At 37.3% G+C, this 59,312-nt stretch overlaps 6 protein-coding genes across 6 annotated transcripts in view; 2 read left to right on the top strand and 4 right to left on the bottom strand.

Moving 5' to 3' along the window:
* Positions 1-3,371, bottom strand: part of LOC103509509 (mitochondrial ornithine transporter 1) — a 10,717-nt gene extending 7,346 nt beyond the window's left edge. The window contains exons 1-2 of the mRNA XM_026823825.1: positions 3,112-3,371; positions 46-314 (exon numbers count right to left, since the gene is read on the bottom strand). Coding sequence (XP_026679626.1) covers positions 46-112 — 67 coding nt within the window. The 5' untranslated portion in view covers positions 113-314; positions 3,112-3,371. The remainder of the gene's footprint in view (positions 1-45; positions 315-3,111) is intronic.
* Positions 782-7,090, bottom strand: LOC103509501 (putative fatty acyl-CoA reductase CG5065). Its single transcript, XM_008474125.3, has 3 exons — positions 5,888-7,090; positions 1,169-1,830; positions 782-1,040 (listed from the first exon to the last, which is right to left on the bottom strand). Exons 1-3 carry the CDS (start codon positions 6,738-6,740, stop codon positions 1,014-1,016), a joined length of 1,542 nt encoding a protein of 513 aa, XP_008472347.1. The 5' UTR covers positions 6,741-7,090; the 3' UTR covers positions 782-1,013.
* A 1,123-nt stretch (positions 7,091-8,213) lies between these two features.
* LOC103509502 (vesicular inhibitory amino acid transporter) lies at positions 8,214-11,303 on the bottom strand. The gene is made up of 2 exons (XM_008474126.3): positions 10,524-11,303; positions 8,214-10,170 (listed from the first exon to the last, which is right to left on the bottom strand). Exons 1-2 carry the CDS (start codon positions 10,932-10,934, stop codon positions 8,989-8,991), a joined length of 1,593 nt encoding a protein of 530 aa, XP_008472348.1. The 5' UTR covers positions 10,935-11,303; the 3' UTR covers positions 8,214-8,988.
* Positions 11,304-13,841: 2,538 nt separating this feature from the next.
* Positions 13,842-21,720, top strand: LOC103509504 (phosphoenolpyruvate carboxykinase, cytosolic [GTP]-like). The gene is given in 11 exon segments (XM_008474127.3): positions 13,842-14,001; positions 14,560-14,653; positions 15,002-15,147; positions 15,547-15,731; positions 16,114-16,372; positions 16,691-16,820; positions 17,593-17,806; positions 18,210-18,411; positions 20,176-20,374; positions 20,698-20,850; positions 21,113-21,720. Coding segments are annotated over 11 exon segments (1,977 nt in total). The 5' UTR covers positions 13,842-13,975; the 3' UTR covers positions 21,482-21,720.
* Positions 21,721-28,178: 6,458 nt separating this feature from the next.
* Positions 28,179-38,889, top strand: LOC103509506. Its single transcript, XM_026823823.1, has 10 exons — positions 28,179-29,256; positions 29,422-30,642; positions 30,786-30,963; positions 33,586-33,905; positions 34,262-35,056; positions 35,352-35,536; positions 36,161-36,342; positions 36,980-37,122; positions 37,510-37,652; positions 38,085-38,889. The coding sequence occupies exons 1-10, from the start codon at positions 28,212-28,214 to the stop codon at positions 38,199-38,201; spliced, it is 4,329 nt and encodes a 1,442-aa protein (XP_026679624.1). The 5' UTR covers positions 28,179-28,211; the 3' UTR covers positions 38,202-38,889.
* LOC113467579 lies at positions 32,786-50,511 on the bottom strand. The gene is made up of 5 exons (XM_026823824.1): positions 50,316-50,511; positions 47,374-47,510; positions 46,648-46,802; positions 44,223-44,301; positions 32,786-33,109 (listed from the first exon to the last, which is right to left on the bottom strand). Exons 1-5 carry the CDS (start codon positions 50,502-50,504, stop codon positions 32,908-32,910), a joined length of 762 nt encoding a protein of 253 aa, XP_026679625.1. The 5' UTR covers positions 50,505-50,511; the 3' UTR covers positions 32,786-32,907.
* Positions 50,512-59,312: the final 8,801 nt, after the last annotated feature.

The raw sequence follows: 59,312 nt of genomic DNA, 5'->3' as shown, positions 1-59,312 counted from the left end.
CTCATAAAAAAAAAAAAAAAAAAAAAAAAAAAAAAAAAAACTTACCAAGAGATCCGGCCGTGAAATCAATGACACCGCTTTTCCAAGTTGCAACTTCTTTGTGCCTTGCCATGATTTTGATAAACTTTCCACAAATATACCTTCTCTTGATGTACGAACTCGATCTAAATACGAATAATTTAAGATGATGATGATGATGTCAGCTTTCGGTGCTGTTATTTTACTGGTAATATAAGCACGCAAAATTTCTAGATTTCGTAAGAATTTTCCCAAGCATGATTGAATTTGTACTTCGCGCCTTACGACTGATTACACTGTGAACAAAAGGATTAAGTACTGAACGTGAAACATGAATGAACGTGAAACATTAATGATAACGTGAAACATTAATGATAACGTGATTTTATTATCGTGTCCAGATGATTAGGTGATATGAAAGGAGAAGGAAGGATGATAACTCTTGATCAGTGTTGCCAAAGTTAATTAGACATTTATTTTTCTAATTAGGGACCTGTTGTAAAATAAAACATGAGTACAAGTAGATACCATAGACACATAATTTTATAGATCTGCATGCTGGGAATCCTGTTTCAATTTCGGGCAGTTTACTTTTTTTTTGTCTTACATTTGGGGATACAGTTAGCTTTATGGAAAATGGCATGTACCTTGCACACTTGTGATTTTTGATTACTGGTATTGGTATACTGGTGGCTGTTTTGGCACTAAAAACTGACCATCGAAAATTTGACCCGATTACATTACTTTCCTTCCTATAGGATAAGGAAAGTAAAAAGGAATCCTGCGTAAAATCAGCAGTGATTGAAGAAAGACGTTCGGATTTTGCATCACTCTTTATTATTATACCTATTGTAGGTAATTATATTCGTACCAAGTAGGTAGGTATTTTGTTGTAGGTACATAGTAATGTTATCAACTCGTACGATTAGTGTGCGATACTAGGCTAAACATAGCGAGAGTTCGTTTATCGAATAAAGGTGTGCTTACTTATCAGTCTACTTAAATTTAATAACTTTGAGAAGGACGGAACCAAAAGCTACGTCTATAAGTTTGGTCGCCCAGAATAATGCTTGAAGTTTCCTCCGAGCTGAAGGCAGAGATTTATCCGGATCATTGAGGACATACTTCCGGATGCCTATCATGTGAGAAGGACGGAACCAAAAGCTACGTCTATAAGTTTGGTCGCCCAGAATAATGCTTGAAGTTTCCTCCGAGCTGAAGGCAGAGATTTGTCCGGATCATTGAGCACATACTTCCGAATGCCTATCATATAATTCTTAACATAGGCATCGTACTTGAGTATTCGCATGTCTACAGGGAAAATTTGCCAGTCATGTGATGTTTTTAAGCTCTCTGCCAATTTCTTTATGTTTCTGGAACCGAAGTGCCATTCATTCAGAGCGAAAAATTCGCCTGTTTTTGCAGCCTTTTTAAAACGAGTATAAATTTTCATCATCATAGGCTTCTGTTTTTGAACTTGTAAGAATATGTCTAGCAGAAGAGCAGGCAGGAAATGGTAGAGTAGCTCACAAAATCTATGAGCGAATCTGTTTGTTCTGAATGAAAAGCCCGGATAGAATTGGATGTATTTGCTAGGTGTTTTCAGGGCGTACTTATGACACATAATACCAAGATCCCTCCAGGACAGTGGGTTAGTATGTCCGGATGAACAGTTGTATACTTGCAGTTCTTTGGTTTGTGAGGTGCCTGTTTTCCACGCTGCACTGATGAGAGTATTCACTACTAGATCCACAGGGATGATATCCACTACCAAGGTATCTTCACACACAATACTTCTGATGGTTCCGCGGCCTTGCACGCGGGAGACCCGGGTTCGATTCCCGGCGGGGTCAAGAAATTTGTATCATGCAAATGATTGATTCCGTGACTGGATGTTGTGAGGCCCACTCAGCCTCGTGAGGAAAATGAGTAGCTATCGCTTATAAATGCACATAGCGACCGGTTCCAGCATGGTAGGTAAACATTGAATGTTAGGATTATTGAGATATTGGGAAAAATCCTACAATGCTGCAGTGAGCACTAAAGTTGTAATATAATAACACAAAGAAACAGCATTTACATACTGGTGGCTTTGAAAAATGCTATCCTGCAGATAGTAGGTATTTTTCACTCTATGATATACAATAAAGCAAAGGGCCATCCATACTTATCTTTTCAAGATTTAGCATGAGAGGTAAATAGTTCTCTTTGCAAAAGTCCTCAAGAGCTGACAATATAAAGTAATTTGAGGACATTGTTGCCTCAAATTGTTTTCTTTATTTTTAAACATGGGATGATGTCAACCTTAAGGAACAATGATGGGTAATATTAGCCTTTTTTTATCCTTTTGGAATTTCCCTTTTTCTGAATCTTGTTTCCCCTCTTTAGGAATGATAAGCACAATTACATTAGATACCATGGGATGCTATGCATTTAAATGGTTATCTGACAGAGAGACCTCTGAGTGAAATCCTACTATTTGTTTGATGAAAATTTTCAAGAATTAAAGAGTCTGTCTCTCATTTCACGGAGATGTTTGGGTAAACACCATGGAATATGCTTTGGAAGCCAAGATGAAACAGTGGTCAATTTGTCAAATGGGATACCTAAGATTTTCTCTGCCATTGTATTCCTAGGCTGATTATTATTATTTTTTTTTTTTTGCACTTATACCTAGAAGAATTCATTTCATTGACTTATGTCTAGGGGTTACAAAACTAGTGCTAATGATATGACCTAAGTAATACCCCAAATCAATAAACCGGTAGGTAAGTACCCATATCAAAATATTACCAGTAACCTAGATCTTATCTGAGTAAGTGCATGGTTCTATCAAAATATAAGATTTTAGGTAGTAGGTATACGAAAACCTGAATATTATCAGCCCTAGCTAGAAAGCACTGGTTAGGTACTTATACTACAAAGTTGAATGCTTAGTTCAGCAACTAGGCAATTACATCAGACAATCTCATACTTTTCTTTAGATTCTAACTTATTCTGCCTACAAGAAGTTACCAAATGGATTGAGAACTATGCTAACTAGGCAGATTCCTTAGCCAAATTACCAAATTTTGAAGGGAATCTATTACTTACCAGGAATTTATCCAAGAATTTCTTCAATACATTGGCATGTCTTAACCGTAAATCTGTAGCATGTGATTCAGATTCAGTTTTTGGAGTAGAAAACGCAAAATGGACACGATTATTGGACTGCGCTTACAGCTTTCAGGTCATTGAGCTCTCAGGACTCAGCATCAGCACTATTTATCAATCAAAATAGTTGTCAAATAAAAAGGTAAAAGATAAATTTAAATTTAAGGAATGATTGAAAAAGACAGAATGTCCAGGTCACAGGTCAAATAGAAAAATCCAGAAATTTTAAAAATTTCGCGGGCTTGTTTTGATTTTGCAAGGTCCGTTTACACGATGCGATCTTCGGCTATAAAAACGATTGCGCATGCGCAGATCAGGCGGCCATTGTGATTTGATCCGAGAGAGATAGCGATAGATTGCGAAAGAGGGGAAAATATTCTCAAGGTCGAAAATACTATGGAATATACAACAAAGGCACGGTGATCTATGGTTTGAGGTCATTGACCTCAGCGGTATTAGGTCGGGGATTTTTTTCCATTTTAGCCCAGTCAAAAAGGTACCTATTCAAAATTCGATTTTTTGAGAGAAAATTGCGAAAATATATTTTAAGACGGTTTTGTATGGTTTCTTGGGTGCTGAATTCGAATTTTTCACTTGTTGCCTTGGAGGAAATCAGCTTCACAGTGAAAACGACAAAAACTCCATTTATTTTCGCTTTTAGTCAAAAAACTCCCCCTACGTTTTTTTTTTTTTTTTAATTTTTCGTCAACCTAAATGTCAACATTAAAGTAGACCTCATTTCCTATGAGACATACTGGTCAGAGATAATATTTTTGATTTAAATCAAATCAAAGTGGAAATAAATTTCATTTAGGTATGTGTGGTAAAGTATAATGAGCTTTATTCCTTTATTAATGGTATTATGATAATCATGATTTTGAATTAAAATAATAATAATAATAAAATGAACTGACGCCTAGCGGCCGCCCCTGTTTCAGACCACCTACGCTACGTGCAACGTGCAAAGCTACACGTACGACCAGCGTACGGTAATTCTCACACGCGCAACTGGCAACAGGGCTTGAGAATTTTCAGGACTGCCAGGTGATGAAGTAAAAGTGGGAAAAAAAAATCTATCCTAGAGAGTTTTAGCAAGTACGTACTCTTAGCGCCTAGAACGATTCGGTGTTCTTGACACATCCCCTAATAAGATACTTGCCCATTTCTTCTTCTTCTTCTTCTTCTTCTTCTTCTTCTTCTTCTTCTTCTTCTTCTTCTTCTCCTTCATTCCCGTGTTTAGACGGGATCGGCGTTTTTCGTCAGCCTCTCAATCAGCCGTTTTTAGTGTGACTGCTTAAATTTTACTACTGGATGATGCCCTTCGTACCCTCAACCTTTGCTACTTCTTTAACAAGGGAAATTTCAGGCTGGTACAATCCTCTAAGCTGGTCTACTCCCTGTTTAAAGTACCCCAGCCAGACTATTAGGATACCTACTAACTTAGGTACCTAAATACTTGGCGGATAGTAGTAAGGAATGTGGTAGGTACCTACCTGATAAGGTACTGATCTGATCGTAAGTAGGTATTACCTACTTGTACATAAAAAAAAAAAAAAACTGATACAAATACCGACAGCAAATCGAGATGTAGACCACTTCGCAATAAAAAATCAAAACATACAAAAACGGACCTAACCTATCCTAATCAAGTGTTGTTGAACCTTACCAAAAAACAACATGTTTTTTTTTCTTCGTGATTTTTTTACGTGAGGTATCGTACGATTCAGTCTGGTTACCTAGTGACCCAGTCTGAATTCATACGAAATGAGAACTTGAATTGAGATTTTGAGCCAATATAGCATTGTTATGTAAGTAGGTACTCTCATGACTGGTGAATACAGTGTCTTTGGTCTAGCTGGACACGAATAAAGTTAAGCTACGTCGTACATGATTGCTATCTAGACGGGTGACCGTCTGGGACATTAATGTTTCTGGATATTTCGAATGCCTTATGAGGACATTTGAGGAGCCGCTTGAAACAGCGAAAAAGTGCCATAAAGTTCCTCACACGTCAAAATTACAAAAAAGGTCAGATTTAAAATGACCTTTATTGAAAGTTGTTCTCAAATTTTGAGTTACGTCGTTGTCCAGTAATCTACGAGCGGCAGTTTTATTAATCGTAGGCTACTTGAACAACAATAGGTAAATTTTATCTCTGAGTAATGCTGGAGCTTATGAAGTCTGATTACCTAGAAGTGATTGCACCATACCTAATACCAATCTCAAAATCCAGGATTGAACTCAATCTCGAGATAAACCGACCTGGTAAACCCAAAAATACAGCTGGAAAGAAAGAACGAGTCAATATTCAAGTAAAATTTTAGATTATGTTACAACGAAGAAAAAAGTCAAATACACAAACATGTATTTTAAAACAAGAAAAGGACTTTATATAGCTAATTCAAAATGACAGGAGAGAAAAGAAAGTAAAAATCTGCATCTTTTTCTGGAAATTCGGTGTCGAAATCACCGATTCTCCCTACGTTGTTGCATCGATGAGAATCATGACTCGAATGGGAAAGGCAGTCCTGGACGAGATTGCTAAGAATGACGAGTTTGTTAGAGCTCTACATTCTGTGGGAACGCCGTGGTTCCGCGTCCTATTTCCATCATGATGCCTGAGATGCCAGACACATTGTCTACCCAGCCAGGTACTGGTTCAAACAGAGCAGCAGTGACAATACTAGGACGTACTATGGATATGGGAATCTTAGACTGGTTCCGCGTCCTATTTCCATCATGATGCCTGAGATGCCAGACACATTGTCTACCCAGCCAGGTACTGGTTCAAACAGAGCAGCAGTTACAATACTAGGACGTACTATGGATATGGGAATCTTAGAAGAAGCATCAGCTACAATATTCTCTGCCATGTTCTTAGTCAGGGTGTAAGTGTTGGGATGATTTCCTTGGATTTCTTTCTCTAGGATTTCCAATTCCTCGTCACTCAAAGTTTCACAATAATGTATCAACTCTTTGGGATCCATTACGGGTTTATAAATCTTTTCCGATATCTTTTTCTTGTCGGCATTTGAGTAGGCTGTTGATACGTGAACAAAAGCTTCCAAGCGTTTCATTTCCAGACAAAGATCTGTGACGCGTTGTGTACCTTGTGTGTTTAGTTGGACAGCGGTTTTTAGGGTTTCGTTAAACTTTACCGTGGCTGCAGAGTGAAATACAACCGCTACCTCCTTGATAAGTTCTCGTCTGTCCTCATCGCTAATTCCAAGATGGGGTAAAGTGACATCACCAGACACAATTTTCAGTTTGTCAAACACTTTTGTATTACCTTCTTCACGGAGTCGATCAAACACGGAACTCTTCAGCAATTCCTTATGTCTTAGCTTGGCATCTGTCCCTCGCTTTGGTCTAATGAGCAAATAAACATTGTTTATTTGTGAACATGAGCGGAGAAGTTTTTCCACTAAAGCTTTTCCAAGGAATCCAGTTGATCCGGTGATGAAAACACTTTTGTCCTTAAAATAATTCTGGATGTTACTATCCTCAAGGATGGTATTCACTTGAACATCACTAGTACACACGGATTTGGTTACGCGTTGCGGTTGCATTGTTAATGTTAAATAATTAAAAATGTTCAAAAAGAGTTAGCAATACGGATTGTCTACCGAAGCAAGATCGCGATGTATATTATCGAAAAACATTATTTACAAAAATTCAAACATGATTTTACGTTCGCTCGTACACGATAGAACCAGACTGATTAGGCCAGTAGATCCCGAGCTGTGAAAGTGAATAGAATGAGTAAGAAACTGGAAGACGGGTAGATGGCCGATGGTAGATGGTCGATAGTGAGAGTGATACTTAACTATTAAGGTCACATCTCAGCTTCCGTCATTGCGTAAACAAATTCTTATGTAATCTAAAAGAACAATCTAGGGGTTGGATGGAAGAGAATGCCCTAGGCATTAATCCCGCCCCTGAGTTAGAATTTTTCAATATTTTTTTTTTTATTTTTCTTTCTTTATTCAATTTTCTTTTTCATTTGTTAATTTATCAGTTTGTTATTTTGTTTCTTGTACCTCTTTGTAAATATTGTAAAGTTCTAATAAAGAGTTATATAATAATAATAATAATAATGACCCATTGCCCCATATTTTGTTCAAGTTCTTGACTTCGAATTTCGGGTGCGTTACACTTTGTCCTTTTTGAACTTTGGTAACACACGTCGCGTCGTCTGTATACAGAACCAAGGGACTCAAGGCTAACAGAAACGACTGGATCCATTATTTAGCTGGCTTAATAGGTACCTACATATTAGACATACACACCTCACTTACCCACATAACAATATCAAATGTAAACACACGTAGGTAGGTATGTATCTGCCTATTATTATGAATCATAATAATTTTTATGGATACCTATCTGTAAAATTCCATTCATGAGTAGGCACACTATTATGTGTACGAAGCCCCGGAAATTTTGGGCTTAAATAGATTCACTCCAAATTTGAAATGTGTATGGAAGTGGTGTGCCGAAAAGTCAGTTCAGTTTGGGTCTTGGGCTGATTTTAGGGCCCAAAAGTTAGCAACTTTTGATTGTGACGCAGTTGATAAAAACATAAAAGATACCATCTTTAATGTTTCTTGTCTTGTATCTTTATTATTGGAGTTATCGAACTCTTAATCCCTCTTCTAATCTGGTATTTCTGGTTTAGAAACCAGGTAACCTTTTTTTTTCTGGACAACAGAATTTTATTGAGGTCACAGTGAAGGTCTCAAAACAAATATTGGATACAATCCCAGTAGTGCAGTTGGCCAAGGTATTGGGTTCGTAACCGCGGAGACTGTGGTTCGTATCTCAGGAGAGACATAAAAAATTAAACACGAACGAATAAAGAGCTCGTTCCGATTGCTGATTCCAGCGAATTGTCAAACAGTGACCAAAGCCCAATTTAAGTAGGGAGGCAACTTTTTTTCGATAGACATATTTCGATTTCAGGCGAATAATTTTAAATTAATACAAGAGGTTAATATGTCATAAATAATGATAATAATAAATATATTTAATTATTGTAATAATAATACTTATTATAAAATATAAATGGAAGACTAATGTTATATTTTCTACCTCTTTTAACACAGGTAGGGGGAAACAAAAATGAAAATTGATCAAAATATGGCTCATTTCTATGAAAGTTTGTTATTGTTTTGAACTTGACCATTTTATTTTTGTAATAAAATGCAGGAAATGGATCTTTAGTGATATAAAAACGACAGAATTATAAGGAGGGTGTGCCTTAAAAAACTTCCGATTATTAGGTAGGTATATGCTGGATTCTTTTTTCTTTGCAATTTTTTTAATACCTACCCTCCTTAGTACTAACCGAGCTACAAAATAAATCTGACTTTGGGACCAACAAAAACTTCGCTTGAAGCAAAGAAAATAACAAACAATTAGGTCTATTTGTTGCATTCAATATTCGTAACATTTAAAAAATATCAAACAGAATTTCCTATAAATAACTTTGCAGTCCTATAATAATAATAATAATAATAATTCTGATAAAAAAAAAAAAAAAGAAAATCGTATAACGACCATAAATGACTAAATTAATATAAAATACAACGGTTTTAAATGGTTATGGAAGACATTAGTTACCGGAATATTTTGAACAGAAATCAGATTGATCTAACTAAAACGTATTGTACTACTTAGATTTAGATCTACAACCCCTGAACAAATTTGATTTATAAATAGGTATAATAAATCCTTATTCATAGGTATATTAAATATATGTTTTAAAATGATCATTATAAATATAATACGTGTAATATTAGGTAAATAAATAAAAAACTAAAACGGAAGACCAATTTCAAATGCTTGGATCATGGCTGATCCTGAATCATAAACACCTATAATACCAAATAAGCAGCCAAGAAAAATAACAAAACAGTCGAATGCAACACTTTGGATGCTCAGACTGCCACCTTTTAACTTGAGATGGAAATAACAGGGCCATATAAACGACAACATGGTGCCTGTGAAACTTCCAATGAAACCCATGAGAATGGCAAAGTGTGGAATGAAGACTGCCATCATGATTGTGAACAAGACAACAGCCACTCTGAACATGAGACCCCACACCTTCAACTCTCCATCCAGGTGCCAGATTGATGGGAACTGAGAATCACCACCTTTGAAATAATTGGTTTCGAGAAGTTCACAGGCTGCATAGTAGGGCAGTGGATAGGACAGCAATGCTTTCACAACGAGGAAGAAATTGACGAAACCTCTGAACCATGCGGAATCAAAGTTATTGGTGATCACTTGTTGAGTGTCATTTTGAAAAGTCAAAAAGCACAAGTAGCCGAACATGGATTTGAAAATAGCGGCCGCTATATGACTCCAGTCTAACATCCAGTCGAACTTTGAACGATCAATTAAATTCCCTTCCAATGTTGGAAGGAAAATTTGAGATGTATAGCTGAACACAATGACACCCAAGCTGATAGGGAAATTCTCCATATCCAAAGTCCATTTGACTTTGCCCCAGCCCCAGTCTCCTATTTGTAACAGACAATAACCAAGGATAACAACGTTGATAACAATGTGGGACATGGTACACCAGAAGCTCAACATGGAAACGTGATGGAGAGACTTGAGGAAACCAAGCGGAATGAGGAAGATTCCAATGAGCATCATCCAACTTCTTGTATCAATAGCGCCGTCCGGGAATGATCCAACCATCAAGTCACCACACACCACGACGTAGAGGATACAAGTCATGAGGAGTTCAATCATCTGGGCTAGATTCACTGCTCTGGCACCCCATACAGGACCAAAACATTCACTTGCTATCGACACATAGGAGTTTCTTACCCTTACTCTCTGTCCAGTGTTGGGGTCTATTTCATAGAGACATTCGACGAGTATTTTACCGGTGTAGCAGCAAATGTAGGCAATTCCAATCATCGCGAATATCGCCCAGTATCCCCCTCTCAGCACTGCGAACGGCAGGGATACAATGAACATCCCCTGGAAATTGAAATAAAATTTAAATTAATTTACATAGGAAATCATGGCAGATTGTCATTTTGTTGACCATTTTATTGATAGTATATTTTCACAGTTGTCGATGCGATAGCCCCAATTATTTGGTAACGTGTACTAAATAACAAACCATAACCACGTTGACCAAAGTTAAGTGGGTAATTATAATGATAAAATGAGCATTCAAATGCTCACAGTGGTTTTTCTTTTCTTCTCAAACGTATTTTCACAACCTTGCTTTTTCTTCAATTAACAAAAGTAGGTCTAGGTATCTAAAAGGTTCACAACTCCTCTCTATTCTATTTCACTGTCAAAATTTGCTGCATTGTTCTTCTTACCTGGATTGCATTTGTCACATTCCATGCTGCTTGCCACTCGTTGATTTTGTGTCTGCTACGTTCACCAAACTCCCCTCCTCCTCCTTCATCAAAACTCCCTCCCATGCTGAATGTATTACTACGAGATGCCTGGAAATCTTTGGCTCCACCACACTCATCCACTCCTCCATAACCCTTCATAGTGGACATCTCTATTGTCCCGTCCGTTTTCCTCTGTTGAATGTTATTACCAAAGTGGATGTGTTCACCACTTTGTCCCGTGGCTGATTCTCCTTCAGTATTTCTGCCTGTCATCTTCATCATGACATCCATGCAAGGGCCTTGCTCTGGGAGCTGAGTCTTCACAGTCTCCCAACCTACGTTGATAAAAGCTCGAAGCGAAGGGATATAGTATTTTCCGAACTGAGTCATTTTTCACAAGAAGGAAGAGATTATTTGGTTATTTTTCTTGGCTGCTTCTCACTTGGTAATCATTTTTCCATGTGCGTAAATTTCAAAGGCACTACGTAAGTGCTCAAAACATTTCTTTGAATTTCACCACACAAAAACATGTCTCAAATTTTACTGTTTATAAACTACCTAGGAAACTTGGAATTCCCTTACTTTACTATGTTTCAGACACTACACCATAACAATTATCACATGCAACCTGCTATTTACAATTAATAAAACAATATTTTAAAACTAAAAATAACAAATTTGTTCTTAAAATAAACATGGAAGCACAAAACTAATATTAAAAAAATCCGAGCTATTAGGATTTTTTCCTAAAAAAAAAACTAAACCAAACCCTTACTAAATAAAATGTCGATCAATGAGTTTTCAAAGCGCTAGCGCTTCGGAATTCAAAAGGAGGAAGCTTTCAGCTTTTGCACTGTGGGAGGTGGGAGATACTACATTTTATTTTTCCCACCCTCTCCCACGTCCAAAGATTCTGATAGTACGAGCAAAAGTCAATACGATAAGGTTTCCATACACTGGCGGCCAAAAATTTGGTCAGCAGTTTTACATTTTCCCGCTTTTTTTCGGTATTTTCACATGACCACGTAGGGCTCAGAAATATGTTTTTAAATACATTATTAAGATATCAATACAGCTCACACCTACTTCTGTTAAATCGTTTTCTTATCCACAGTTTATTTCCGTAGTTTTTGCAGAATATAAAAAAAAAGTTCAAAACAAATAAAACAAATGGTAGAGACCGGCTTTTTTAAATATCCTAGTAAAACCCTGAAATGCAAAATCAGAACTTTTTTCAACGAAAAAACACCCTTTTTTACATCCCTTACTTGGTTCCATAGTGCCCAACTCAATATCACCATCATGGTCCCCCAATATGACTATTTTAGCCCCCCTACCAATAATTAAGCTCGCTAGTGTAAGTCGCATATTTGAACTGGCGTCAGCAACACGTTAGACAAAATTTGTGACTCTGAAGAGGTAAAGGCAGGAGGGAGGTGGAAGCAGGTTTCGTTGTCCAAAAAATTTCGGCACATAGCTTAGTGGTTAAAAGGGTAGATTCGTAGAAGCTTAACTCACAATTTAGGGCTGTTTGCCCCTACACCTAAGCCCCTGAGTGGGCTTTTTGTGTACGGAATTAAGCTGTAGTTTAAAAGGGTAGGTCAATAGATGAAGAGATGTTGTGGATCTGATAGAACTGAGGGGGATTGATGGTCTCTGGGAAGCTATTGAGCTTCCCGGGTCGTCCTGGGGCGTAGAACCAACCATCGTGAGGACGATGTGCACCAGAATGTGAGCTCTTAAAAATCTGCTGCCACTGCTCAAAGTAGCTTCTGAATTGGACAGCAGTAAGTAAAAAAGAATCATCCATAAGGCAAGGCCCTTTAAGGATAGTTCTTTTCTGCTAATGCTGTCCAATCCGTGCTTCTGCTTTTCCCCATCCGTGGCACAAGCTCTGCTTCCCCATCCGTGGCACAAGCTCTGCTTATACGGATGGGTTGGGTATACCATTTATAAGAAAAATGTATGTTCTGAGTTTTTTGTCAATCAAATATAAATGGAAAAAAAAAAAAAAAAAAAAAAAAAAAAAAAAAAATCGTTCTCGGCTTCATGCACCCCGAATTCCAAGGACAAAGCAAAAAAAAAAATTCAACTCCACCGGGAATCGAACCCGGGACCTCCGGCCTGCAAGCCTAGCGAGATACCTACTCGACCACGGAGGCTGTCTTATAGATTGGAAATACTTAATGCACCCTTGCTTAACTCCATACACAAAAGGCCCACTCTGAGGCTCAGGTGTGTAGGGTCAACTGCCCCAAGGGATAGGTTAAGTTTATACGAATCTTTCAGGATTTTTGGCATTTTCAACTCAATTCTCACACTTCTCTTCAATTTTAAGCAATTCTTTTTCTAACTACCAGGAACATTAAGGTTTAAAAGAGTCTTTTAGGGACAATATTGTCCTAGCGCACCGTACGAATCTAATGCACCCTTCGGCCTCGAAATCCGCAGTGCATCCGTCTGTCCTTGCACGCAGGAGGCTCGAGTTCAATTCCCCGTGGTGTCGAAAACATTAAATGCAACCTTGCAAAGGCAATTGAATAGTTTTGCTCATTACAACCAGTGGCGGCTTTACAACAGGAATTTTGTTTTTGGTGCCTACAATGTTCAATTGTTCGTTTTTGTACTCTGGTGCAGGTATTTCTAAAATGACCACTACGTTTTCTATAAATTAATATGAATAGCTAATAGACGTAGTTTACATCGGTCATAAAAGAGCCCCTAACAACCAACTATGTTAAGCCTAAGAAGAAAATAAAATGGGAACCTAACAGGCTGTTAGCTCAAGGCCCGTCTGCTTTGGAAGCGTAGTCGAGCAACTTCTTCTTTTTTTTTTTTTTTTCATTTTTCAAACATAGCAAAAGGTGCTCTCATTTTTTTTTTTATATAAGTACAATAAACAAGAATACAAACATAAGGTGGTGGTGATGATGATGGGCGTTACGCGCTATTGAAAAACCAGACCTCAGAAAATGATAGAGTCCCTGTCATTTTCATAGGTTTGGATTTTCAGGCGACTAAGCGCTACTAAAAGTCGCGCGACTACGCTTCCAAAGTGCGAAGGGCCTAACAGGCCTTCCAAAGACTCAAAAATATTGGTGAAATCCACTCTAAACATTGCTTTTGGCTCATCTTTCCCATCATTCATGGCATGGGCCCATCTTTTAAGCGACCTACCGCGACTAGAACACCGCGATAAAATCTCTCACAGTAATTCCCCTCGTCGACACTGGTGTTATCAATGTGTAGAAATTCAGCAATTAATAGCTAATAATACATAGACACACAACTCACCCACGAATTTTAATAATGTCCGAGTAGACCCATCAGGAGACCTGACAGTGGGGTGATAACATGGCTACCTGTACGCATCATCATCATCATCATTGGAGTCATTAGGACAAATCGAATCAACTTGTCCCAATCACAAAATGTTTCACAGCTATATCTATGGCCTGTAAGTAAATTTAATACCATATAACAGGCAACAGGGGTGGCCACTAACCTTACCTTCGGGAGCCGAAATCCTTTAAAGCCGGTTCGGGGCGAGCCATGCCGCAGGCGAAATTTTTGAAAATTTGGTCTACAAACTTCAGAATGGAAATTCTAATTTCCAGCTCAGGACGGGAAATTTTTCAACAAGTGTGAACCATAATTTGAGGGTCACACAAGATTGTCTTGCGAGCCGCACCGATTAATAGGTACCTACTTTGGTTTAGCAGAGGGTCAAGTAACCAGAGGATTTCTAGATGGGGGGAAAATAATCAGCGGAAACGAAGGTTTTCTTTATAAATAGGTATTGTTTATTTTCTCATTAAGTGACGTTTGAATCCAGGACCTAGTTGACTGATTGATGATGAGAATAGTAAATTAGATAGCTAGGAGCGAGGAAAATACCACTTATCTAACACATCCTGGGGACATAAATCGAAAAATCAGTCAGGATTTGCTGGTTTTGTATGTAGATAAGATTTTGGGCATTTCTTCAGCTAACTTCTCAACCCTCCAATTTCAGACTGGTAGCCACAGCTGTAATTCACACAAGTCAGTCAAATAAAATCGGCGAATTCGATCTAGTCCATGGAGACCTATCATCTGTCTCTCCAAAGGTAAGATCTGTGACTAACCATTTTCCCCCTGTTTTTTTGTTCGCTCTGTTCCTACTACTCTAGAAGCGTGTGTTCTGTGTCATAGCATGTCCATTCCGTAGTAAGTTCCTCGTCCGATGGACGAGAAGAGACACAATACTTCTCATTTAGATGCTGGGTCAACACGAGAACACCAGAAATAAAAAGTGTTGGTAATCGAAATACCAGTGCTCTTGCAAGGATCTAGATAAATACTCGTAGGCTTCGGCGCGAATTTGCCGCCACAAGTGTGTTAAAGCGCTCAATAGAAAAAAAAAGAAATACGGGTGCAAAATTTCGTCAATGCTTTTCATTTTCTTTTTTCTTCAGTTATTAAAATTCATCACGGAGAGTGCAAATTTGTGCAAACCCAAGGACATTCACATTTGTGATGGTACGGAGGAAGAAAATAAAGCCATTCTGAAGAAAATGGTCGACACGAACACAGTCAAAAGAGTCCGGAAGCATGTGAACTGGTAATAATTCCCCAGTAGAGTGTTTACTGCTATCAAATATTTCTATAAATAAATAATAAGCTCGGTGGACTTCCAATCTGGAGGTTGGTGGTTCAAGTCTAAGTCTAAAAGAATAGAAAAACCTCACTTTTACAGCTAGAATGAAACTGAAAAGTCCCTTTATCCCCGCACTCTTGAATTAAGCAATCTAAAATGTTTGAAATCGACCAATCAGATCGCTTCATCCAAGAGTTACACTTTAAACTCCGATTGTAATCCTGGCGTGGTGTATGGCAGTATGGCAGATAAAAAAAAATCTTTTCTTTTTTTTACTATATCACCATCATTCGGCGAAACCTAAAGCCACTATAACAACAACAACACCATTGTGATCTTGGCCATTAAATGCCTTTTTTTCAGTTGGTTGGCTTCAACGAATCCTGCCGATGTGGCCCGAGTGGAGGACAAAACGTTCATCTGTACCGTCAACCGATCTGACGTGGTACCAGACCATAAACCAGGTGTGAAAAGTCAGCTGGGGAATTGGATCTCGCCTGCTGATTATGATGAGGCTATTAAGACAAGATTTCCTGGTTGTATGAAAGGTAATTTTACAAATGAGGTCATAATAATAATGAATATCACTCTTTATTGGGGTAAATACAAATATAAATAGGTTTAAGCAATAGAACAATAGAGGGCGAAAACATCTCTACCAATCAACCCTTACTGTAAAAGAATATATTCGAGCCAGCGCGATCTATCTTCGACTTACTTTCTCATGGACACTACTTGTTGCTATGTTGAAAGCCCAGTAGTAGACTAGCCGCGGGAGACACTAAAGTACACAGATAAAAAGACGGACCTTCTGATTTTTCCGTCTTCGATCTTCGATCTGATTGGCTCACGATCTTCGATCTGATTGGCTCACCTTTAGACCCAGCGCCAGCGGAAAGAGAACTTACTAACCCACATTTCCATTTCCAGACCGCACCATGTACGTGATCCCATTCAGTATGGGTCCTGTGGGATCTCCATTGTCCAAAGTCGGTGTCGAAATCACCGATTCTCCCTACGTTGTTGCATCGATGAGAATCATGACTCGAATGGGAAAGGCAGTCCTGGACGAGATTGCCAAGAATGACGAGTTTGTTAGAGCTCTACATTCTGTGGGAACGCCAAGCTCGGGGGTTCATGAGTACCCTCACTGGCCGTGTGATCCGCAGAGGACTATCATTTTGCACAAGTAAGATCAAGATGTATGTTAATCAGAAACTATGTGCAACGCGACTCGACGCTTACGATAACTATCGCGATGGTAACGCCGCAAAGAGAACGCAACTTTGCACTTCGAATTCAACCTACTTCGGTGTTGTAGTGGTCAATCTCTCGCCTGGCAAAAGCGCAAAATAATACCTATTTATATCCTGGCAAATATAACCAATAAACGAGACTTCTGGAACTGTTGGCTAAAAGTTTGATGCGGACAGTTAAAATAAAGTAGGTATTTGAAGATTTGAACTAGGATCATAATAGAAGGTAATAAGCTGTGAAACTGTTTCAGACCTGATACCATGGAGATTGCCAGTTATGGAAGTGGCTACGGTGGCAATTCATTACTGGGTAAGAAATGTTTTGCTCTTCGTATTAATCAAGTGAAGGAACCCAATAATAGAGTTCTTCCACCTTAACGTGTGGCACCCTATCATTAATGTTTTTCTCAGTGTGTATCTAGGGGTTGACTGCATGCATCAGTTGTCTAATATTTTTAAATCAGAGTGAACAAAGATGTTGATTAAAAATTTCAAACCCGTTGAAACTGAAAGTAGCAGATCTGGTCTGGTTACTTCCCGTTCATTTTTAGAAACACGAAAATAAAGTCTAGGTACAGTGTTACCTTAACACAGTGGTTCTCAAACTTTTTGCATGGCGCCCCCTTTGGGCATATTCTCAGTTTTTCACGGCCCCCCTACCTTACCCAACCCCTCGGTATATTATTTTTACCTATGGGTTTTATGGAATAACAAAACGAGAATTTCAAACTTTCAGATTTTTTTATATTCAAGTAAGTATTCAAGTTATGAACTGTATGTTATTCATATTTTAAGCAAAACATCAATACAATAGCATAACGAAGAAATGGTTTAAATGATGAGGATACCGCAACAGCACAAGACTTTTGATTAAAAAATATACCTATATACAAAAAAAAAATCCTTTGGACCTTGTCTTGATGGCCCAATGATGCGAACCTAAAAACTAATTAACTTATAATCAGAATCAGAAATTTGCCTTTATGACGTGTTTTCACCAAAATTTGCGAAAATCGTCCAAGAGCTGTTACGTACTGTGCGAGAGATTTTGGGTGCGTAATGAACTAAATACCTAATGTAAAATCTTCATGTAAAAAATTAAACCTCTCTTCGTTCCGTCAATAAATTCCACCCTCGGCTCCCTTCTCTCCAGATTCTTGGCGTTACCAATCCGGAAGGCAAGAAAATGTTCGTGGCCGCTGCCTTCCCCAGTGCTTGTGGTAAAACCAATCTGGCTATGCTGATGCCAACTCTGTACGATTGGAAAGTGGAATGTGTTGGGGACGACATTGCGTGGATGAAGTTTGACGAGGAAGGAAATCTGAGAGCCATCAATCCGGAAAGTGGATTCTTTGGAGTCGCTCCTGGTAAGAAAGAGTCATCTTTATCACAAATCCGGATTATACGCGTGTATTGAGGGGGGAAAAACGGTTCCTTAGCCACATCCACTACTGAAAATATTAAAGTCTTCTTCTCTCCATTAGCCTCTTTACCGTAATATTCTTAAAAACACCAGAGCCTGATGAAAAACGCCGACCCCGTCTGTACACGGGAAAAGGCGATTTTAGAAATTCACATTATCTATAGTGATGAAGGTATCTAGCCTTTCTTATCAAGGGCTAATTAACGTTTCCGAGCATGAATGGATGTGTGTATTTCTTGCCTCCTCCTCCTCCTCCTCCTCCTCCTCCTAAAACAAGAGAGAAATGAGGAGGAAAATTAAGGTCATACAAATGTCGTTATGGCATTTTTCCAAAATCTTCATTTCAGGAACGAGTTGTAATACGAATCCTCAAGCGATGCAGACCATCTTCCACAATACTATGTTCACAAACGTGGGCACTACGAGTGATGATGGCGTCTACTGGGAAGGTCTGGAAGAGGAAACTAACCCTGAAGCTACCATCAAAGATTGGCTGGGCAGACCATGGAATAAGAATTGCTCGACACCCGCAGCCCATCCCAACTCACGGTAGGTAAAAGTATAGGTCATACGGGTTGTTGTTGTGGCGACAGGCAAAATCTGATCAATCGGATGTTAGACTAAGGGTGTCAATGACTTCTAATACGGGCAGCAAGAGAGGACCAAATAGGAATCAGAATTTCTGCTGGAGCAAAATGTTTTGCCTGGCTTGTCCTGAACTACATACATACCTAGATGTACGATCAACCATTGCATCGTCAGAACTTGGACTTGTTCTTTTAAATCCATTTAGACCTTTTCTCTTTTCTACTGGCAGCTAGCTTTAGGCTGGTTCAAAGTTTGCTGATCTGCCCTCTCGTAACCTAATCAATAACAATGTTGTTAATGTTATCATAGGTACATTCAGGATACAAGAATACCGTCTCGTAGGCAGGTATATTATTCAATTTATGCAACATGCATTTCTTTGTTAACTTGTGCATGTTATGGATAGACAAATAGACAGGTATACCTTGGTAGATTAGGTTGTTGTGGTGCTTATAACCAAGATGTTGACGAGCACCACCTAAATATAATATAAGATAGAATGATAGATAGATAGATAGATAGACTAGGTAGTTATGGGATTTGTCGAAGCATATTACCTCTTGTGTCAATCACTACAAAATTAAGAATTTTTGTAGTGATTGACAATTGAGCACAATACATTTTACCTTCACTCTGAGTCTCGCAAGATATTTTGCTCATTATGAAAGTGTTGCAAAAACTGTACTACGTGTGGAACGATTGCAGTAATGCCTGATCTGACGGACGTGTGTATCATAATAAATCAGAAACTCATTATGCCAAGATATCCCATTATGCCAAGATAAGCCATTATGCCAAGATAACCCATATGGGGTGAATACCCGAGGCCGATGCATTTTGTTCCGATTTCCAGAACTCTAATAAGTACGTATATGTATTGAAATCTATATCAGGAAGCTTGACATTATAATATAGCATTCCAACAACTTCAATCAAGTGAAGGAACCCAATAATAGAGTTCTTCCACCTTAACGTGTGGCACCCTATCATTAATGTTTTTCTCAGTGTGTATCTAGGGATTGACTGCATGCATCAGTTGTCTAATTTTTAAATCAGAGTAAACAAAGATGTTGATTAAAAATTTCAAACCCGTTGAAACTGAAAGTAGCAGATCTGGTCTGGTTACTTCCCGTTCATTTTTAGAAACACGAAAACAAACCTAGTGTTACCTTAACACATACATAAATAAATAAACATACAATCCGGTTGAGCCACCGCTGGCAAAAACGTGACCACGTGTCTTCGTGTCTGTACACATTGCACCCGCTGGGCCATCGGTGGTATAACAATCGCAGGAGGGAAGAATTCGGTTTCATTAATCCTCTTCAGAAAAGGAAATAAGCTACAAAATCGCCGGTCGTGTTTCGTGTATGTTAAAGTAATGGAAAGTATAGAATCAGGGCCGTATGCAGGATTTTGTCACGGGGAGGAGCGAGAGTCCAAACATTGATGTACGGGGGATGGATGCTCCAAATTTTCGGAGTCTGCCCTATAGTAATGGGTAAAATGAAGCTCGAGGGGGGCCCCCTTAATACGGTCCTGTATAGGATACACCCTGTTTATACTTACTCGTATAGCCTTTCGGAACGTAAGCGCCCTTGAGTTAGCTAATTAGCCATGGTATTCATCACCCAAATTAGGTATTTAAACAACACATTTTACTCCATCTTATAAGAAGGAAAGTAATGTACATAACCGGGTGAAATTTTTTCCACTGTCTTCCAGATTCTGTGTCCCCGCCGCGGAATGTCCTGCCATGGATCCCGACTGGCAATCCCCCCAGGGGGTGCCCATTAGTGCCATCATATTCGGAGGGAGAAGACCAGAAGGGGTCCCCCTAGTGTACGAAGCTTTCGACTGGCAACATGGCGTATTCGTGGGAGCTTCCATGAGGAGTGAGGCGACAGCAGCGGCTGAACATAAGGTGAGTTCGAGTCTTGGCTTCATAGTAATAGAGCAGTTGCTCTTACTCGGGTGAGGTTTCTAAGTTAAAGAGCAGAAAAAATGAGGAACTAGGGAATTTTTCTTTTTTCTTCTACGACTTCTAGGTCCGGAGATAAATTGATTTAAAAAATACCGGTGAATCTTGAACTTTGACGTCACGACATACGCTCCTGTACGCGATGACGTCATAGTACATGACTCCTCCCGCTTCGTTTGAGTGTTTTGTAAACTTTGACGTCACAACTCTTGGAACTCTTTCATTAGAACGACAATTTCATATTAACTCTTTTGATTTGATTCCAGGGGAAAGCCATCCTAAACGACCCGTTTGCAATGAGACCATTCTTCGGCTACAACTTTGGCCAATACCTACAACACTGGTTGGATCTCCAGAAAAGACCCAATGTTAAGCTGCCCAAAATTTTCCACGTCAATTGGTTTAGAAAGGACAAAGATGTAAGTAAAGCCGTCTTTTACTGTCGTACTTTTTTTTATTATTCCACCAAGGAGATTCCTTTTTGGACGTAATACCGCGACCATACTTTCTACCATGGGCCACTTATATGTTTTCAATGGTTACCTGAAAGAAGGCCTCTGAGTGAAATTTTGCTATTTGTTTGGTGAAAAAAAATCCAAGAGTTAATATCAGTCTTTCATGTCAGGAGAGATGATTGCATACTAACTATAGTAAGCATTTCCTCTTTCCTCGTGTTCCCAGGGGAAATTCATGTGGCCCGGGTTTGGAGACAACATTCGCGTTCTCGACTGGATTTTCCAACGTGTCAACGGGAACAAAACCGTTCGTCGCTTCTCCCCCATCGGTTACATTCCCGATTACCACCATAACGTTATCAATCTCACCGATCTCTACGAAGACGACAAACCGAACCTCAACGTCAATCTGAAAGAACTCTTCTACATCGACAAGGACTTCTGGGAACAGGAGCTAAATGCTATTGAGAAGTACTTCAATGATCAAGTCGGCTCTGACCTGCCACCTGCCATTCATGCTGAAATATCCGGACTGCGACAGCGGCTCAAGTCGTATCATCCTCTGTGGAGAGATTCAATCCCGAAAACAAATTAAGGAGCTCGGTAGCGCTCCGCCCCACGAAGTCATGTTTGACCGCGCTACTAGAGATATTATACTCCACAGAGAAAGTAGCCGTTTTTAGGTACTTTTGAAATGTACTCGTACAACGGGATGTCCCCATTTGATGTGCGCGTTAAGGTGTGTCCACACATAGCCGACGACCCGGCCAGGTCGATGTCCGGTCGTCTTTAAGAAGAGAGACAAAGTAATTAAACATGCACGTGTCAGAATTACATTGCTTTCCTTCCTAACTTCCTAGGTTACAGCACAGAAAAGTAAAAATGGAGGCCGACAGCGATAAATATGAATAAGGTGGTTCTGGAAATAGTCCGAGCTGGAACGAAGATTTGCCTTTTACTGTTAATTTGACTGCCATCCAAATTGGTATCATTTCGAGGGGTCTCTTATTGGGCCCGGCTGTGCTGAGATGTATGTAGATACCTGCTTACCTGCCTTGGTCGCATAGTGGTCAAAACGCTCGTCTGGTACACATTAGGGCGGGGGTTCGATTTTAGAATTTGACCACATGAAAATGGAGCTTTAATGGTTGGGTGGTAGAGAACCCCTCTGGCGTTAACCTCGCCTAAAGGTTACCTTCCACTCAAGAGTCTATTTTTTTATTATTATACCTTCTGGATACGGAAAATAATTTGTAATCCGATTAGATAAGTATTTATCGAACACCTGTGCGATATCGGAAATATCGCTTCTCGGGTATCGCACGGATAACTGATTGCGATTTCATATTATCGCACACTGTAGCGATTTGCGTGGGAGTACCTACCCAGGAAATATAGGCCTATTGGTTTGTGTGTCGCTCAAATTTTCATTTCACACTTGACCCCTGCATTGGAAACAGTGCTCGAGTGGACTTGTCAATACCTTGGTGTCTTAGGGTCGATCCCCGGCCAGGACATGGGATTTTATTCTCTTTGAGAAGTCAGGTAAGAAGATAACTATCGTGTGTTTTTGACTGGTTTACTACCGAAAATTATTGGTACTCTCAGAGGGACTTAAAAATATTATTGTCAAGGGTCTTTTTCTCTTTTTGAATAGTTTAGATAGAGAGCTCAGTCAATGATGTCTAACGACAAAAGTTCCAAAAGATACCTACTTTTCGGAGGACTTCATTATTTTTTGTTAGGGTACATTATTTTCTTTCATGTGATTAATTGGCCACTCTCCACAGAAAATGGTCTGTGAAAAGTAGGTACATATACATACCTACCTACCGTTATTTCATGGGTACCTACCTACCTACCTAACAATATTAGGGGCTGGTTATTCTCGCTAAAACTCTCTACTGAGTAGGAACTTACCTACTCCTTTTATGGTCATTGTTACTTGTTTTGCTCAGGATAGGAGAATTCAGTGTTTTCAGAGATGTCCATTAGCTGTTAGCTGTACCTACTGGGCTAATCTAAACCATGGAAATTAATATTGAAGCTCTTCAACCAATAAACTCAATGAGTGAGAAATGACGTTTTTGATTGTACTACTGTTGTACGGTAATTCCTCGATGCTGTACGGTTTTCCTACCAATGAGTGAGCAACATGGCAACACTGCGTCACAAACAAAAATAAATACTAAATAGGTATTTTCCTTTTCAAGTTTTTGTTTTTCCACTTTTTCCATTTTCTTTGAAGGAAAATGGAATATTTTTAGACTTATTGAATGTAATTTGTGTTAATATGCTTGCTGTATTTTGTGGATTATTGTGAGGAAGATTCTTGTTTTCGGAAAATAGAAAGATGGAATCCAGTTACATTGAAAACTTGGTAAGATCAAAACCTTTGTGTAGGTACCTACCTTGCAGGTTTCACTTTAGAAGTGCATTCTATTTTTGATACAGAATAAAGTGCAGTTTAGATTGATGTGAGGGAGTCATTTCTTGTATTCATGGTTTTTTTTATTTCTTGAGTGTATACCTACTGCTGATTCTGTCACTATTTAGATCAGACAAAATGAATTTATACCAACAAATTAAGTAGGTACTTACCTACTCTTCAAACATTTTATGTTTCATTAGTCAAAATACCTAACCTTTGTAAAATGTTCAACTCACAAGATAGGCAGAGCAACTCTGATTAATTTATGGGACAACTTTTGTTCTTTTCATTTTACACTGAATTTTCAAGACACATTGAATCTGCTCTTGCCCTCAGTGTATTTTGCCTATTATCTACCTATTCAACAATAAAGCTGGAACTTTGAATTAGGGAGCTGTTTTGCAGGATAAAAGATTGCAGTAATGCCTGATCTGACGGACGTGTGTATCATAATAAATCAGAAACTCATTATGCCAAGATATCCCATTATGCCAAGATAACCCATATGGGGTGAATACCCGAGGCCGATGCATTTTGTTCCGATTTCCAGAAGTCTAATAAGTACCGATTGCAGTAATGCCTGATCTGACGGACGTGTGTATCATAATAAATCAGAAACTCATTATGCCAAGATATCCCATTATGCCAAGATAAGCCATTATGCCAAGATAACCCATATGGGGTGAATACCCGAGGCCGATGCATTTTGTTCCGATTTCCAGAACTCTAATAAGTACGTATATGTATTGAAATCTATATCAGGAAGCTTGACATTATAATATAGCATTCCAACAACTTCAATCAAGTGAAGGAACCCAATAATAGAGTTCTTCCACCTTAACGTGTGGCACCCTATCATTAATGTTTTTCTCAGTGTGTATCTAGGGATTGACTGCATGCATCAGTTGTCTAATTTTTAAATCAGAGTAGTATTTTGAAGAGAAAATTGACTGAGGACCACCCAGAATTATCTGATGGTAACATAAATCACAAGAAATTGAAGAAAGATAGCAAAGAATTTCATAAAATAGTCAATGAGGAAAATAATTTCCAATCAAAGTTACCTGTCTCATCACCTTACACATCTTGTGTTGATCCAATGAAAGAAGTAGTAGTTGAGAAAAGTTTTGGTGAAGTTGAAGAGTTCCTATCTGATTTAAGTGATGCTGATAAATATCTTATGAAGACTGAAGCAAAATTAGAATTTCAAGCCAATAATCACGCCAAAATGCTGTGTTTATTTTGTAATTATGTCAGTTATACACTTAAAGCTAGCAAAGCTCACATTGGAAGGATACACAAAGTGAAGAGAGGAGGAAAATATTGTTGCTATTGTAACACTAAATTTCGAACTTTGGATTTGTTATTCAACCACTTGTGTTCAGAACATGTTGATATGTATTTCGCATGTGCTTTATGTAAAGAAAGATTTGATTCAAAGGCATCACTTCTGATACACTTTCAGAATAAACATGATTCTGTGGATATTAACACAGAAACAGTCAATAAAGATCTCAATAGAAACCTCAATGATTTTGATAAAGAGCTGTTTATGTTTGAATTGAAATGTCTTCCCAACTATCCGTACAAAGCCATATGCTTGCCAGACTGTACTATGTGTCAGAATGAGAGAGGTGGAAAGCAAAATGAGCACACCGCCATACCATTGGGTACAAGTCAGAAATTACCTGGCTCTGGAGACTTACAAGCACAAGCAGCTAATTCAGTACAAGCATCCAGAGTATGAAAACATTGCCATGAGGAACTATTCATCTCTGGACATTACTGTGCAGCTTCAAATACTCAACAGAGTCAAGGAGTTCTGTCGGACCAATGGAAAGCAACATTCTACCAATCTCATGAAGAGACCTCAACGGCAGCAGAAACATACAGGTAATATACGTATTTCGTAAGAAGGAACAGTAACAACAGAGGTCTTATCGTGCCGAAATCAAAGGAGGACAGGATAGAAGTCAGCCGTTCCGAGAACGAACCTTATCTGTTGAGGATAAAGTTCGTCCCTTAGGCGCGAATCGAACCCGCAGCCTAGCACTTACAAGGCAGGTGCGCTATTCTCCAACTTAACTAGGCTGCCATACAAACATTTTAATAAGAGTTTCAATGGTCTTAAAAGGATCTAGGCTGGCATTTTGAACTTTAAGTAACAATTTGTGTACCTTTTTCCCAGGGTTTGGAGGAAAACGCGAGTTCAGTGGAGAGTGGGCTCGGGCCAAAAACTACTTCTGTGCCAATTGCGGCTCTCACTTCGTCAACTTCTGGGACTTTGACGTACACAGATGGAACGCTCATCCCAATGTGGCCTGCTCTGTGTATGACTTCTACGTTGAAGATACGCCTCCTTGTTATTTTGAGGTAATTCTTTACTATTTGGAGGTAATTCCTTGCTACTACTTCTGTGCCAATTGCGGCTCTCACTTCGTCAACTTCTGGGACTTTGACGTACACAGATGGAACGCTCATCCCAATGTGGCCTGTTCTGTGTATGACTTCTACGTTGAAGATACGCCTCCTTGTTATTTTGAGGTAATTCTTTACTATATGGAGGTAATTCCTTGCCATTTTGAGGTAATTTCTTGCTTTGGGGTAATTCCTTGCTATTTTGGGGGTAATTCCTTGTTATTGTGAGGTAATTCTTTGCCATTTTAGATAATTCCTTGCTATTTTGAGGTAGTTTCTTGCTACGTTGAAGATACGCCTCCTTGCTATTTTGAGGTAATTGTAATTCCTTGTTATTTTGAGGTAATTCCTTGCTATTTTGAGGTAATTCCTAGCTATTTTCAGGTAATTCCTTGTTCTTTTGGGGTCTGACGTGAGAGCGTTTTTCCCTTAAATTCTCGATTGTGTAATCTATCGTAACTTTTTAACAGTTGGTCTGATTTTGATTAATTGTGACAAGAAATGTTTAACGTAAAGAAAATTGGTTCATTAGATTTTGTCATGGTTTTCGTTTCTCGATTTTTAGCTCTTAGTTTTCACTTGTCTTGGTGTTCGTTACTTGATTTTTACTTCTTAATTTTCACCTGTCTTGATTTTTGTTTCTTAACTTTCATGTGCCTTGATTTGTGTTTCTTGATTTTTAGTTCTTAATTTTCACGTGTCTTGATGTTCGTTTATCCTTTCACAGGAGACTAGCTGGCCTTATAATCGTGTTCCCAAGAGCACATTTGAACTACCCACCAAGGCAGTGGTGGAGCTGAAGGCATGTACAAAGTGTGGAAAGACGTTCATGAATGTGATAAGTTTTCATAAGCACCTCATCACTTGTGCTCAACATAACAAAGTTCAAAACAAAGCTAAACGTATCAGGTAAGTGGGAAAGATGTTTCATTTTATGGCACTTCTGGTAAGGAAACTCTTTGACCTCTTTTTTTTCAGGGTGTTTCACACTGCCGTCGCGTCGTTTTATTTCGCAGCGATGAAACATCTGTTACATTGGACTTTAGGGGTCTGTGTCGTAGAATGTCCATCCTGTTGTGTGTCCCCTATCAGATGAGCGAAAAGAGACAATACTTCTCCTTCAGGTGCTGGGTCAGCACGAGAACACCAGAAAGTTACCTGTCGAAATTTTCGCAATCGAAACACGGGTGCAAATTTTTTGTCAAAGGTGGATATCGAGCCGGAGACCTTCTGCATGTCAAACAAACGTGTTACCACTGTGCTAACCGTGTCCCGTCAAATTGGCCATCGGATTGTGAAACAAGGGCATTGTCAGCGGTTTTGTACAAGTATTTTTTCTCATGTTATCGACAACTAATTGAGAGTTTTCGCAACCAAAATTAGTGTCCCGTTGATTTAGCACATTTGGAGAACTATTAAAGAGGGTAAGAAGAGAAGATCCAAGCAAGCCTGACAGAGGTTCAAATTCTGCTTCTTCTTCATTACACTTGGCAGGTACAGTGGCAAGTGTTTCAGGTAAGGAACATGTAAATCCAGATGGTATTGGTAAATTAGGAGATGGTAATGGTGGTAGTTCATTCATATTCATCATAACACCTGGTTCCACAGATTGTGCCATTGGTATGATTGGTACAGAGACTTCCAAATCTTCAGAATATTCACATATTGTCATTTCATCAGTTAAAGCTTCAAGTACGGTAAGATCATTGTTTTCTGCATTATGTTTCTCTTTCATGTTCAATTTGTCTGGATTCACAGCAGATTGTTCTTCTGGAATCTCTTGCAGAGGGTCATGCTGATTCAAATGTGACTTCAATTCACTCTTTGTATTGAAAAATAAACCAATACAGAAGTGACATCTGAACCAACCTTCATCTTCTTTGAATTTCGATAGGTTAATGGGGAAAGCTTCACAGAACTTCAAATCAGAGAGAGCTGCATGAGCATGGTTGATGTGTAACTTGATGTAATGTTTCTTGAATGTATCCTGAGTTTTCAGCACTGAAGAGCAAATGTCACATACATACAGGCAGTGATCTATAGGGAATGTTATGATACTTTGAGGATCTACTGTGAACACAAATCTGCTCTGTTCATCATCATCTCCGTCTGAATATTTACGAATTGGTGGTTTCATTGGAGTTCTGTTGGACCTTGATTTTCTTGGCATTGTTTTAGATTTTAAATAGGTTTCTCCATACCTGTAAATTAAAATAAATCAAAATGTGTCATAGTCATAAGCAACTAAAATCAAGTATGATAATGAGATATCAATATGCAAGTTGGAAATTCTGTTACCTACTTGACGCAAAAATGTTTAACTGATAGGAAACCTGGAGTAAATAGTACCTACATAGTTCCTGAGCTTGATTTAAAACTTCAGGTGCATAATTCAGTTGTACAATTTGGGCAGCATTATAAGTTGATTGATTGATATTATTCTGAAGATTTGGAAGTCTCTGTACCAATCATACCAATGGCACAATCTGTGGAACCAGGTGTTATGATGAATATGAATGAACTACTACCATTACCATCTCCTAATTTACCAATACCATCTGGATTTACAAGTTCCTTACCTGAAACACTTGCCACTGTACCTAATGAAGAAGAAGCAGAATTTGAACCTCTGTCAGGCTTGCTTGGATCTTCTCTTCTTACCCTCTTTAATAGTTCTCCAAATGTGCTATCTGATCATCGTAATGATTCAACACATCTACCTTCCAGTTTAATTACTTCTCAAACTGAAAGAAGTTCTTCCCCTATCTTTGCTCAAGATTGCCCCACTTCACAAAGATTAGCTATGGCTTTACCAATTCCTTCAAAATCTATCAAATCTACAAATATCCTGCAACATGCACTTGAAGATGTTTCTGTGGTTCCTAGCTATCATACTCTAACATGTTTACCTGATTCAGGAGTATCATCCTCATTAACTTCACTCACATCTCCTAGAGGAAGCTCAAATTCTTCTCCTTCCTCATCATCAGGATTTTCATCTGCTTCTACTGATGAACTTATGCAGATTGAAGATGATGACGATGATGATGATGCATTTGAAAGTTCCGTTGTGAGATCAGAAGAAAGTTTTTCTTCTTTGACTTCATCTAAGAGCAACTCAGATGAAGAAATTCCATCAGACAGTAAAAGTTTGTCTGACATTAATATTGACAACATAGTACTGTCATGTTTGTTCTGTGACAAGATATTTGCCAGCATTAAATCAACTAGAGCCCACATGCTTAAAACACATCCATCCAAGAGAAGACATTGGGAGTGTGTCTTTTGTAAAACAAACTTCAAGAATTGTGATCTTCTGCTCAACCATTTGTGTTCAAATCATTCAGACATTTACTTTGGCTGTATTTCTTGTAAGGTTCGTTTTGATACCAAGGCATTCATGGATACTCATTTTCAAAACAAACACAACTCTGAAAATGCCACCAATCTGAGTAAAGTCTCTGAATCAAAAAGCAAAGATGACATTATGCATCAGTTAAAATGTATTCCCTATTACACAAATCAAAATGTCATTTGCAATTCTTTATCTAGAAAAATTAAGCTCATTGTATATGACAAGTTGAATTTTTCCAACAAAAAATATAATGAAAAACAAGTTACCAATAAATCAGTACAAGTATCAGAAGATGATATTTCACAAGAGTGTCATTTTCCCTATTACACAAATCAAAATGTCATTTGCAATTCTTTATCTAGAAAAATTAAGCTCATTGTATATGACAAGTTGAATTTTTCCAATAAAAAATACAATGAAAAACAAGTTACCAATAAATCAGTACAAGTATCAGAAGATGATATTTCACAAGAGTGTCATCCAGATTCCCTAGCTTTAAATTGTACTGGTAGTATTTTGAAGAGAAAATTGACTGAGGACCACCCAGAATTATCTGATGGTAACATAAATCACAAGAAATTGAAGAAAGATAGCAAAGAGTTTCATAAAATAGTCAATGAGGAAAATAATTTCCAGTCAAAGTTACCTGTCTCATCACCTTACACATCTTGTGTTGATCCAATGAAAGAAGTAGTAGTTGAGAAAAGTTTTGGTGAAGTTGAAGAGTTCCTATCTGATTTAAGTGATGCTGATAAATATCTTATGAAGACTGAAGCAAAATTAGAATTTCAAGCCAATAATCACGCCAAAATGCTGTGTTTATTTTGTAATTATGTCAGTTATACACTTAAAGCTAGCAAAGCTCACATTGGAAGGATACACAAAGTGAAGAGAGGAGGAAAATATTGTTGCTATTGTAACACTAAATTTCGAACTTTGGATTTGTTATTCAACCACTTGTGTTCAGAACATGTTGATATGTATTTCGCATGTGCTTTATGTAAAGAAAGATTTGATTCAAAGGCATCACTTCTGATACACTTTCAGAATAAACATGATTCTGTGGATATTAACACAGAAACAGTCAATAAAGATCTCAATAGAAACCTCAATGATTTTGATAAAGAGCTGTTTATGTTTGAATTGAAATGTCTTCCCAACTATCCGTACAAAGCCATATGCTTGCCAGACTGTACTATATGTCAGCATGAGAGAGGTGGAAAGCAAAATGAGCACACCGCCATACCATTGGGTACAAGTTCCAAATTACCTGAGAAGTCATCATCAAGTGAAGTTGAGAAATATAGTACAAACGGTGACATGCAGGTTTCAAATACAACTGCTGGGAATCCTTTGTGTGGAGAAGAATCCCAGAGCAGTTTGAAATCACATCATGAGATCGAATCAACGTTTAATGAACCAAAACAGGATGAGACTACTGGCACTTCATTGAACGAACTTGACTTGAGCTCAATGTCTGAATTATCAAATCCTGCAGACCAAATGGATTCAAGTAGTAACCAATGTGAGAGCACAGAATCAAAAATATCGGGTTTAAATCTGAATGGAAGTGTGATTAGTTTTAACTCGGAGATTTCACATTTAGCCTGCGAGGAAGTAATTGGTTTCGTCCCACCTCAGACCAAATGGATTCAAGTAGTAACCAATGTGAGAGCACAGAATCAAAAATATCGGGTTTAAATCTGAATGGAAGTGTGATTAGTTTCAACTCGGAGATTTCACATTTAGCCTGCGAGGAAGTAATTGGTTTCGTCCCACCAAGTAAACTTGATGCCTTTTATAAAGAACGCATTTGTCTGTACTGTGAGCGAACATTTCACAATCCAAAAGCTTACCGAGTGCACTTGTACAGATCTCATAAGGCTAAGAAATCCAATAGATGCATATTTTGCGAAACAGACTTCAAATTCCACGAAGACCTATTTGCTCATATGTTCTCGAGTCATTGCAATGTCTATTTCGCTTGTGCGTGGGAGTACCTACCCAGGAAATATAGGCCTATTGGTTTGTGTGTCGCTCAAATTTTCATTTCACACTTGACCCCTGCATTGGAAATAGTGCTCGAGTGGACCTGTCAATACCTTGGTGATTTAGGATCGATCCCCGGCCAGGACATGGGATTTTATTCTCTTTGAGAAGTCAGGTAAGAAGATAACTAGGTATCGTGTTTTTTGACTGGTTTACTACCGAAAATTATTGGTACTCTCAGAGAGACTTTAAAATATTATTGTCAAGGGTCTTTTTCTCTTTTTGAATAGCGAAACCTAGAGAGCCTTTGCCATCAAACTCTGTTTCTGAGACATCGAATTCTGAACTCTCAAGCCAACCAACCTCCAAGCATATCCTAGATGACACCAACCCCTTAGCAGCATTGAATTTGAAACCTAGAGAAACTTCACTACCTTGTGGTTCTACGACGTCAAATCCAGGACTGTCAAACGAACCAACCTGTTCCAAACTTGCCTTAGAAGACACCAACACTCCAGCACCAAATTTGGAATCTGACGAGAAGACAGATGAAACCTCTCTGGAGACACGTCAAATCCAGGACTGTCAAACGAACCAACCTGTTCCAAACTTGCCTTAGAAGACACCAACACTCCAGCACCAAATTTGGAATCTGCCGAGAAGACAGATGAAACCTCTCTGGAGATCATACATGTCATTATAACATCTCATACATGTCATTATAACATCTCATACATGTCATTATAACATCTCATACATGTCAAAGTTATTCTTATAGCCCATTCGATCCAATTGAGAGACTTGAAAATTTCACAAATCACGATAACCTTTTATTTTCAATTTGACATTTTATGTAGCCATTTTAGTCGCCCTTGTGACCTTCTGAGGGAGATTAACCCTTTGGGTTTGATTAGTGTGATTGTGTTATCGTCCCATTTTATCACCAAGACAATTTTCAATTATAATTTATTTTTTTCAAATTTGAATTTAATTTTTTCAAATTTGAATTTAATTTTTTCAAATTTGAATTTATTTTTTTCAAATTTGAATTTAATTTTTTCAAATTTGAATTTAATTTTTTCAAATTTGAATTTATTTTTTTCAAATTTGAATTATAATTTAAAATCTTCTTTATTTGAATGGCCCTGTATAAATGTGAAATTTGTGCTTGGCTTAGTATGTACATTCAAAACATACCTATCTTGAGAATTGGAGCAACTTTTCGACGGATTGTAGATCTTTTTCTCCCCTCGAATTTCAAGAGACCATCCTAAATGGTTGAACCCATCTTGATTAAAAATTCTTACAGGAGGGACTTACTCTTATTTGAGTATAATACTATTCTCATCCCTTTCAATCGCCCACCAAGGATGGATGACTACTTGTGTTTCGTTTCTTCCTTGCTGAGATACTCTTTGCGTTTCGCCAATGACATGGTTGACTCTGAGAGGCAAGAAAGAAACATGTTAGAAACGAAGATCGGTAATTTAGTAGGTTCACTAGGTACCCTAACAACGATTACCCACCCATCGATGTCAGGGTATTTACTTCGATTAGTTGACAAACTTCAAAATTATGGTTGTCAGCTTAGTTTATAGCTTGGAAGGTAGCGCATCTGCCTTGTAAGCAGTGAGTCGCGGGTTTGATTATCGCCCGGGGCGGATTTTCTCCTGAACGGATAAGGTTCGTTTTTGGAACGGCTGGCTTTCTTATAATTATCCTGTCTTTCTTTCTTCGATAAGACCTTAGCAGTTACAGTTCCCTCTATCAAACAAAACTCTAAAATAAATAATAAAAAATTGTGGACGATGCTTTAAAGGCTGTGCCCTTACTCCAAAATTCCGGACTCCGGACGGTTCTTACTTACCGGACATCTACCGTGACACATCCGTACATCGCATTCAATATAGAGGGCGGGAGATCCAGTGAACCTGAACGTCTTCATGTAGGCAAATACTTGCGTCTCGAACACTCCTGTCTCACTCCACGAACCGCGGAATCTGCTGATCAACTTGTCGTCTACTGGGCAACTGGAATTGAACGAAGTGAAATCCAAGGTTTAACTTTTGAAGAACTGACATCTATGTGAATTCCAAGTTTTAACTTCTAAAGAAATGACATCTAAGTAAATTCCAAGTTTTAACCTATGAAGAAGTGACATCTAAATCGAAGTAAATTCCAAGTGTGACGATTTCTCTTACGGTGGATTTGCTCAGGCTTAGGGGTGCGGGGCGCATAAGCCCAAGGTAAGCCCAAGGCCAAGAAAAAAAATCGCTGAAGAAAATTTAATACATTAAAATAAATCCCGGAAAAATCTCCCAAGCCGAGCCGAGGTATGAATGAACCATTTCATTTTTAATGATCCAATCTTGCAGGTGCTTGGGCTTATCACACGTTAAGTACTTTGACTCCAAGACGCTAACATTAGCAGTAATGATTTCCAACAAATTATTCACTGTTGACATGCCAGATGGCCGTCAAAAGCTTACCGAGTGCACTTGTACAGATCTCATAAGGCTAAGAAATCCAATAGATGCATATTTTGCGAAACAGACTTCAAATTCCATGAAGACCTATTTGCTCATATGTTCTCGAGTCATTGCAATGTCTATTTCGCTTGCAATATTTGCAAGATTCGTTTCGATACTAAAGGTCAGTTAGATGAGCATGCCAACAATATGCACACACAAGTACAAACTAAAACATCGGGTGACGATTTACTGCAAGTTCATTCAGTCCCTGGCCTAGGTGTTAAAGAGTCAGACAAATTACTGCAGGACAATGCAATCTCAGCTGCTATAGAATCGGGTAAAGTTCCAGTGCAAGATAGTTCAGTTCCAACTGCTAAAGACTTGGATAACTCATTGGAAGATCATTCAGCAAAAGAATCTGACGACTCACTCTATGCTCACATGAAACCAACTACAAAGGAATCAGTCGATTTATTAGAAGTCCACACAGCCTCAACTGTGTTAGAAGCTGATCTTCCAATAGTACATGCCCCCATATCGAATTGTTCTTTGGAGTTCTCAAATCCTGAACTGTCAAGTCAGCCAACTAATTCCAATCTTGCCTTAGATGACACCAGTACATTAGCAGCACTGAATCTGAAACCTAGGACAAATTACTGCAGGACAATGCAATCTCAGCTGCTATAGAATCGGGTAAAGTTCCAGTGCAAGATAGTTCAGTTCCAACTGCTAAAGAATCAGACAGTTTACTCCAGGTTGATCTAGCTCCAACTGCTAAAGACTTGGATAACTCATTGGAAGATCATTCAGCAAAAGAATCCGGCGACCTACTCCATGCTCACATGAAACCAAATGCAAAGGAATCAGTTGATTTACTAAAAGTTCACGCAGCATCAACTGTGTTAGAAGCTGATCTTCCAGTAGTAAATACTCCCATACCGAATAGTCCTTTGGAGTTCTCAAATCCTGGACTGTCAAGTCAGCCAACTAATTCCAATCTTGCCTTAGATGACATCAGTACATTAGCAGTACTGAATCTGAAACCTAGAGAGCCTTTGCCATCAAACTCTGTTTCTGAGACATCGAATTCTGAACTCTCAAGCCAACCAACCTCCAAGCATATCCTAGATGACACCAACCCCTTAGCAGCATTGAATTTGAAACCTAGAGAAACTTCACTACCTTGTGGTTCTACGACGTCAAATCCAGGACTGTCAAACGAACCAACCTGTTCCAAACTTGCCTTAGAAGACACCAACACTCCAGCACCAAATTTGGAATCTGACGAGAAGACAGATGAAACCTCTCTGGAGACTTACAAGCACAAGCAGCTAATTCAGTACAAGCATCCAGAGTATGAAAACATTGCCATGAGGAACTATTCATCTCTGGACATTACTGTGCAGCTTCAAATACTCAACAGAGTCAAGGAGTTCTGTCGGACCAATGGAAAGCAACATTCTACCAATCTCATGAAGAGACCTCAACGGCAGCAGAAACATACAGGTAATATACGTATTTCGTAAGAAGGAACAGTAACAACAGAGGTCTTATCGTGCCGAAATCAAAGGAGGACAGGATAGAAGTCAGCCGTTCCGAGAACGAACCTTATCTGTTGAGGATAAAGTTCGTCCCTTAGGCGCGAATCGAACCCGCAGCCTAGCACTTACAAGGCAGGTGCGCTATTCTCCAACTTAACTAGGCTGCCATACAAACATTTTAATAAGAGTTTCAATGGTCTTAAAAGGATCTAGGCTGGCATTTTGAACTTTAAGTAACAATTTGTGTACCTTTTTCCCAGGGTTTGGAGGAAAACGCGAGTTCAGTGGAGAGTGGGCTCGGGCCAAAAACTACTTCTGTGCCAATTGCGGCTCTCACTTCGTCAACTTCTGGGACTTTGACGTACACAGATGGAACGCTCATCCCAATGTGGCCTGTTCTGTGTATGACTTCTACGTTGAAGATACGCCTCCTTGTTATTTTGAGGTAATTCTTTACTATATGGAGGTAATTCCTTGCCATTTTGAGGTAATTTCTTGCTTTGGGGTAATTCCTTGCTATTTTGGGGGTAATTCCTTGTTATTGTGAGGTAATTCTTTGCTATTTTAGGTAATTCCTTGCTGTTTTGATGTAATTCCTTGCTATTTTGAGGTAGTTTCTTGCTACGTTGAAGATACGCCTCCTTGCTATTTTGAGGTAATTGTAATTCCTTGTTATTTTGAGGTAATTCCTTGCTATTTTGAGGTAATTCCTAGCTATTTTCAGGTAATTCCTTGTTCTTTTGGGGTCTGACGTGAGAGCGTTTTTTTCCCTTAAATTCTCGATTGTGTAATCTATCGTAACTTTTGAACAGTTAGTCTGATTTTGATTAATTTTGACAAGAAATGTTTAACGTAAAGAAAATTGGTTCATTAGATTTTGTCATAATTTTCGTTTCTCGATTTTTAGCTCTTAGTTTTCACTTGTCTTGATGTTCGTTACTAGATTTTTACTTCTTAATTTTCACCTGTCTTGATTTTTGTTTCTTAATTTTCATGTGCCTTGATTTGTGTTTCTTGATTTTTAATTCTTAATTTTCACGTGTCTTGATGTTCGTTTTTCCTTTCACAGGAGACTAGCTGGCCTTATAATCGTGTTCCCAAGAGCACATTTGAACTACCCACCAAGGCAGTGCTGGAGCTGAAGGCATGTACAAAGTGTGGAAAGACGTTCATGAATGTGATCAGTTTTCATAAGCACCTCATCACTTGTGCTCAACATAACAAAGTTCAAAACAAAGCTAAACGTATCAGGTAAGTGGGAAAGATATTTAATTTTATGGCACTTCTGGTAAGGAAACTCTTTGACCTCTTTTTTTTATGGTGTTTCACTGCCGTCGCGTCGTTTTTTTTCGCAGCGATGAAACATCTGTTACATTGGGCTAGAGGAAGCTCAAATTCTTCTCCTTCCTCATCATCAGGATTTTCATCTGCTTCTACTGATGAACTTATGCAGATTGAAGATGATGATGATGATGCATTTGAAAGTTCTGAGGAAAGATCGAAGGAGAAGATTTTTAAATATTGGGAAGAGGAAAAGCCTCCAGGAATATCTTGAAACTTGGTTGTCCAATGGTTGCAGTTTATAACTTGACATTGATAGAGACAGTTAAGTAATGGTACTTGAAAAAGGTACAATACAAAATTACTTCGAAAAGCACAATGTCTAAAAGCACAACCAGAAATCAAACCATTTTAAAGAATGGAGGGAAAAAATTACTTGGTGTCCAACCAACCATTGGGTCTTAAGTCTTTCAAAAAAAAAAGAGGTCAAAAAAAAAAAAAAAAAAAAAAAAAAAAAAAAAAACGAGGTTCATAAAGAAAACGAGGTCCAAATAATGTTAATGTTAAAAGAAAGTGTGTTGATTTCGGTTTTGTTTCGTTTTTTCAGCTGGAAGGAGCAAGATAAGCCAAACAAACGGAAGCGTCGATCCTGTAGAGGTCTCAAGTCGATCTTGGACACTCCCCCTAAGTTGCCACCTAACCATGTGTTCACTACTAACAGTAGGAAGAGTCCCAGAGCTCGTATTAGACGTAATTTTTTTTTTATTATTATTTTTTTTTAACCTTTGGAAAAGGAACTGTAAAAAAAAGAAGTCTTCTTGTCCGTAAATCGAAGAGAAAAGGAGGCCAGGATAGGAGAACGCCAGCCTTTCAGGCGCGATACTCCAAGACAACAGTACATACATTAAACATGACTTGAAAATCTTGAAATATACTCATCCTACTACCAACTCTCAAATTCGACGACTGTTAGTTAACCACTACACTACTTTTACGTTGACATATTTGGTTAGTGAAATACCAGATTTATTTGAAGAGGTCCATGAAAAAGGGGCCATTTTTTCAACAGAAAACACAATGAAAAATAACCTTTTTTTTACAGAAAATTCATCATTTTGTGCTTTATTTGTTTTCCAGCAAGCAATGGTGTTCAAAAGCGACTGCTTGCCGACAAGACCAATAGGAGATTGTCATTCTACAGCAAGAATGTCAACAAGGCTGAGTTGCAAGATAGCAAAGGTGATTTTATGCTGACTCGAAGTCAGTCTGCCATTAGCAACGTAAGTACATATTATTTAATTACTTTTCTTGGTTGTGCTTTACCGCTTCAAAGAGGAAGATTTCAAGATCTTACAATTGGTTGCCAGTTACTTAGTGCAATTAGCAAATGATTTGAAACTGGAACTCTGATCCAAGGTGCATGGTTTTCAAAGGAGGCAATTCTGTGGTTTGCTTTCTATTTCAATACAGTGCCTTTCTTTTTAAATGAAACTCCCTGAATAGGTAGTAAGAAATTTCAGGGAATTTGAAGAAATTAAACAGGGAGTGCTCCTTAGACTGCTTTTCAGGGAATTTAAACAAGGAGTGGCTCCTTGGACTGAATTTCAGCTGTGTATTTGTACTGTCATTTTGTCGCACTTGTATCTAATTACTCTTGCCTGTATTGAATGAAGAATGGCTCACCAAGATGTACTATTTCTTGTTTCCCTCAGATTGACGAAAAAACCAAAGAGCTTATTGAGAAATTCGAACGAGGCAAATATAATCACAACAATGCAGAATCCTTTTCCAGAAGACTGACCAAACCCAAACCAAAAGACTGTAGTTGAGTACTCTTCTCAATCTGTACATACTCTCCCTGGTGGAATTTGAATAATGATTGATTTTATGAATTTTGATTTGATTTCACCGCATGAATTCTTTGGTGAATTTTAAATAGTAAATTATTCTTATTCAGCTTTAGAGTTCTTTGAAATGAAGAAAAATGAATTATTTTATATTAAAAAGTTGAGTAACTTTTAAGGGTAGACACAAAACTTGCAAAACAACTAAAAGTCAAAAGGGAAAATAATAACATCTAGCTTTTTTTAGTTTTACAAGATTTCGTATATTTAAGATTTGCAAGATTCGAATCTGGTGAAAAAAGCTAGATGTTGTTACTTTCCCTTTTGAATTAATGTAATAATGGGCTAACGTGTTACAATAGTCCATTTATACAGGGTAACCTTTGCATTATGAATTTTATTTATGGTTTGAAGAATTTTAAAGTTTCTAGAAAGTTTTAATTAAAAAATTTATTTTATTTATTTGAAAAAGTTCTCTTTTTTTCTTCAAACTTTGCATTAAAACAATAATATTTATTGGTTGAAATTGATTCATTTGAATCAAAGATACTTGCCTGCTGGGTTGCGTTGTTGAGTAACGTTCAGCTTGGCTGGTATTTGGACAGATTAACTTCTAGACTAGTCATTTGGTGCCTGTTCATTTTGGGGTGCAATTAAGAACCTGTAGATTCCGGGACATTTGCTAAAAGAGGAAAGATCGAAGGAGAAGATTTTTAAATATTGGGAAGAGGAAAAGCCTCCAGGAATATCTTGAAACTTGGTTGTCCAATGGTTGCTGTTTATAACTTGACATTAAAGTTATAATATAAATTAAAGTTATAAAGTAATGGTACTTGAAAAAGGTACAATACAAAAATACTTCGAAAAGTACAATGTCTAAAAGCTCAACCAGAAATCAAACCATTTTAAAGAATGGAGGGAAAAAATTACTTGGTGTCCAACCAATCATTGGGTCTTTAGTCTTTCAGCTGTCTTATACATTGTCAAGTTATAAATTGCAGGCAGATAGTTTATCTCAGGCCAAAGTTACCTTTGGTTTTCGTGATAACCATTCCAAGGGAAAAAATATAAATACCTACTTACATGACTACAGTTATCTAAAACGACAGGTTATTTTTATTTTTAGGATGGATCGATTTGAGTGCATACCGATCTCAAATCGTTAATCGTTTTCCTAAAAGTAGAAAGATTCCAAAATTCTGGTGTAATAGGAAAACTAAGAAGGTGAAATAATCTAAATTTAAACTATACAATAATACTCGTACTACTATAAATTTCAGGATTACAATAGGTCTTATAAATTACTAAGGCACCATCTATGTTTAAAATCACTTTAGAAAACATTCTGTCGTTGCTGTTTTGTTAGAACGGTCTGAGAAAACTATTATTGAGGTTGTAGGTATTACGCCTGCTTATTATGATTTGGTTCCATTTTCCTTAGAAATGTTGTTCCCCATTCCTGTTTTAAAACGCTTGTTACAATCGTAATACGTAACAATTTCTTCATATCGTGGAGGAATTTTGAATCTTCCAAAAAATGTCCAAAAAGGACTCTGAATTTTATGGTTCAAGAGAATGTGAATGTTTTGTAGATTCAAGAAGTTTACGAAACATGTCAATGACATTTCGCTTTGGTTTGGACATCACGTCCCAAATCTAAGAGTATATTCCGTCTATTTGTTTTGAAATCTAAGCAGTCAATCATTGCTTACTATAGGGGCTGCGTAAAGGCACTCCCCATCCTGACAGCACAAAGGTCTATCCCATTTTCTAAAGTGATTTTAAAAGCACCGCCCTTGAAGTTAGACACGAAGCCCGCTCTCCCCCGATCTCAAAGGGACAAGAGAGCTTCTTTGACTAAAAATTGATACCTTGGCTTGAACGTGTCCTTCAGATCATGAGGTAATTATTTATGTACACAGGAGGCTCTGGCTGTGAACTTAGTTGATCTGTCCTTTGTGTGTTAAGAAGCACGTTGGAGAGGGAGAGAAGTGGGATTTGGCCAACCGCCGGGCCCTGTAGCACATGATGGTGAGCGTCAGACTTAGGAAGCAAAGCAGAGTAGAGCCAAGTGCCAGGAGAGCTGCTAACATTCCGGAACGCATGCATATTGAGCTTGCACCTCCGGAGTTGTCGTTGTAGTATCCCAGTGTTCCTGGAAATGAAATAAATAATGGATTTAAAATACGTTGTTGTTGTTGTTGTTGTGTAGCGGCTCCAGCTATAGCCGAATGGTAATGGCAGAATAAAGAAGGGATATCTTCTTTCTGTCATACACCAGGGTGATGGTCTCTAGCCATGTTTCATTGGCTCGTCTTGACCGCAGTCAATCATCGTGAGGACTTGTGCTTATGCTAAAATACTTTGTCTCCTCAGACAGAAAGGTAAAATCAGTTTTCCCTCAACACAAAGACTTTTAAAGTACATTAATTGTGTTGAGCATAAATCCTTGTCACAAATGTCATTCCCCACTTAATACACAATATGTTGTTCCTCGTTCCCCACTAAATTTTACGACTTGACTTGGACTCGAACCACCAACCTCCAGATCCAGATACCACCGTGCTAACCACTCATTGAGGTTGGTCACACAAAGACTTGGTCGTCTCATTAGACCAACAGTTACACCTCGTGGATTTTTTTTTGCAAGAAACTAGACAAATTACAATACCATAGCCATAGAGAGAAGTGATACTTAGGTACCTAGTAAGAAAATGTTCAAAAGATCCCGCAGTCTTTACAGGTAAAGTGGGGAAATGTAAAACAGCAAGAAAAACAATCTAAGACTGTGGAGTAAAGGGACTTTTCAGTCTCATTCTTCTAGTTTGAACAATGTATTCTGCACGAAAAGCTAATGGGGCATTTGGGACTTTTATTCTGTCGTAAAATGGGATAACTTGGGAAATGGAATTTTAAATGAACGCTAATATTCGTGCATTTCTTGAAATCTAAATGGAATTTGGGGCCGATTGAGATTTATTTTGTCAATCTTCTTTAACGTTTGATTTTTTTTCCTTTTTAAAAAACCCTGATTTTATTGGCAGAAGGTGACTAGGAAGTAAATTTTGCAATCATTGGTACTGTGGTTCGAATCCCAGTGACATAAAATAATTAAGTCAGAGGCTCAGGGGAAGACCTTTTGCAAGATCAGGTTCAAATAATCTCCTTAATTCTTTTTAAAAAAAAAAAATCTTCCTTTAAAAGTTGCTTATGACCAGCTATGACCTTACTAAAATTAAATTTAACCCTTTCCTACTTACTGTTATCCGAAAGCTTCTCGTCTCCCGGTTCTCCTTCTTGTAAGACGCGGAGGGATTGGAACAGGTTAATGTTTTGAGATAAAGATGGAGATTTGGGATCAACTTCGGCCGTGTTTCGTTTTTTGCTAAAAAAAGTGGTCAAAATTCACACAAGTAGTTGAACAATGTCCCTCTGCAAAATGTAGAATGATCCAACTTATGAGGAATCAGTTCTCGATCATTTCGGGTGCAATATGAGAGTAATAAAGATATTTAAACAAAAAATAAAGATACTTATTTGAAGAAAAGATATTTTATAGGAAAAAGAAAAGTAAAAAGCAAGTTTAAAGAGTTACTATGTGTAGTCGTTGTAGCGTTTTGGGAAGTGGGTGTAGGAAGGTAGGTAGTTTCAGTAAGCACTTAATTAACGTAGAAAGCGGAACCATCATAGAGTAGGGTTTATTTTTGTGTTCTTGTATTGTCTGTCCGATTTATGTGCCCCGTCTTTTAAATATAAGGTGTCCTGATTTGTAAATTTTTCTTTGGTGTCTCCTATTAAGCCTGGATTTTTCTGTCCAGTTTTATATAATAGTGTATTATTGAATACTTTTTATGTCTTGAAATCAGATTAGATTTCGCCCTAGTTTTTTTGCAGAGGTGGGACGTAGGGTAGTATTATTAATAAACAGCTTGATAAGTCATTAAAATAGGCTTCTTTGAGGCATAGATTGATGGTTAAAAAAACACTTTTATAACATCTCATACATGTCATTATAATATCTCATACATGTCATTATAACATCTCATACATGTCATTATAACATCTCATACATGTCAAAGTTATTCTTATAGCCCATTCGATCCAATTGAGAGACTTGAAAATTTCACAAATCACGATAACCTTTTATTTTCAATTTGACATTTTATGTAGCCATTTTAGTCGCCCTTGTGACCTTCTGAGGGAGATTAACCCTTTGGGTTTGATTAGTGTGATTGTGTTATCGTCCCATTTTATCACCAAGACAATTTTCAATTATAATTTATTTTTTTCAAATTTGAATTTAATTTTTTCAAATTTGAATTTAATTTTTTCAAATTTGAATTTAATTTTTTCAAATTTGAATTTAATTTTTTCAAATTTGAATTTAATTTTTTCAAATTTGAATTTAATTTTTTCAAATTTGAATTTAATTTTTTCAAATTTGAATTTAATTTTTTCAAATTTGAATTTAATTTTTTCAAATTTGAATTTAATTTTTTCAAATTTGAATTTAATTTTTTCAAATTTGAATTTAATTTTTTCAAATTTGAATTTAATTTTTTCAAATTTGAATTTAATTTTTTCAAATTTGAATTTATTTTTTTCAAATTTGAATTATAATTTAAAATCTTCTTTATTTGAATGGCCCTGTATAAATGTGAAATTTGTGCTTGGCTTAGTATGTACATTCAAAACATACCTATCTTGAGAATTGGAGCAACTTTTCGACGGATTGTAGATCTTCTTCTTCCCTCGAATTTCAAGTGACCATCCTAAATGGTTGAACCCATCTTGATTAAAAATTCTTACAGGAGGGACTTGCACTTAGTTGAGTATAATACTATTCTCATCCCTTTCAATCGCCCACCAAGGATGGATGGAGGGACTACTTAAGAAAGTACTCGGTTTTTCTTGGGTTGATATCTCTGAAGATGTCTGAAAAAAATCTAGATAAATAAAAACAACGACATGATTATTTTATAGAAAATTATGTAATACATACTTAGTTGGAAAGTTGCTACCTCTTGATAACATTAGATAATTTTTATGAAAAGTCTTAGTATAATTAATTTTACTAGTAAGTTTTTGTCAAACTATTTATAGAGATTTTTTTCTTTTTTCAACACAAAAAAACCTTATTTATTTATATTATTATTTAATGTTCTCAAAACTTTTGAAGAAACTGAAATATACTTTATTTGAAATGAGAAAACTCGTTGTCTTTTAAGAACTACACATAGTGGAGGTTTAACCATTATACAACATAGTAACCAGGGCCGTTGTCAGGAATATAGGGATTCATCTTCAAAGAGTTGAAATCTCCAAAACCATTATCCTCCCGAAACCTTTTTTCACCATTAGAGTATTCCGGCCCTGTTTACTGAGAAAATAATCAAAAATAAATGGAAAAATAATTATAGTTAATTATATTATCTAATATAATCTAAACCTAATTATATGCTTTAATAAATGATTCCAATATGCATAGTGGTTCATATTCACATAACATACAGACCATAATTATTTCATACCCATTCCATGTTTCATATAGAAATTACTTCAAGATTCTAAAGTCTATCAAACAAATGGACTGTAATTCTCTGACAGAAAGATTTTCCACCAGTTAGCTCAAACAGTTGGATATGTAGGTACTAGCCATGGATTTAGAACCACATTTCGATTTAGACAAGCGTAGCTTTGCCCAACCAATACAAACGTCCAGATCCCAAACGAGGTATGAACGCTCGCAATTAACCAATCTGTATGGTTCTGCAGTTACCTCTTTGAATACGAATCAGTGTGCATATTTTTTCTCTAATAAATAATATTTATTTTTCATTTTAAAAAACAAGTCCATGAGGAAAGATACGTTAAGTACTTTGACTCCAAGACGCTAACATTAGCAGTAATGATTTCCAACAAATTATTCACTGTTGACATGCCAGATGGCCGTAGAATCAGGGCCATTAACATCGGCGACATCTAGACGATAATTTGCCTACTCACCCGTAATTGTCGATGAGCTGAATCCTTTTGTTAGCACCATTGTGAGCGTAACAATCGTTGACAACAATGTCAAAGCCATCTGTAACATCAAGAAATTAGCCAGACGTCATCAAACTTTTATGTCAAGTGTGATTATGATTACTAATTACTTAATACCGACTTCGAGTTGATTTTTTTTTTTTTGAAGAGCTCTTTCACTTTTCCCGTGTAGGTCCTACTATACAAGGTGTAGGTAATCACTATAACACAAAAAACATAGATACTGGATACTCATTTTTGTAGGTTGTGTGGAGTACCTATGTTTCGGTCTTTCGACCGTATTGAAAAGAAAGGTATTTAGGTAGGAATTCATGTTAAACTCTGCAAAAGGGTAAAATTACATTTGAGAAAGGTATTTAGGTAGGAATTCATGATAAACTCTGCAAAAGAGTAAAATTAAACCAACCCTTATAAGATCTGTGTAAAGGAGAGAATCCAGATTTTATGAGGGTTGGTTTGATTTTTGTAATACAGGCCTTAGTAGGTACCTACTTTACAATTAGTTACCTAATTAGTTTAAAAGTAGTTACCGTAGGTAACTATTTGTAATGAAAGAATTGTAACGATTGAAAATTGGGGCTTTTTTTATTTGTGAACTTTCTTGGTACAAGAATTTTCGTAGTCGTAATTTCATAATCTAAGGACACCAACTAAGCTCGTACCTCCTCACACTGTATACGCTTGCATAGAGCTCGACATCTGAGCATCCTAATTACTCAGGACTCAGGATGAATTGATAATTCATAAGTTTTACGGACGCTAAGCATTCAATTCTTTGTTAAAAAGTAAAAATTCAGAACCATGAAAGTAAATCTCAAGGCGAAATCAATTTGAGCAAAATCACTTGGAGAGCAATTAAATTCGGTTACCGACTGGTAATTGAAACTTATTCAATCATGAACAGAGGGGGCTTTGACTTCTGTTTTTCATCTCGTTTTTGGAAAATTGTTCTGTACCATATCTTAGGTACGAGTACCTATAATATTTAGATCTAGATCAGTGGTTTCCAACTTCAATGCGTATGCGGGCCACATGCTACATTGTTCTTTTTTTTGTAAAGCAGATTGCTGAATCCTTTTTAAGGATTACGCTACGCAGTAGAATATACATTTTGATATTTTGAATTAACATAGTCTATGCACCCTAATTTTAATTTAGCTTTAACATTTTATTTCAATTTTTATACTGTTGGTAACCGAATTTTATGCAGTCAGCCGTCCGTCAGTAAATTTTATTAATTTTCTCTCTCATAACGTTTTAGGAGACTCGCTAAGTAGGGAAGGAACATTAAAACCTCGGTGTAATAACGAACTCACAGCAAAAGAAAAGATTCTAGGTGATTTGTGATGGGTTACGAGGCGCTACACAAGATTATCTCCTCAAACAAAACCAATTTAAAGAATTGGAAAAAAAAGAAGTAAAAAATAGAAAAATACCATTTTTTTTTTTTAAATTGAGGTACCTACTAAAATGAGTGTGTGTTACTAAAATAGTATTGTTTACGCCTTCATAAACATTCCGTGTTGCATAACATACGTGCCATTACTAGGAACCTAATCGTAAAGTTACACTACCGTATCGGCCCAGACAAATAAAGCCAATCTAGCCGATGCTAACATTAACTAACACGGCTAACAATGTGTAATACATGTAACAATACATGGATACCTAAGAATTTACCTACTATACTCCGTTAGAGTAGAAAAAAAAAATAATAATAATAACAAAAAATCTATCCTTTCTATTTCCAAAGACAAAGGGTCGCGCGGTCGCAAGAAATTTTGACACATCCACTATTTGCGATATGATTTCGGGAATAATGACACATCCACTAATCATTTCCAATCAATGGTATGCACTATGTACTGATCCCGGAATAGGGAGGGATTTTTCTAGCACGTATAGAATGCCCAAGTTTCCTCTGGAACAGTGAAGTTAAGCAACGTTGTGCGTGTTTGGTATCTGGACGGGTGACCGTCTATGATATTTAGCGCTGCTAGTTCCTTCAGGGTGCATGGTGCATTTAGCAAAGGTAATTCAGGAGGTGTTTTAATTTTCAACCAAACTGCAAAATTAACTGCAGTGTAAAGGTACTTTTCAATTCTATCTCAGGGGGATAAACACTGTTTGTTAACCCTTAAGTAGAGTTGTATTCTATTATGTCACTTTTAAGTCAGTCATCATACGAAATTCCTCTTTGGACTATGGCCCCCTACCACACCCGCTGCCAGTCTAAACTAGTCCAAAGAGAAATTTCGTATGATGACTGACTTAAAAGTCACATAATTGAATACAACTCTGCATTAGAAAGTTTCACCTACAGTGAAAAGCCCTCTCTTCACATCTCATAAAAAAAAAGATAAATTGCACTGTTCAGTCCACTTACCATACTTGCTCCTCATGTAGATGATCAAGGTTAGTGGATCACCAACACGCACTGGGCCAGCCACCCTGTTGCCAGTTGTACCATAACCGTATCTGATTTCCATGTAACATTCGGGCGGTGAGAGTGTAAACACAACGGGATTCCCTGTTGCAACCCTGTAAAAAAAAGACGGCTTCCAGTAAAAAAAAAAACACCCTACGATTTTGAAATTTGGGCCCTTTCTAGTACTTTCTTACTACCTTGAATAGGTTCTATAGGTTCTCCATTCATACGAGTAGTGTTAACCAACCCAAGTATTTTAGTGGTTAGCAAGGTGGACTTCGGACTTAAGATCAGGAGGTTGGTGGTTCGAGTCAAAGAATTCAGCGTATTTTTTCATTTAGGAAATGGCCTTTGTGACGAACATTCACATTTAAAACAAATAAATATTCTATTCATAGCGATACAGAAAGTAATTAAAAAACGCCAAGTGGTCATTTTAACGAAATATCCAAGTATTTTAGTGGTTAGCAAGGTGGACTTCGGACTTCAGATTAGGAGGTTGGTGGTTCGAGTCAAAGAATTCAGCGAATTTTTTCATTTAGGAAATGGCCTTTGTGACGAACATTCACATTTAAAACAATTAAATATTCTATTCATAGCGATACAGAAAGTAATTAAAAAACGCCAGTAGTGGTCATTTTAACGAAATACGAAAAGTAAAACCAGATTTTACTCAAAACTTACTCTACATCCAGGAAGGGGAAAGTGACTGTCTTCCAGAAATCGTATCCATATTCACACGTCACCTTGAAGTGTTCATCCCATTCTTCTTCAATGAGAGGGTTGTACTGCACGGTCACTGTATTCCACATGAGGTTTTTCTGGAACAGGAATTACAGAAAATAAACGTCAAGTATTATTACATTATTACTTAGTCTTATTACCTATTCCCAGTCTCCAGTCTCATGTTTAAGCTTTCCTGTAATGAGAAATCACAAAATAAACTTTAGGTAGATACAAAATAAACCCATTATGTTTTTTGTAATTAAACAAGGTCTTATGTATGTTTGTATTTTTAATGTCTATCTCTCTATCATATTCCAATGAAAATCTACGAAACCCTGTGTGTTAGTCTCCAGTCTCATGTTTAAGCTTTCCTGTAATGAGAAATCACAAAATAAACTTTAGGTAGATACAAAATAAACCCATTATGTTTTTGTAATTAAACAAGGTCTTATGTATGCTTGTATTTTTAATGCCAATCTCTCTATCATATTCCAATGAAAATCTACGAAACCCTGTGTGTTTATAGACTACGGCCATACCGAGGTAAAGGGAGTTTTCAGTCCTTTTCGGGCAGGATAAACAAGGTATTCTTTTCCATTATTCTACGGTCTACAGTACTCTACACTAGTCTAAACCCTCTACAGTCTCCTACTGAAGTGCATATGGAGCTTTTATCCTTCGCCTCTTCGTTGGGATTTCAACAAGTTGCTCAATTGTCTTCACGAGGCTGAGTGCACCCCAAAGTAGCCAGTAGCGCGTGTTGTCCCAGATTTTATTCTGAAGAGTTACCTACCATAAGAAAAACATTTCTGGCAGAAAAAAAAATCCATCTCAAGTTTCTTCCTCTTCCTCTTCTACTTCTTCTTCTCCTCTTTTTTCGTCTATGTCTAGTAAGTATCTTATGTATTTAAGTGTTTCACCTTTGCCCTTCACCTTTAGGGGTTTTATTCTCAAGTTACATTTCACTTGTCAGAGCTTTCTTATTGGCAAAATACAGAGCTCCTTTTGCAAGTGCTTCATTAGGAGAAAGGATTTGGTTTCTTTCAAAAGTCAAAAGTCACTGGCTTGATCTTGACTTCAATAACACTAACTAGGGAGGTATCTACTGTATACTTTCTCGTCTTTAACTGGAGTGCGTCTCAAAAATAAAAGTATTACATTTCCAGTCTTTCAAGGTCTACAGCTACAGTCTCTTGTTAACCCCAAGTTTCAAGTTCGTCAATTTTTAGATGATTTTCATGCATTTGTATTAACTCATTTACGCCCGCTTCTCCCAAATGGGAACAAATTTGTTTGGAGTGAGTGGTAAGTTGTTAGGTATGAGTATGTGACATGTTTTCGATTTTAACCTAACTTAATAATAAAAAGAAGAAGAAGAAAATCCTACAAGGGAGTCAGAGGAATTTTAATTGTGTTGAGCATAAATGCTTGTCACAAATGTCGTTCCCTGCCTAATGCACTACGCTAAATTTTATGACATGACTTGGACTCGAACCACCAACCTCCAGATCCGAAGTCCACTGCGCTAACCACTACACCACTGAGGTTGGTTTCCCTACAAGGGAGTGTCTAATACTCAGATCGGCCCGACTCACTTCCACTTTTTCCCAGTGAAAGAAAACGACTATTCAAATTATGTCAATTTTTACGCGAAAACAGAAAGAATCTATTAAGCGATTAATATCAATCGATACTTCACACCGGTGGCTATAATCGACCTCATTAGAGTGCTCGGGTTGCTCTTGATTTATGATTGTTTCCACGGAAAGAAGATCCATCACCGAGGCTGACCTGGTTTAAAACTGATGGATATAAACCGGCCTGTGCCTAATCTGTGATAGGTGAACCAGAGTTTACGGGAAACTACCTAGAGACGTAGAATGTCCTAGAGGGATCTTTTGTCTTCAATTATTTACGTACTGTCAATAACTAGCCTCGGTGTAGCGGTTAGCGCGTGGACTTCGTATGTGGAGGTTGGTGGTTCGTGTCCAAGTCATAAAATTTAGGGTAGATTATCAATCGGTAAATGACATTTGTGACAGGCATTCAGGGTTAACGCAATTGTAATTCCTTGTATTATTGAGTTTTTAAACTTGGTATTCTGTTTTTCTATTTCATCCTATTTTACTCGGATAAAACTGAAAAAATCCCTTCACTCAAATCTTTCCCAAGTTCTACACACATCAAACCCCGTCTTTAAACTTTCCTCTCCCGTTTTCATCCTCTTAAAGTTCCCGTTACCTAGATAAACGGAAGATCTTCCTGTTTAAACCTGAAAACATTGCAAAAACTTTCCGAACTTTCCCGTAACTCGAGTATGAAACTCCCTAATTTAAAATACGTTCAATAGAATCCTGAGGGAAGAAGTAACAAGAAAGAAAAAAACTGGAACAAACTTTCGTTGAAATTCGTTCGAGTTTGAAACATTGAAAGTTTCATTTCGCGATATATGAGTGATGAAAAATTGATATATTGTATTCCTTGTTTTTATTCGTACCTACATGATTTTCTTCCCTCAACTATTATTAAATGGGTAAGTGATACCAAATCAGCATTTTTCGGGTTACTTTTCTGATTCGGATTACAGAAAACTTCCTAGACCTAGAGTGTCCTAGAGAACTACTTACTAAAACAGCATTATTAGAAAAAGAGGTGGGGCACTTACATTTCGTGATACGACTTACCTATACATAAAAATTCACTCTCAGCTTCACCACAAATAATAAAATTACGTTTTGGACACCTAAAATATTATTATTTTCTTTTCCAATTGGTTTATTATAATTAATACTCTATTGTCTAAGATTTTTTTTTTCTTCTAAAGTTCTAAACTTATAAAAACTCTAGATGAAATAATAATTACTAGGTACACTTGGATATCAAAAATTATCAAAACTTACCGCAGGGTTCTTCCGGGCATCTTCCTGTCGCGAGTTTTTGCCCAAAGTTCCGCACCGGTTGAGCTGAATGTAGAACTCATAGTAATCTCTCCCTGTGCCATTGATGTAGACACAATCAGGGTCATAAGAGTAGCCAGACGAGTACAGGAGACCTCCAAACGAACCGTTGAAACCGATCCGAATCTTCATGTAGTCATCCTGACATTCGGCCTCAATATCTGGAGAACAAAGTTACCAAATTAGCCAAAAAAAAAAAAAAAAAAAACTGGCGCCCAAAATTTGGGAAAAAAAAATTCAAAAAATAAAAAAAAAAAAAAAAAAAAAAACAACAACAACAACAATGATTCTAATCAGTACCTACCAAATTATAAAAGTACAAACTTCAATTCTGTCAGTAAAAAATTTGAAGTATAAAAATTCAATACTATAAAAATTCAATTTGATAGAGGAAACTGTAACTGCTAAGGTCTCGTCACGAAATTGAAGAGAGAAAGAATACAGGGTAGGAGAAAGCCTGCCGTTCCAAGAACAAACATTATCCATTCAGGGTGGAAATCGAACCCGTGGCCTAGCGCTTACAAGGTAGACGTGCTACCAACCAAGCAAATTAGGCTGGCTAACAATACTCTTTATCAGTAACTACCTAATTACAAGTACAAAATTCAAAGCTCTTTATCAGTACCAAATCCAAATTACAAGTAAGTACAAAATTCAATGTTCTCAGTACCAAATTACAAGCACAATTCAAAGCTATCAGAACCAAATTATCAGGCAAATAATTCGGTGAACCATAAATCCTCCCCGTTCTTTTCCTGGTTAAAATCAGTTTAATAGAAATAGGGGAAGTCCACCTTGCAATAATTAGGGTAAACAACTTTCTTGTTCATAGGATCTTTAGGCGAAATTGTAATACCAAAAATTTGAGAACTCGAGAGTTCAGGGGAGAACATTTGGCGGCGGAAAAACCGCCAGAAAACGGCCGAAATTTCGCACTTTTGTCAGTTTTTTGCTTATAACTTCTAAACCGTGCGTTCCATGCAATGTTTATGGGTATTTAAAGTACACATTTTTTTTTTTATAGTTGAACAATTTTCCTAGTCAGGATTATCAGGCATACTAAGGCGAGTGTGGAACTGGGAAGGTAGGTAGGTACCTAGTTATACTTGTCTATGCCAATCCATGAAGAGCATGGATGATGGAAATTAGTACCCTACACGCCTTACACTTGAATTTAGACCACGCTACGCCACTGCAACCTGGCATCAAATTCAAACAAATCAATGCACGGGGTAGGCTGTGATTGAAATAACAAATCAGGGCGTTCTTATTGGAACACCCTTTATTAAAACAGGACCCATGAGACGAAAGTTTCAACTTGATTGACGGAAAATCCATTTCCTCCACCCAATATTGAGTAAGTTGATTAATTTTTAAAGATTAAAGAATGTCAACTTCAATTTTGTTGACGAAAAAGAGAGAGAGAGAGAGAGAGAGCATAATATTTATCTCATTATTGTGCAATATTAAACTGTTGTGGTTAAGGGACTACATGTCCTAATTCGATAGCCTAAAGAAAGCTATGTACTATACTATACGATCTCATTGGACCTTGGACTTTTTTTACCTTTAACTACCAATACACTGTTTAGGCACTCTAGGCAAATCGCGGCATTACATCAAAGCCGTATGCTTGAAATACGTTTTTATGCTTCGAATGGTTTGTACATTGTACTTATTTTCGCCCAAGAAAATTTTCCATTACAATAACTATCTGATTATCTATCTAATTTTAGATACCAAATTTCCTTTCAAAACTGGTTTGAACAGACAAAGTCTAGAATCGTGAAAACGCTGAAATATCTACCTATCCGGGTAAGTAATTTTTCCTTGAACTCATCAAGCTAGGAAATAGGACATCAATTCTTCGTGAATCTGATCAGGTTGCGGTTGCCATTGATAACTGATGCCTTGATCTGATCACGTCCTAACCAAGAGGAACAAGATGTTACCCAAGTGTTTCTAATGCATTCATATTTTTTGCTCAGATTTTTTTTTTTTTCATTGCAAATCCCAAAACTCTGCTATTTTTCCTCCACTCTCCTCCCCTCTAGACACATCAGTTTAAATTTAAATTATAATTTAGGAGAATACAATGAAATCGGATACAAATCTGGCATTCTGGACTACACATTGAATTGGATAGAAATCTACCTACACCTACACATACATTATCTGCCTATAGTTAGGTATTTATGGTAAATACTTTTTTCCTTATGTACCTAATACCTAAATTTATTTTAAAATTCATGTTTTTCAATAGAGATTTATGTAATCAAAATGTACATAGGTACCTATTTGAGTACAACACATAATGGCTTCTTTTTTAGTCCGTCCTTCCTTTATTATTAGTAATAATAAAAGGTATAGTGGACGGACTATTGTATTCGCTTCGGTGTCGTCTGTGTGTCTGTCTGTCTGTCTGTTCCCATAGAAGGACTTATCCAAACCTGGTCGACCTGTATATCAAATTAAAGGTCTTTTTACCAGGATCACGAAAATGGTGGTGCAAATTTTGTCCAGAGAACCATAAAGCCAAAAAACCGAAAAAACTGGTTTTTGGGGGATTTTTTTCACATTTTCTCACACAAATTAGCTCTGATCTCGAAATTTGTCGCGACGACCTATGAACTCAAAGCGAGAAAGTTTTAGATAACACTTAAGTCGATCATTTAAGACCGGTTTCAGCGTCACCTATGTTAAGCTACGCCGAGCAAGGCCAATAAATGGATGGGTTACTTAAACCTTATATTGGGAATAAAGGGAGAACGGGCTCTAGTCTCGTAAGTAATTTTTCCTTGAACTCATCAAGCTAGGAAATAGGACATCAATTCTTCGTGAATCTGATCAGGTTGCGGTTGCCATTGATAATGATAACTGATGCCTTGATCTGATCACGTCCTAACCAAGAGGAACAAGATGTTACCCAAGTGTTTCTAATGCATTCATATTTTTAGTCCGTCCTTCCTTTATTATTACAATAGTAATAAAAAGGTATAAGGGACGGACTGTTGTATTCGCTTCGGTGTCGTCTGTCTGTCTGTGCCCATAGAAGGACTTATCCAAACCTGGTCGACCTATATCAAATTAAAGGTCTTTTTACCAGGAACACGAAAATGGTGGTGCAAATTTTGTCCAGAAAACAATAAAGCGATTTCAAGTGAGCTTGGTGTAATTAAATTAAACAAATGGCCATTTGGTTTATGGTTCGACTGACCCACAAAATCTTCTTTAATTGCCTCAACAAATGACGGACAATTTCGCTACAGTTTTCTAGGAATGTTGTATGGTTTAAATGCTACCAGCTATTATAGTACCATTTCATTTTGAATCACCAAACATTTATTTAGAATTTTTAATATTAATGTGTTCAATATGTTTTCATTCGTGTCCAAATATTCTAAATTGTCAAACGGGTTTCAATAATTATTTTCATTTTAAGGAAAATATAGGCACTGTTCGCAACTCATTTGGAACCAGATAATTTTTGGGTTTGTAATTGATTTGATTTTACGAAAAACTAAAAGAGTTAAAAACAACAGAACAAATTACCAGCCAAAAATTTTATTGTTGTCTAATAATCATAATAAATTATCATTAGATAGTTGTATTTAATTATTTCCTATAGGAATTTTTTATGCTTTCACTCCTAAAAGGAACTTTGGGAACTTTAAGAACTTGTTATCTTCTTCTACAAATGCTCAACTTACGTTGTACTCTGGTTTTGTTGTTTCCATGACGACGAGAATCCCAACCTTCCACAGTTTGTAACCGCCAGTCCAGAAGTTGTGGATCGGGAGAGCTGATTGGCCTAGACCTCAACTGAGTCGTCACCGGAACATAATCACCAACGTATACAACCTGTGGTCAGGAGCAAAATTTTCACCTGGAATTTCATTTTTTGAAACAAATTTGAGAGGCAAAAATCTCTCTTTTGCCTTTCTTTTACGGTGAAATTCGAGGTAAGAATCTTCTTACTTTTCTTTTTAAATAGCAAATGTTATAAAAAATATCAAGGTAAATTTTTCTTCCTGTCTGAAATCAACTATGTGCCTTAAGATACTCGTGAACGTCAAGAATTTTTCACATTATCTGGAGTTCTGGGATTTTAACAAAGAAAACTTAAACAAATAAAATTGTATCTTCTTCATACTAGGTACTTAAACAGTCTCACATTAGGTTTGTACACAAAAAGTTCAGAATTTGTATTCCCTCGTACTCTCTTACTGTCATGTATTGTCCATTGGGAATAGGAAATTTATGTTTTTCCAAAAGATCGTACAGCTTTATCCATTTATATTTACTTTCATTTGTTTTCTTTTCTGTCGACGTTCTCTAAGCATTCTGTACTGGAAATTTAGGTTCTTTTGCCACTTTATCAGTACTTCTCTTGGTGTCAGATGATTGGTGGGTGCTTTTGGCACATCCACTAAAAGTAATAACTTCTTTACTGCCAAGAAGTAATAAGAACAGGGTAAGAACCCTGCATTAGATAATTAAAACTTGGTACTTTAAACACATCCACTAACAAATTACCCTCTTCGCCATCTCCGTTTTGTCTCGTTTCTTACAAAATCCCCCTTTTCGCCTCTTCCCTTTCATCTTGTATTAGAAAATTTACAAGTCGGTAATTTTGGCACATCCACTACTGAAAATTTGCTCCCTTCTTGTCCCTTTTTCACAATGCAGTCTCCAGGGGTGACAAAACTGAGGTAAATTTTCATTTTCCTTTCCTTTCCTTTTCAAAGGAAAAATTCAAAGATGAGTGGCAGTTTAAAAGTTTAATGAAATTATTAATTTCAAAGCAACACTTCCAATATTTTAATGGATCGATTTTTTTTCTACTTATATTTTATTAATTTTGTTCAACTTACATCTCCCGGGAAAAGCTGTAAACGACCCTGGTCGAGTGGTGCAGTTTTTCATAATTTTATATCAATCAAACTGTTTGTAATGCAGAGACCTACACGTATAAGAATGCATAGGAATGGTAGCTCGCGGCTTGTGAACTGAACGAGGTGGTTATTGTGTTGTAGGTATTACCTACAATTTTGTTGATAGTAAACAGAGCGTAAGGAATAATAGCGATGAAGATGATGATTTATTAGAAGAATCAAGAGAATATGTATTTATCTTAATATTGTAGCAGTTCATGAATAGCGGCTCTTGCATGTCCTTACAAAAGCTCGAGTGAATAGTGGAGATACAAACATATCAACATGATTTTTTGTAGTAGTGATTTCTGACAATTCCGTATTAGAAAAGCCTGAGAAACCTTTCTGTTCTGTCCAATCCAAAAGGAGCCCTAGAGAGTCGTATAAGCTTGACCCATCTTTTCGGACTATTTGCCCCTGCACCTAAGCCTCGGAGTGGGATTTTTGTGTACGGTAGCAATCCTTAAAAGGAGCTATAACTTAGAGACTTGTTAATTTTAAATCATGAAAACGCAAAGGCCAAAATTAAGGATTGAAACTTATGCCTCTGTGATGTTTTACCTAAACAGAAACCATACCGTATAGAAAATCATCCTTTTCTCTGGCTCCCCCTGTATACAAATACAATAGTTTTCTGATCAGTGTGATTACAGATCATAGGTAGAAACAGTATGTACCAATCGATGTTATACAGGGTGAGAGCTAAGTTCCACAATCGAACGGTTAACACCATTGGTTTGGGTCGTGAATTAAAGAACGTTAGTAAGGGAACATACATTAGTTATGTATCCATTTATTTACTTAGTTAACTAATTATTTTATGAATCAGAACTTAGAAAAGGACGGGCTTACATAGGTACGAGTAAGTACTAGTCTAATTGAGAACTGTTATTCTTATGAGGACAATATATTATGCTCTTCAAAAAGGAAAAGAATGCTTTTGGCATAAGAAAAACTCGTAAGCACCAAGAAACATGTCGAGATTTCAGTCAAAATAATTTCCTATCTACTCATCACGAAGTATTTGACGAAAATCTTTATGGTAAAGTACCTACTCGTATGTCATTAACCTCGCCCTTGACCACTTGGCCATTTCAATCTCTTGTTTTATTTCAATGCTATTAGGCTCGCAGTTTTTCTCCTCCTCTCCCTCTTCCAGTCCTCCTAATCCTTTCCTTCTCCTTCACCTCCTCCTCCTAATCCACCTCCTTTCTCCTAATCCTCCTCCTCTTCCTCCCGAAGTTCTGAAATGAAAGAGATCCAACTTAAAAGAACTTTTCCGTCAAATATAGCATCCATCCCTCCTTTACTTGTATTGTCCTTTTCACTAATTCCCTTTCCCCCTTCCTCCTTCATTCTCTTCGAATCAAAAGGAAAAGATCAAGATACCAGATTTTTCCTTTTTTTGCTCACGGGAGCTTCCTGTAAAGTTTTCTCTGAATTCACCGGTTTCCAGATTTGGGGTTTTCCTGTTGGGCTTCCTTTGGTTCCATTTTTTAGTCCAAAAGGGGACTTTGATAAAGTTTTCCAGACAGAGGGTCGTGAAAATGCTGCTGTCAAGGCGCCCGAATTCGAGTCATTTTTTGATGATTTGAAGTAAATATGACAATAATATATGTATGTACGTCATTGTTAGGTAACTACGTATTTCATAATTGTGGATCTCCCACATCTAACATCGGGGAATAGTATCCTGGTATGATCCTTTCGGAAAACTATCGCAAAAGGAACCGGTTCCCTTTTTGGAAACTGAAATGGCACCTGTACTAAACCATAGGAAATCCAGGATGGTCAGTGGCGTAGCGTCCATATAAGGCGTGTATGGCGGCCATACACTCGAAATTTCACTCAAATACCCTTAAATATTGACTTTAAATAATTAATGTATTTTTATTAGATGAATAAAAATTATTATCACTTAAAATTGTTAAAAATCCCTTAAAATCCCTAAATTCATTTTTATCCCAGTCAGACCTGAAAAATCCCTGAAAAGGGATAAAAATCCCACTGCGTCGGGATAAGATACAGTAAGAACACTATGCAGGGCACCTTACACCGCTACATATATGAAAGGGTATTACTTGCCCAACCACATCTATTTTGGTATGGACAAGGTAAATATAAATTGGCCAGATAGGAAATGGTTTCGCCTAGTCGAAAACCATCCTCGTCATCTGGGGTATTCGGGTACCTAACTACCTACCTACTTAGTACTTCTCTAACCTCATACCAATTTACCAATGGTGCACAAGGTTTGCACTCATTACTTCGTGTTGAAGTTAGACACAACTTTGAGGTAAAGTTAAAATGAGAACCAAAGTCTGACACTTTGTGTTAAATGAGACTCTAGCTAATACGACGCCGCGCCGACGTTTTTCAGGCACCCAAAATCTCTGGGTGAAGCCCAAATTCCCTCGGTGGCTCAAGGGTTCTGACATTCCCTGATTACCAGACACGTCACTTTATGATCTTTATGTAATTCTTAGATTGTAACTGCAGAATTTCGCCAAATGGGTACTGACGTGTTGTGATTATTACCTGAATCATCTTTCTGTAGAAGTCTTAGATCTACAGAAACTGCAGAGTTACACCAAAGAGGTTGCAACTGGTATTTATCTACCTTATCGTATGGGCGATCTTATAACCACTGAGAAGTTAACACATTGTCAAGGGTTTTCTTTGACGAAACTCTGGATTAACTGAAAACTCTATACATAGTAAGATCGGGCTCATCGGGCATTAAATGTTTATTCGCAGAATCTGAAGACAACAACTGCAGAGTTACACCAAAGAGGTTGCGACTACGAATCATCTGCCTCGCTCGAAGGTCCTCAATTCTCTCGATAGTCTCGATGAAAGGAAAATTTTCAATTAAATCCTCCGCCTGATCCTCAAAATCATGATTAAGATGATTATTGGAATCAAGATTAGTGTGTCACCTTGAATACATGTTGATTTATTTGGCATCCAGAATGATTCTGTCATGATAGCGTTACAAAGGGGAGGACCAGGTATACGTATACTATGTTAATTGTTAACCGTTGGACTAATTTTTGTTTACCGGTTCAAGGTTCTCTCAGTACTCACCAATCATATGAACCTACAAGGTACTACTATCAATGATAAGCGAATAAGCGTAAGTTATCTACCTACCGCTATAATAACGTGTTGTACTTATTCTTAACACAGTACCCACTGAATCTAGAGATACTGCCTACCAATTTAGATAGATATCAGTCTTACCTATGGTTTTCCTTCCATTCATTCCGATAGGATCACCAGGTCAAGCTCAAACCTCAACCCGTCCATTATAGGAGGGGTCAAGAGAGATATTTGGCCCTCATAGACTAAGAATCAGTTTTTTTTTATTATTATTATTATTTATTTTAATAAAATTGGCCAGAATTTAGTTCTTTTTTGGTCTTCATATTTTCTAGCAATACCAATAAAAGTGTAGTACTACCTTACTATCTTTAAGTTTGTATCTATCTACCTGAGTTTCAGTATGTAGCTATGAGTTGACGTCTTTAATTACAAATAAAAGTTCATTAATTCATTAAGAACAGGTATACTTCCTTCGGCATGATATAACTACCTTACCTAGATAAACGGAAGATCTTCCTGTTTAAACCTGAAAACATTGCAAAAACTTTCCGAACTTTCCCGTAACTCGAGTATGAAACTTCCTAATTTAAAATACGTTCAATAGAATCCTGAGGGAAGAAGTAACAAGAAAGAAAACTAGCTGGAACAAACTTTCGTTGAAATTCGTTCGAGTTTGAAACATTGAAAGTTTCATTTCGCGATATATGAGTGATGAAAGATTGATATATTGTATTCCTTGTTTTTTTTCGTACCTACATGATTTTCTTCCCTCAACTATTATTAAATGGGTAAGTGATACCAAATCAGCATTTTTCGGGTTACATTTCTGATTCGGATTACAGAAAACTTCCTAGACCTAGAGTGTCCTAGAGAACTACTTACTAAAACAGCATTATTAGAA

The sequence above is a fragment of the Diaphorina citri genome, unplaced genomic scaffold (assembly GCF_000475195.1).
Source record: "Diaphorina citri unplaced genomic scaffold, Diaci psyllid genome assembly version 1.1 scaffold505, whole genome shotgun sequence".
NCBI classification, from domain to species: domain Eukaryota; kingdom Metazoa; phylum Arthropoda; class Insecta; order Hemiptera; family Psyllidae; genus Diaphorina; species Diaphorina citri.
The sequence above is the reverse complement of the archived record's forward strand: the minus strand, read 5'-3'. Positions and strand labels throughout refer to the sequence as shown.

Excerpts from the sequence above, each read along its gene's own strand:
- LOC103509502 (XM_008474126.3), bottom strand. The coding sequence starts at position 10,934 with ATGACTCAGTTCGGAAAATACTATATCCCTTCGCTTCGAGCTTTTATC. Across the intron at positions 10,171-10,523 it reads ATGTGACAAATGCAATCCAG|GGGATGTTCATTGTATCCCT; the intron begins GTAAGAAGAACA and ends TTCAATTTCCAG.
- LOC103509506 (XM_026823823.1), top strand. The coding sequence starts at position 28,212 with ATGGCACAATCTGTGGAACCAGGTGTTATGATGAATATGAATGAACTA. Across the intron at positions 29,257-29,421 it reads ATGTATTCCCTATTACACAA|ATCAAAATGTCATTTGCAAT; the intron begins ATCAAAATGTCA and ends CCTATTACACAA. Across the intron at positions 35,057-35,351 it reads ACGGCAGCAGAAACATACAG|GGTTTGGAGGAAAACGCGAG; the intron begins GTAATATACGTA and ends CCTTTTTCCCAG.
- LOC113467579 (XM_026823824.1), bottom strand. The coding sequence starts at position 50,504 with ATGAAGATTCGGATCGGTTTCAACGGTTCGTTTGGAGGTCTCCTGTAC. Across the intron at positions 47,511-50,315 it reads ATGCCCGGAAGAACCCTGCG|AAAAACCTCATGTGGAATAC; the intron begins GTAAGTTTTGAT and ends TTCCTGTTCCAG. Across the intron at positions 33,110-44,222 it reads CAGCTCATCGACAATTACGG|TTGCCCAGTAGACGACAAGT; the intron begins GTGAGTAGGCAA and ends GTTCAATTCCAG.
- LOC103509501 (XM_008474125.3), bottom strand. The coding sequence starts at position 6,740 with ATGCAACCGCAACGCGTAACCAAATCCGTGTGTACTAGTGATGTTCAA. Across the intron at positions 1,831-5,887 it reads GGAAATAGGACGCGGAACCA|GCCGCGGAACCATCAGAAGT; the intron begins GTCTAAGATTCC and ends CCCGCGTGCAAG. Across the intron at positions 1,041-1,168 it reads ACGTAGCTTTTGGTTCCGTC|CTTCTCAAAGTTATTAAATT; the intron begins CTTCTCACATGA and ends TTTGGTTCCGTC.